The following is a 63309-nucleotide window of genomic DNA, read 5'->3' as shown; positions in this document are numbered from 1 at the left end:
CAGTGTTTTACCATTTAGTATGTACGGGTGACTTGCATTATTCCTTCCCATGTGCATAACTTTACATTTGTCAGTGTTAAACCTCATCTGCCACTTATCTGCCCAAGCCTCCAATCTATCCAGATCCCTCTGTAGTAGTATACTGTCCTCTTCAGTGTAAATTACTTTACACAGTTTAGTGTCATCTGCGAAAATTGATATTTTACTATGCAAGCCTTCTACAAGATCATTAAATATATTGGAGACAATAGGGCCCAGTACTGACCCCTGAAGTACCCCACTAGTGATCCGATCTGAGTGTGTACCGTTAATAACCGCCCTCTGTTTTCTATTACTGAGCCAGTTACTTACCCACTTACAGACGTTTTCTCCCAGTCCGAGCATTCTCATTTTATATACTAACTAGGGATGAGTGAACTTTTGAAGTTCGGGTTGGGGTATATGCTGAATTGTGTTATGGATTCCGTTACCATATAGACCATAACGCAATTCCATGGTGGAAGGCCTTTAGAGGCATTCCGTTATTCATTCCGTCATAATAGACGTCTATGGCCAGCATAACGGATCCGTCTGGTTTTCGTTATGCTGGAATCCTCTCCTGCATAATGGAAACGGGACGGATCCGTTATGCTGGCCATAGACTTCTATTATGATGGAATGAATAACTGCCTCTAAAGGCATTCCGTCATAGAATTGCATTATGGTCCGTGGTAACGGAATCCATAACGCAATTCTGCTTTTACCACCAAACGAAGCGTGAACGAATTTCATAACATGAAAGTCGCTCATCTCTAATAATGACATTGGTGGTTGGTAAGGTTAATGCCAGCGGGATAGCAGGACTCACAATAAAACACATCCGCGCTGTCACATAGCGGAGCAGCTATTTCTCGGATACACCTGTCTGACTTTTTCACGGAGCTGCCAAATGTCAGGCTTGCTGTGGGAAGAAAACGCTCAGGCGGAGAGAGCTGGTGTAGAGTGTCACCCACATGTTGTTCTCCAGAAGCCATGCTTTTGTGCTCGGGTCATGTGGGATATAAGAGCGTTGGCTGAAGGTCACAAGCTGAGGAGAACCAAGCCTGGCAGATCATTTCCCATGTCTCCTACAGGTTATAAAAGTCACTTTTTATAAGCAAAATAATCCAGTACTAAATAAATAGAAGGCCTCTAGTCGTAGCTTTCTGTGAAGACATTAAAACTATTCAGGAGGTTCCTCATTACCAGGCCGCACAAAATTGCACTTGCATACCATGGACCTAGGTTATTTCATTGGATTTTATTCGCCTTTACAGCAGCTGTTTGACGTTAATTGAGAACGTTAAAATGAATATAATAAAATATAGTTTTGTATATTGAAGGTCTCTGATTTTATTACAGTATTTAACTAAGCTCAAGCAGAGATCTTGAAAATGGGGAGACAATAAAATCAAAGTATATTACAAAGTTGCCCAATTTTTAAAAGGGCAGATTTGTACCAGGCTCTGTCAATCAAAATCCGGAGGGAGCAGCATTTGCATAGAGAGCAGAGCCTCTAGGTGTAATGGTAACGCCCCCGTTGCTCCTAGAGGCTCATTAGCATATATTAAACATTGTTTTTCTCAGTAATGCGGACACATATGAACATGGGACCAACACAGATGTCTTCAGCTGCCAAGTGCACATGTAACAGGTCAGCCAGTGTCATAGGGCTAAGGGAGTCATTTATCAAACTGGTGTAAAGCAGAACTGGCTTAGTTGCCCATAGCAACCTATCAGATTCCACCTTACATTTTTCACAGCTCCTTTGGAAAATGAAAGGTGAAATCTGATTGGTTGCTATGGGCAACTGAGCCAGTTCTACTTTACACCAGTTTGATAAATGACCCCCCTAAGAACCCAGTCACCACACCTGACATGTCTGTTTTGGTAAATGTGAGCATTTTTCTTTCATTTGAGCTGTTTCTGTTTATTCCTATTAGAAATTCATGAATGCACTGACAACTAGATGTAATCATTCCCCTTGTTTACAACGGTGCTTCCAGTGTCAGAGTGCGTTGGGACAGGCCCCCAACAGCTGTCATTTTATTCATACATTTATTTTATTAATTTTTAAATAAGGAATAACAGAGGAACGGCACAATACTCACTTCTTAGAAAAGATGCCCCTGAATTGTAGTCTTGTGGGAAATTCAATTATTTTCTCAAACAGACATGTTGGGATGGGGGCGTGGGGCCTCTTCAGAGATGGTCAACCCCTATTATCTAGGTATGTAACATATATATATATATATATATATATATATATATATATATATATATATATATATATATATATATATATATATAAAAATTCAGAAAAATGAGCGGCACTCCAAGGATAATAGCAGTGAACCCTTTATTCACACCGGTGGTGCAACGTTTCGGCTTTAGTCACGAGCCTTCCTCATTACAGGTGAAACTCGAAAATTTTTAATATTGTGCAAAGTTCATTTATTTCAGTAATGCAACTTAAAAGGTGAAACTAACATATGAGATAGACTCATCACATGCAAAGTGAGATATTTCAAGCCTTTATTTGTTATAATTTAGATGATTATGGCTTACAGCTTATGAAACCCCAAAGTCACAATCTTCGGTACCCTTTGCTCGGGGGTATGGGTTAATTAGCTGACTAGAGTGTGACACCCTGAGCCTAGAATATTGAACCTTTTCCTAAAATTTTTCGTTTTAAGCTGCATTAATGCAATTCCTTTTAATTTGTATTACTGAAATAAATGGACTTTTGCACGATATTTAAATTTTTCGAGTTTCACCTGTAGATATTTTGCATAAACTGCGAACTCTGCTACCATGTTTCCCACCCTTTCTATTTAGTTCAAGTAGTTTTTTTAGGCCTCAAACTTGAGCAATCTCCATGGAAATTGCATTTTTAGAATATCCGCCATTTTCTGGTAGGTATCAGTTGTGTAATGTGTAAGAAAACCTGTCACCACAAAGAGCAGTGTAATCTGCAGGCAGCATGTTATAGAGCAGGAGGAGCTGAGCAGACTGATAGAGTTTTATAGGAAAAGATTCAGTAAAAAGTGCAATTTATCCCTTTTAAACCTTTGCTCGTTCTGTACTTAGGAGTCATGTGGGCGGTCCTATCACTGACGGCTAACTCTGCATGACTAAAGCATATAGAGTTAGCTGTCAATCAGTGATAGGACCGCCCACATGACTCCTAAGTACAGAAAGGGCAGAGGTTTAAAGAGTACCTTTCATCGGTCCAAACATTGTAAGATGACCATCAGGCTGTGTAGAGCGGTGCCCCGGGATCTCACTGTACTTACTATTATTCCAGGGCGCAGCTCCGTTCTCCCGCTATGCTCCCCGGTATTTTCGCTGACTTGGTTATACTGGGAGGAGTCTGCCCTGTTTCTCCCTGGGCGTTCCTTCTCCCAGGCTGTGAGCTCTGTGCTGCGATTGGACAGCGCTACAGCCTGGGAGAAGGAACGCCCAGGGAGAAACAGGGCAGACTCCTCCCAGTATAACCAAGTCAGCGAAAATACCGGGGAGCATAGCGGGAGAACGGAGCGGCGCCCCGGAATAATAGTAAGTGCAGTGAGATCCCTGGGTGCCGCTCTACACCGCCTGATGGTCATCTTACATCTCTTGTTGCAGCGGGAGGCGCGGTAGATCATAAAAACCAAAGCTACTGGCCCACACGGCTTGAATGATATGGCGGTGTTCTTATAGCTTTTCTATTGGGACACTTATTAGCCTACTTTGTTTTTCCACTCCCACTATTTGTTTGTGCTCGCTTTCTCATTACTTATTTGTTACAATTTTTTGGCTACATAAGTGCCTGCATGTAACGATTTGCTCTTGTTCACGTGTTCTTTTCTCAAAGTGGTCCTACTTTGTTTCTGTTTTTACATGGAGCATCTTGCCGTCACTATGAGAATGGTTCAGGTGACGCTAGTTCAGCGCGAAACGGCCGTCACCGCTGATCCTCAGTGAAGGGCTCGTTCCGCTCCCCTGCCTGTCTGTTGTTTCTACATGTGAAGCAATAAAGCCTGAAATTGTATTAGCAACTCGGTGAGTGCCGCATTTTATTTCTCTCTCTCATCACTGCGCGTATTTGTACCTGTTGTCCTGGCATGCTGTGCACCACGGAAGATGTTGCTGAATGGTCGGAGTCTCACCGTCTATTGGGGTCTTTCTTTGCCTGTCAGAGTAGTGCCGCCGTATTCTACTGTGCTCTTTGGTCATCTTACAATGTTTGGACCGATGAAAGGTCCTCTTTAAAAGAATAAATTACACTTTTTACATACATACCTACATATCTGATAGGTCCTCTTTAAGGACATATAGTGCCTTCTATAACGATATTAATTTGACACTATGGGGGTCATTTACTAAGCTAAAATACAAAATTAGGCGTATCTCGGGCTCCGCTCATGCCAGTTCTAAAATTTTAGGTGGGGAAGGGGGCGGGCCAGGCCAGTCACCATTTTCTAAGCCTGTTTTAGGCGTAGAAAATCTTCTAAATGTAAGACGGCTCGGAAGCTGTCTTACATTTAGAACTGGCGCTGGATGCGCCAAAGTTATGTTGAGGCCGGCGATAAGATAAACACTATTGTCTGGCTTATTATGCTCCAAAATTGTGGTAAATATTGGTGCATTTTAATGTATTCCCCTTACCACTAAACCCTGCCCCTTTCTGCTAATCCACGCCTCCTTGACTAGTTATGGGGCAAGGCAGGTATGCTAGTTCTTGGCACAAACTGACCCCGAATTCTGACCAGGGATCAGCAGTCTTTAGCGCTCCAGCTGTGGTGACACTACAACTCCCAGCATGCATCATTCACTTATATGGCATTTCTGAGAACGGCCACGCAAGTGTGCATGCTGGGAGTTGTAGTTTCACCAAAGCTGGAGTGCTGGGGTCTGCTGACCCCTGGCTTAGACAATCTGTGACGCTGTTTCCAGAATGTATTGCTGCCAGGATGAAGTATAATGGGAGAACAAGCTTGGTACCAGCATGAAAGTCTAGTATATGGGCCCTTTTACATGGACCAAGGACTTGGACAATTATTGGGAACTAATATTCCCATGAACACTCGTTCTCAATAATTTCCCTGACAAACACTTTTTTAGGAGATTGTACCTTTTACGCTGCACCAAAAAAATCCTTGTTTGTCAACAGCACATCGACCTTGTAACCAGAGAATGTGCTGCCAACAGACAATGGAGCGGTATGGGGATGAATGATCGTAGTAGTGACCGTTTATCATCACCATACATCGTTGCTGTATATAAATGCATTTAATAGGGAGGAATGTTCATTCTCGATCACTGCCTCCACTATCAAGCCCTACGGCCTTAGGGTCCATTCACATGACCGTATCCCTTTTGCACATTTTGCACTATGTTAGAAATGCCTATTCCTGTCTGCAAAACGGACAAGAATAGGACATGTTGTATTTTTTTAGCGGATGCGGACAGCACCCATTGAAATGAATGGGTCCGTATCTGATCCATAAAAGATGCAGACCGAAAATATGGTCGTGTGAATGGACCCTTATTCACAAAGTCAGTGTTTGGTCAGCAATTTCCATCCAAAACCAGGAGAGGCTACACAGAGATCACGTATAATGGAAAGATTTGCACCTGTTCTGTGGTTTTGAATCACAATTAGAGGTGAGCCAAGCGAGCTGCGGATGCTTAATCCGAAGTCGCTTTGTTCAAAACTTCGGAATAATACTGTACGGAGACCCGTCTTCGTACAGTATTAGAATGTATGGGCTCCGATGAGCCGAAGTTAGTTATTCACGAAGTCGCACGTGACTTCTAGGGATGAGCGAACTTCATATTTTGAAGTTCGGGTTGGGGTATATGCTGAATTGCATTATGGATTCCGTTACCACGGACCATAACGCAATTCCATGACGTTATGCCTTTAGAGGCAGTCCGTTATTCATTCCGTCATAATAGAAGTCTATGGCCTGCATAACGGATCTGTCTGGTTTTCGTTATGCTGGAGTCCTCGTCTGCATAAAGAAAACGGGACGGATCCGTTATGCTGGCCATAGACTTCTATTATGACGGAATGAAAAGGCATTCCGTCACGGAATTGCGTTATGGTCCGTGGTAACGGAATCCATAATGCACTGCAGAATATACCCGAACACGAATTTCAAAATATGAAGTTTGCTCATCCCTTCGGTAGTTGATTTTTAAAGTGGAAAACCACCTAAAACTTGAAGCCGAACTCTGCTTCGGTTCTGACTAGTACCTTAGAACCAAAGCCCATACCTTCTAATACTGTACGGAGATGAATCTCTGTACAGTATTATTCCGAAGTTTTGAACGAAGCAACTTCAGATTAAACATCCGAAGTTCTCTTTGCTCATCACTAGTCACAATCCCCGACCAAACACTGTGTGAATAAGGCCTCATGCACATGACCGTATGTTTTTTGCAATCCGCAAAACCCAGATAACAGCCATGGACATACTGACATTTTCTTTCTCCCTTCAAGATTAATGTCCTATCCTTGTCGGCAAAATTTACAAGTATAGGACATGTTCTATATTTTTGCAGGACTACGGCGCGAACATGCTGATGCCAACAGCACACAGATGATATCCGTGTGCTGTCTGCATTTTTTGGCGCCCCATCGAAATCCAAAAAATGTGAATTGGATGCGGACCAAACATACGGTGGTGTGCATGAAGCTTAAGAATGAACTTTTCATTCCTAGGTTCATTCATGGGAATCTACTTTCTGGAAAATGTTCGCAGACATCTGTCTCGTCTTCAAAAAAACTCCTTCACCATAGGCTGCATATTTACTTTGATGATTTATGACTCCAGGTAAAAACACATGGACAGACCAAGTTGTAGGATGCGCGAAGACACAATGTAATGTCTGGTCAGGTACTGAGGGGAGTAAACTAGACACAATTTATTATGTATCACAGCAACACTGCAGGCAGAAGAATCCCAGCGCAAAGTTCCCTTGTGTTTCCACTGATCTCCTACTGCGACTTCAAGTGACAGCCACTAGATCCGAGAACCCTCAAACTAGTCTATAAAATGCTGACCGTGTCAGGCTGAAGAACATGACCAGGCCCGTTCCCTCAGAAGTCTATAATATAACGTACTTCTTCCAGAAAACATACTTGATGACCTTCTGAATGTGTCCACCACTAACCTACTCATGTTTCTTCAAACTCTTGTCTAAGGTGCTGTGAAATAATTTATACTCCTCTTGGATACGTTCAATACTGAAGCATTGAGTCTCAAATTGGCTTCACTTGCAGGGAATGAGTAGATGTGAGCTACAGGCAGATCGCCATCATGCAATCTGGAGACCTTTCCATCCATACTGTTGCTCCTTGGACTTGTAGATCAGATTTTTTGGGAAGATTAGGTTTCGTCTCCAGAGTCTGGTGGAGATTCTTGCCAGGTACTTTTTCTTCGCCTCCGTAAATACTGAATGGCGGAGACGGCACCAATGTTTGCCAGTAGAGCTGGAAAATCAGAAGGGTAAGTTTATAGAAAACGGAGTACGGTAGATCCACAAATTCAGGAGTCTCACACATTGCGTCACTAACTGCCCACATGTGATGAAACCTAATTAGTTATAGAAGATAAAAATACAAAGTTTTCGGATGTAACAGAAGTAAACTGATACGTTTTGTCATTGGTTCAATTCAATAAAAAGTAATTCATTCTGTTGGTGTATCAAACATGTACTCACATTCTAGTGTGATCTCAGCCTAAGGCTTTATTCAGACAGATGTAAATATGGATTAGAAATGGTGCATATACTGACAACAAATAGTATCATTTCTGGTATCCATATTTCACACTCATCTGATTCATTTCAGAATGTATTATGTAGTAATTTTGAAAAGATGGGAGCCATATGAACATATGAATTTCCTTTCCATTTTAGCCAATATTTTACAGGTCTTAGTGAATAAAAATATGTTGATCTGAATGAGCGCTTAAAGTGAATATCCGCCCTTGGACGCCATTTTTTATATTTTTTATAATTGGGCCTAAATGTCTGTGATTGCTTTCTTAATATATATTTCTAGTGGGCTGAGCTCCTAATGTCTAACGTAAAACATTCTGGCAGCTCACTGCATAGAATTTATTTCAAACAGTGTGCTGTCCGCATCATTTACAGCCCTGTTGAAATGAATGGGTCCACATCCAATAAGGAAAAAATGTGGATTGGATGCGGACTAAAAATACGATCGTGTTAATGTGGCCTAACAGACAGATTTCAGATGGGAAAAAATGCTAACTGTCAGATACAAATCATATAATGGCCAGAAATTGTTTTATTTCTCATATACACTCACATGGCAGATTATTCTGAAAAACTACCAGCAATGACAGTTATACTTTAAGCTCAGATCTATCTCTTAGAAATTTCTATGTGTTTTTACACCAAGTTCTATAATACTTTTATGTAGAACAGTAAATTTCAATTCCAAAATTCTTTCAAAAATGTTTCTATCAATTCCATACCATGTTCCTGTAATGTTAGCGCTGTACATAATGTCAAGATAATAATTCTGTTACTTGAAAGCAGAGGATTAAGCCATGGGTATAGCCCCTAATTCTACAGAGAGTTAGCCCAGCACCTCCAAACCATGCATAAAAAGGGGAATACGGGTGCACATTACCATGGCTGCAACGCAAAAGCAAACCAGGACTACAAGTAGCAGCACACTGCTTTATGCACAAAGACTTATGCAAACATTGAAAACATGAATAAATGTACGCTGCATTACTGCTATACTTACTATGTGAAAATTAAAAGCTCTTTGCACATATATTTGATCAAGAATATGTCGGGCCCATCTACCAGCAACAAGCTTCTAACAGACGGGACCTATACTAAAAGACTTGCCTCTCATGGGCTTTTGGCGTACAACATCCATTGCAATGTAGAATATAGGCAGCTTCTAATTTTTAGATAGTAAGTAAAGCAGTAAGGCCAGGTTCACATCACAAAAACGGATACTGTATTTTTTGCACCCATTATGCTCAGTTATGCATATTTGGCATACGTTTTAGCCATTTCCTTTTCAGATCCGTTATTTTAGACAGAAAATGTATGAAGGACTTTTTTTTATCCCGTCTACAATAACGATTCTCATACGGAAATGGTTAAAACGGATGCCAAATATGTATAACTGATCATAATGGATGCAAAAAAATACAGTATCGTTTCTTTTCGTTTATTCTGTTCTTCTGACGGATCAGAAGAACGGAAAAATAAACGGTGATGTGAACCCGGCCTAATGCATTTTACATTTATTTATTCATGTTTTCATGCGTCTTGTAGTCCTTATAGGCCCTGATTACTCAAGACCAGCATCTGCTAAACCAGCCTTAATGGGGCCTGCGCTGCCAGAGGAGCCATGTGATTGATGAGGAGGCGCAAATTACATGGCTCCTCCAGAATGTAATCTACGGCAGCTCAAAGCTGCTGTAGATTTCAGTAATTATTTGCGGCAAAATAGTTTTCTAAAGAAATATATTTTAATATATGAAATATTTTTTTATATATAAAATATGTAAAAGTATTTTACACTGGTATGCATTAACTTCTCAAAAGTAGGTGGGAAGATTGGACACACCTGTTTTCCATCCATCTGAAGACTGCAAGTCTGAAGATTTCACAGCCCAAGATGCAAAGGCAAGGAATACTAAGCAAGTGTCACTTCTGCTGGGGGACAAATGTGGCACAATAGAGCCTGCAAACAAACATTAAAGCAAAGCGTCATCATATCCTGCAGTTGTTATTATAGTTATGTTATTTTAGTTATGTTATTTTAGTCATTACCTGACATTTTGGATGGCCTGTGATGATCTTGAGGAATGAGACTCCCATCCGGGCCTCTTCTGTGATGTGCTCTCCTCACTTTGAATCCTTTTAGTCCTTCAGGAACAAAGGACTGGCTAATGTCTGCAGCACTTGTCACTTGGGAAGATGAGATACTGAACGAAATTCCCTCCCTGTCATCATTTTGAGGCCCATCAGCAAAGAAAAACTCACAGGCTTCAGGCCAAGTAGCAGCCACTGAGGACGTGGAAGCCAAGGCCAAATCTGTACCTGATGCTTGACTTGTGTTGTCACCTTTGCATTTCGCTACATTTTCCTCCTCATCATCAAGAAAGAAATAGTCGTACATCTCTGGGGTATACACAATGTCATCTTTGCTTGCCATGATTGATTCTGTCTCAAGAGATACAGTGTCTGAAATATCATCAAAGAAAAAGTCATACATTTCAGGTAAAGTCAGGACTGTCTTCCTAGAGAGTACTGAGGACGGCTGAGTTAGCATCGGATTTCTCCAAGCTCTTGTAGTTGTATTAACAAGTACAGGGCTGTGGATGGTGGTCGTATAATCTACAGGGTTAGATATATTTGATGTAGCCTTCACTTCTAGGCCATCTGACTGGGAGACACATAAATGTAATTCTTCAATAGTTGAAGTTGGGACATTTTGCTCCACGGCTGAGGAATTTAGACTGGCTTCTATTGCCACCTCACAACTATTGTCCTGAGCATCGTTTTCCATGCTGTAGTAGACAAGTCCATCATGCTTGGAGGAAGGAGGTTCCTCAAGACTTGTTGGACCATCAGGCATCTCATGTTCTTCATTGACACAATTATCTTTGCTGAGGAGCCCTGACAAAGTAGCCTCCTGTCTTAAGTACCACATTTCACCTGTGTCATCTCTACTTCTACTTACATCAGGAATTTTGTCATCTTGTAGACAGCCATTTACCGAGGAGCAACTTTCAAACTTGTGTGCACAATCCAGTGTATTATTAAGGTCATTCAAGTTGGCACTGGGTCTTGGATTAACGTCAGGCTGTACAGACACTGTAGGTCCTGCACTGCGGTGCCACAATTCCACCTCTGTATTAGTACTTCGTTCCATTGTGGTTTTACCCATATGCATCTGGGGGTTTTCTTTATATTGAACATTTTGGTCAAGGTTCAGTGTTCTCATGTATTCAACTATACTTTCCCTTTCTGAATGGATCTTTGAATTTTCATTCCATGGGTTGCTTACATCATGGTCTACTGACTTTGGAAGTGGAATGTCTATACTGTTCTCTGATTCCTTATTTTGCAGCATATACTCCTTTTGACAAAGAAATCTGGTGACTGATCCTAACTCTTCATCTTCGCTACCTGACAGTACATCTTCATCTGGGTGTAGCCACCTGTTGCTTTTTTGTACGGACTGAGACAGAACTGGCTGGGAGATCTGTAGAGCTGGTTGTTCCTCTTGTGGCGGTGAGCACAAGCTGATGCGAATGAACTTGGGCTTGTTGGACAGTGTGCGGTTAGTAGTATCTTCTTGTTCGGTGTCACTCAAACAGATTTCCTCCGCTGTGGCCAGGGACACTTGCATTAAGCCACATTCCTCAGCCGTTGAGTAAAATTCCTCCCAGTCACGGTCATTGATCTGTATACTATATTCAAAGTTATCCATAGCTGTAAATGGGAAAATACACAGCGTCCATGTTAGCAAAGAACCAACGTTATTGTAAATTAAATGAAAATCATTTAACTTGATGCTAAAAAAAAACACTCTATGGTGGGAACATGCATTGCATTGGTTCAGCACCCACCAAAATGATCTAATGCATTCCAAAAATCTGTCTGTATGTCAGTCTTTTCATGAATTAGTTGTCTATAAAAGCTATAGGTCTTCAAAGTGCCCTGGTACATGGAATTATGGGAGTACATATAAAACATTGTACGTGTAAATGAGTACACCGTTACAGACAATTCAGTATGTAGCTACGCTGATCTCAATGGGATTTATGTTATAGCCAATATTGGGCTCACTTAGCCGCTGTACACACACACACACACCAATATTCAGCTGTTATAATTATTTGGGTTTGTCATAGTAATGGTAGAGATGTAATGAATTCAGATCACATTTGTTTAATTCTGTTTTTTTGTGTTTTTTTTTATACAAATTCTGCCAAAAGGAATAGATCCAAAAGAAGAGAACAATCCTTTCAGTTATACTTCCCCTCCCTTTAGGCGCCAGTCTTGGCAGAAAAAGTCTTTTTCTGTTGATCATTGTCATAAAAGCATAGTTACATCTACTACACTGCACAATAAAACATGCAAATGTCCCAGGAGGGTGAAAACTTCAAGATTTCTTACGTATGCATCAACGAAACCGCTCCTTTTACAAGAAAGGGCAATCTGAGGACAACATCTGGAAAATACAATCCCCTGGTATTGTTCTACACAGGACCAACACCAACAACCAGAAAACCCAGGTGGGTGTAAGCAGCGCAGGACACTGATTATCTGGACACTGGTTGAAGTATATTCTGAAAGCTGTAGTATTTATATATTTTATTTATCGAGACGCTGAATGGTACTGTTTATCCAGGCACTGTATGATCCTATTTATCTAGACCAGCGGTTCTCAACCTAGGGGTCGCGCCCCTTTGGGCGTCGATCGGCCCTTTCCGGGGGGTCGCCTGAGGCTTCCTATTGTGGGTCGCCCGCACAACGGCAGCGGCCCCTTATCCTCGCGCACAGGAAGTGATGTCCTATCACTGCCTGTGCTTGAAGGAGCCTGACGTCTGGACGGGTAAGTCGGGCCGCCTGTCTGCTGAGGTCCGAGTTTTTTCGTTAATGACACCGCCGCTGAGCACCACTGCCACCAATGATTTAATTGAGCCTGGCTAATTTTATTTTAATTATTTGGCTGAGCAAGGCTTAATTTATTTGGGGGGACATGAAGCACCGCTGATTTATTTATTTGGGGGACCCTGAGCACTTCTGATTTATTTATTTGGGGGACCCTGAGCACCATTGATTTATTTATTTGGGGGGGACCTGAAGCACCGCTGATTTATTTATTTGGGGGACCCTGAGCACTTCTGATTTATTTATTTGGGGGACCCTGAGCACCATTGATTTATTTATTTGGGTTATTTGTTTGGGGGGGGGGCTTAAAGCACCACTGATTTATTTATTTGAGGGGTACCCTGAGCACCACTGATTTCTTTTATTTTTTTTGGGGGGGGGGGGGGGGTACTGTGAGCACCACTTAGTTATTTATTTGAGGGGTACTGTGCGCACCACTGATTTATTTTTTAGGGGGTATTTGTTGTTTATTATTTATTTTAAAGTTATTTATTTGGTTTATGCTAAAGTTCTGTGGTTATGAATGAATACTTGTGTATTTGAATTAACATTTGGTGTATTGGTGTCTGTGCGTGTTTTTGGTGGGTCATCATAACAGTAGCAAAATTAGTTATGACGTAGCAAGGAAAAAAATTTAATGGTTGGGGGTCACCACAACATGAGGAACTGTATTAAGGGGTCACGGCTTTAGAAAGGTTGAGAACCACTGATCTAGACAGTGTCTGATAGTATTTATCTAGGTGCCATATGACACCATTTATCTGGACACAGTTGGTGCTATTTATCTGGACACTGTATAACATATTGTTTTGCATGCTGTGTGTACTATTTATCTGGACATTATATCAAACTATGCATTTGAATACGGTATGCCACTATGGGCCTGGGTGCCGTTTGATGCTATTTATCTGGGAATTAAGGGGCATATTTATCATAACTATTGTTTTTCTGACGTGAAAAAGTCACAAACTGCACGTGTGCAATTTTTTCAACACAACACTGGTGTTTCTCTGCTATCTTCGCCACTTTCCCGAAAAAGGGGCATGGTGATGTCAGGGATGGGCTAAGGTCAGCAGCCCCGCCACATTTATAATCTTTTACATCAGTTCTCTGACGTAAAAGAACACTGAAATCTGTGAGTGCACAGACTGTCAGATGCTGCCCCTAATTTATGAGTAATTAGAGCAATTAGAAAAATAGGTCCCAAGATGACAGATAACAACAAATTATATATATACATTCGGAGCAACACGGCGGTATACCAAACGGATGCAAGAAGTGCCAATATCAGATAAATGATGCTCGGCGGCACCAAATAAGTAACCGGTTGGTCCTACCACACAGATGAGACGCTCCAGAATCAGCAATTGTCTGACCGGTGTTGATTGATGTGCACACCGTTGCTGGCGGCAATTGCGTAACACAGGGTGGTTGGCAGAACTGGCTGGCCCTAGAATTACCCTAGGAACCTACGCTGGCCTATGTGACCGGATGACGGGGACCCGCCACCAGTCACCAACAGGAACCTCACCCTGGAATTATGCGCCCTAGAAAGCCCTTGCTTACCTGGTCCCTACATGCATGTTTCGCTAGGAGAGATGAGTAACAAGCTCATCAGGGGAAACATGAGAGCTTGGGCTGGACCTGTGCAGGGTGCACTGACAATAATGTCAATGGTGCGCTCTACACAGACACAAAATACCCCACGATCCAGATATGGATCTAAGTGGGCGAATTAGCTATAGGAGGAAAGGGGGGGGTCAAGATATAGAACCCTCTCCTAACAGCTCACTGAGACGCATGGACTGATGTAGCCTAGGTAGCACTTGAGAGACGCTACCTTTTAAAGTGAAAGCCAGCTTCAAAATGAGGCTTGGCTAAAGACACACCCACCTCAGTCGGAGCGAGCGGTGGACGTCCGCGCATGCGCGGAACGATGCTACGCACAGAGAGAGGAAGGCAGGGTAGCGGACGTTAGTGACTGGAATGACGTCACCACGCCACAACTCGCAGATGCACGCGAGATGACGCGACGGTTGCCTAGCAAACAGGACGCTATTCCCAGGCACCGTCGGACCGCACAGCTCCAGATATGTTGCTGCGCTTTTGATATAGATAAGGTATTAATGGCATGTAAATAAAGCAAATATAAGAATCAAGGCTATGTTGGCAGTATACGAACACATGTAAGAGGGGCATAAGGGAAATGACATCAGGAGAAGGGACAGGTAAACGAGGACGGAGGGGGAAGGGGAAGGTAGTGGTATATACCCAGATAAGGGGTATAACAGTGAATATGCATACACCACTATGAATATGCATAAAGACATATAGGGGCACCATCAAGATACACTATAGGTGACCCATCATTGAGCTATATGAAGCAGCTGAAATTAAGCTGTTCATTAAGCCCCGTGGGTGAGACTGTGCCCAGCGTGAAAATCCAGCGGGATTCTCTCTGGAGTAGCGTGCGGTCCCAGTCTCCACCACGGGCCGGACGGACAACTTGCTCAATTCCTATTGCCTTGAGGCAATTTGGATTCCCCTGATGGTGATCGTGGACATGCCTTGACACTGCTGTGTCCCTGTTATTGGCAATGTCGCCAAGATGCTCACCCAGGCGTCTACGCAGCTCACGTTTAGTTTTTCCCGGAAAACGGTGCCTGGGAATAGCGTCCTGTTTGCTAGGCAACCGTCGCGTCATCTCGCGTGCATCTGCGAGTTGTGGCGTGGTGACGTCATTCCAGTCACTAACGTCCGCTACCCTGCCTTCCTCTCTCTGTGCGTAGCATCGTTCCGCGCATGCGCGGACGTCCACCGCTCGCTCCGACTGAGGTGGGTGTGTCTTTAGCCAAGCCTCATTTTGAAGCTGGCTTTCACTTTAAAAGGTAGCGTCTCTCAAGTGCTACCTAGGCTACATCAGTCCATGCGTCTCAGTGAGCTGTTAGGAGAGGGTTCTATATCTTGACCCCCCCCTTTCCTCCTATAGCTAATTCGCCCACTTAGATCCATATCTGGATCATGGGGTATTTTGTGTCTGTGTAGAGCGCACCATTGACATTATTGTCAGTGCACCCTGCACAGGTCCAGCCCAAGCTCTCATGTTTCCCCTGATGAGCTTGTTACTCATCTCTCCTAGCGAAACATGCATGTAGGGACCAGGTAAGCAAGGGCTTTCTAGGGCGCATAATTCCAGGGTGAGGTTCCTGTTGGTGACTGGTGGCGGGTCCCCGTCATCCGGTCACATAGGCCAGCGTAGGTTCCTAGGGTAATTCTAGGGCCAGCCAGTTCTGCCAACCACCCTGTGTTACGCAATTGCCGCCAGCAACGGTGTGCACATCAATCAACACCGGTCGGACAATTGCTGATTCTGGAGCGTCTCATCTGTGTGGTAGGACCAACCGGTTACTTATTTGGTGCCGCCGAGCATCATTTATCTGATATTGGCACTTCTTGCATCCGTTTGGTATACCGCCGTGTTGCTCCGAATGTATATATATAATTTGTTGTTATCTGTCATCTTGGGACCTATTTTTCTAATTGCTCTAATTAAACGTTAAGTTTTACTCTGACCACATACTACTTCCTCTGTTTGTTCCAGGTGGTCACCCACAATATTCAAATTGCTATTTTGTACCCTAATTTATGAGGCATCCACTGCCACTCTACTGGAAATCTGCCCCTATATATTATTATTTATCTGGTTGCTACAATGCCTTCCAAAAGTTTTCGTATTCGTAATGTTTTTCCTGTTTTTCTGTATTACAACCTAGAATTAAAATAGCTTATATCTGGTTTTGCCATTTGATTTACATAATAGGCCGACCACTTTCAAGGTACAAGATTTTAAAAAAAGAGAGCTTTAATGTGCATAAGTATTCCCTCCCTGAAATTCAATACTTTGTGGAGCCACCTTTTGCTGATGATACAGATGCAGATATCCTCGGGTATGTCTCTATAAGCTTAGCACATCTACATTCTGGGATTGTTCCCCATTCTTCCAGGCAAAACTGCTCCAGCTACTTCATGTTAGATGGGTTGTGTAGGTGTACAGCAATCTGCAAGTCATGTCACAATGTCACAGATTCTGCACTGGATTGAGGTCTGGTCTTACATGCTTCCCCTTGAACTACTGTCCTGCTGAAAAGGGAACCTCTATCTCAGTCTCAAATCTCTGATAGACTGAACAGATTTTCTTCAAGAATGGTCCTGTATTTACTGCCTTCTATCTTTTCTTCAATCCTGACTAGTTTTCCAGTGCCAGCTAATGAAAAGGATCCCAACAGCATGATGCTGCCACCACCATGCTTCACTGTGGGAATGGTGCTCTTGGGGTTATGGGCAGGACCGTCTTTAATATTGATTGGACCCTGAGCAAGAATTTACCTGGGCCCCCTGGATTCCAACTTCCCACACCCAAGCATGCAATCACGCCCTCCACCACAACACACACAAAAAAAACAAGTAATATATATAATATAACTTACAGTGAATGACTGTAAATACTTCCAGTTCTGAAGACTCCAGCAGGCTCAGGATCAGTGCTCTGGGCAGCTGGGCTCAGGGCTGGAAGTGGGCACCGCTCTGCAGTTCAGGAAGGAGACCGGGGCTCGGCTCACCCTAGCGTTGCAGTGCCTCCGCGTGATGTCACATCACGCGGTGTACGCAAAGGGCAGGGGAGGTCGGGAGGAGGAGCAAGCAAGTACCGTATTTTTTGCCCTAAAAGACGCACTGGCCCATAAGCCGCACCTAGGTTTTAGAGGAGGACAATAAGAAAAAAATATTTTCCATTACACCTCGGGTCAGACCACCAATTAGACCCCCAATGTTAATCAGACATCAGCTGACAGCCCCAATCAGCCCCTCAATGCCATATATCAGCCCCCAATGCCATATATCAGCCCCCCAGCCTCATGTATCAGCCCCCCAGCCTCATGTATCAGCCCCCAGCCTCATGTATCAGCCCTCAAGCCTCATGTATCAGCCTCCCAATGTTAATAAGACCCTCAATCAGACCTCATATCAGCCCCCCAATGCCATATATCAGCCCCCCAATGCCATATATCAGCCCCCAATGCCATATATCAGCCCCCCAGCCTCATGTATCAGCCCCCCAGCCTCATGTATCAGCCCCCCAGCCTCATGTATCAGCCCCCCAGCCTCATGTATCAGCCCCCAGCCTCATGTATCAGCCCCCAGCCTCATGTATCAGCCCTCAAGCCTCATGTATCAGCCCCCAGCTTCATGTATCAGTCCCCCAGCCTCATGTATCAGTCCCCCAGCCTCATGTATCAGTCCCCCAGCCTCATGTATCAGTCCCCCAGCCTCATGTATCAGTCCCCCAGCCTCATGTATCAGTCCCCCAGCCTCATGTATCAGTCCCCCAGCCTCATGTATCAGTCCCCCAGTTTCATGTATCAGCCCTCCAGCCTCATGCATCAGCCCCCAGCCTCATGTTTTAGCCCCCTAGCCTCATGTTTCAGCCCCCCAGCCTCATGTTTCAGCCCCCCAGCCTCATGTTTCAGCCCCAGCCTCATGTTTCAGCCCCCCAGCCTCATGTTTCAGCCCCCCAGCCTCATGTATCAGCCCCCCAGCCTCATGTATCAGCCCCCAGCCTCATGTATCAGCCCCCCAGCCTCATGAATCAGCCCCCCAGCCTCATGTATGAGCCCCCCAGCCTCATGTATCAGCCCCCAGCCTCATGTATCAGCCCCACAGCCTCATATATAAGCCCCCCAGCCTCATGAATCAGCCCCTAGCCTCATGAATCAGCCGCACAGCCTAATGTATCAGCCCCCAGCCTCATGTATCATCCCCCCAGCCTCGTGTATCATCCCCCCAGCCTCATGTATCATCCCCCCAGCCTCATGTATCAGCCTGCCAGTCATCAGCGCAAATAAAATAAATAAACAACTTACCTCTTCTGCTCCTGGACGCCGCTGCTCCTCACCACCAGCACTCTCTCTCTTCTTCCTGGTCCTTGGCTGTCGGTTGTGAAGGCTGCGCACATTGTGAGGTCATGCTGTACACAGCCACTGCACAGCCGACAGCCGAGGACCAGGAAGCGGTGAGTACAGAGCTTTCACCGCTACCCGGTACTCCGGTACTAATCAGCTCTTCCATAATGGAAGCGCTGATTAGTATTCACCCCATAAGACGCAGGGACATTTCCCCCCCCACTTTTGGGGGAAAAATGCGTCTTATGGGATGAAAAATAATTTGTGGGTAGTGGCCAGTGGGGCTCAAGAGGCAGCTGCCTTGGGCCCCCCAGGAGCAACTGGGCCTGGGGCAGCTGCCCCTTTTGCCCCGCGTTAAGGATGGCCCTGGTTATGGGAAGTGTTGGGTTTGTGCCACACATAGCCTTTTATCTAATGGCCACTTTTAGTTTCATATGACCAGAGAACCTTCTTCCATGTGTTTGGGAAGTCTGACACATGTGTTTTCCTTTAAGCAATTGCTTTTTTTTCTGCCCACTCTTCCATAGAGCCCCACTCTTTGGAGTATATGGCTTATAGTGGTCCTATGTTCAGGTACTTCCATCTCAGCTATGGTTATTTGCAGTGTTATCTTTGGTGTCTTTGTTAAATCTCTGATTAACCTTGACCAGTGGCGTATCTTCAATGGAGGCAGACCATGCAACTCCTAGCGGGCCAAGGGGAGGGGCACAGGAGCTGAACTCCATCTTCTTCTCCTGACAAGAAAACACTATTTTCATGCTGCCGCCACTAGGGGGAGCTCAGTGCAAAGTAATTACTTCAGCTTCCAGTAAATGAGAACTGTAAAAATTTATATGCACTGAGCTACCCCTAGTGGTAGCTGCAGGAAGACAGCTTTGTAACAGAAGGGAAGCAGACTTATCAATGTATTTCTGCTAGCTGTCTGGTGTAAATACATTGAGAAATATGGTGTTCAGAATAAATGCCATATTTATGAGGCACCTACACTATTCCACTTTTTCCAACAAAGAAGTCGAAAAAGGGTGTGAGTGGAGGGCGACTTCTTTTTATTACAATTTTTCAAAAGTTAAATTCTTTACTTTCTCAGAAATCTAGGGCTTTGCACTTTGTGTTTCCTGGGATTGATTGTCACTAGGGATGAGCGAATCGACTTCGGATGAAACATCAGAAGTCGATTCGCATAAAACTACGTTCTAATACTGTATGGAGCAGGAGCTCCGTACAGTATTAGAATGTATTGGCTCCGATGAGCCGAAGTTATTGCTTCGTGAAGTCTCGCGAGACTTCGTGCAATAACTCCATAAATTTATTTGTAATGTAAAAAAACATTTCCCGAACTCAGGTTTCGGGTCCAAGGTACCACTTGGTACATTTTGGAGTGTGGAGAGGTGAAGGGACAAATTGGCTATTTAGATTTTTTTTTTCCATTACAGCTTCTGCGTATGGGAAAAATATGTTTATATTTTAACAGTACAGGCATTTTGGGAAGAAGCGACGCAAATTATTTTTATTATGGGAAAAGGGGGCAAATACAATTTTATATATTTCTCAACTTTTTTTTTTTTTTACACATATTTTAAGTCCCCTTAGGGGACTTGAACATGCGATCCTTAGATGTCTTGTCCAATAGATGGCAATGAATTATCATTGCAACCTATGGGACATTCAATACGTTCCTACTGAGCCCTGCTACAGGAACTATTGCTGTGGTTGCCTCGGATCCTTCAGAGGGGCTTAGGCTACCAAAAGTAAGAACGTCTCCACCAATAACCACGTGGGGGAGCCTTTCTGGCCACAGGAGCTCAGCGTTCTCAGGGAAAGATGTCTTAGATGCTGTGGTCACAAATGACCATGTCATTAGCCCCGGGTGTCAGCTGTTTAAAACAACATAAACCAGCCGGCTATGACGCCTGCTGCGCTCTGGAGTGGGTGCCATTTTTAAACAGACTTGTCCTCAAGGGGTTAATGCCCGGTCTGTAAGTTTTGGTGGGCTGCCTTCTCCTGTCAGATTTGTAGTTGTGCCATATTGTTTTCATTTTGTTATCATGGGTTTAATGGTGCTTTGTGGGGTGTGAGAAGTTTAAGATTTTTTATCAAAATTTTATGCATGGATTATGTTACAAAGTTTGGTACAAATGAAAAAAAATAAAATAAATAAAAAGTGTGAAAAGTTTTGCAGATGAGGGTGGGGCAACTGCAGCCCAGCACTTCAACACACCAGAAAACTGGAGTAAATTAGAAATTTTTGTTTTTGGCACATGGGCAGCATGTGCCTGACATGTTTGAAGTCTCCTTGGTCTTCATGCTGCTTGTTTAGCAGTGTTCAGACTCCGAGGCCTTTATTCAACTAAATATGTGACTTCTGAAGTTAATTTATTGGACCAGATCTTATTTGGAGGTCCCCAAGGGCACAGGGAGTGAGTACATAGGCAAACACAACTGTTCAGTTTTATGTATTTATTTATGAAATATATTCAATGTATTTTTTTCGATTCCATTGGGACAATTTTGACTATTTTATCAGGTCCATTACATAAAATCTGAATTAAAATCTATTTGTAATGCAACAAAACAGAAAAAAATACTAAGGGGGTGAATAATTTTGGAAGACACTGGAAGAGGTGGCGCATGACCATCTATCCCTTGGTTGAACTTGATGGATTAATGTCTTTTTTCAACCATATTAACTATGTAACTATGTATCTGTCACTTATTAAAGGGACTCTATGGACATGACAGGGCACGGTAGCTCGATCAATATAAAACTATATGTCTATTATAGATTTTTATTATACAGTATTTGCAGTGAAGACTTTCCGGCGATGTGCAGTATTGTGTGCACTCGAGTGAAGCCCGCATGGTTGCAACACCTATATAACAATAGAGCCTTCAGTGGTGTGTCATTTCACATACATTATGTCATGTCTCATATATGAACCTGAGAAGACGTCTCCTGTCTAGGCAAGTGCAAGGTCATCTAGAGGTCATTATGAAAAGAACCTAAAGAAGTTTCACACTACAATGGGGACCGGTGGAGATCCGACCGCAACCCGTCGAACATGCCTAGAATCAGCCAGACTAAAACCACTGCACGAAGCTTGACAAATACCGCATCACCTCCGGTCCCCATTATAGTTAATAGATCCGGATGGCAATCTGGTAGCTTCCGGCAACGCCCGAATGCAGAGAGATCCAGCAGGCTATTCCCTCCCATAACAGCCTGCTGGATCTAAAAGCGCTAGTGTGAAACTACCCTAAGCCTACCACAATTTAGATACCTATAATGCATTTGAAAATTCTTCATATTTTGTTGCAGCCTTGTGCTAAAATTGAAACAAATTTAAGTTTTCCACATCAATCTTCGCTCAATAACCCTTAATGAGAAAGTGAAAATATAGTTTTAGAAATGTCTGCAAATTTATTTTAATTTTTTTTTTTTTTGCATGGACATAAGTATTCCGACCCTTTAGTATAACACTTGAAATTTAGCTCCGGGAGCCTCCCATTTCTCTTGATCATGTTCCTACACCTTGATTGGATTCCACCTGTGGTAAATTCAGTTGACTGGACATGATTTGGAAAGACACAGCCCTTTCTATATAAGGTCTCAAAGCGAACAATGCATATCAGTAGAGATGAGCGAATTTCTTGAAAATTCGATTCGGATGCTTCACCGAACTTTACAAAAAAATTTGCTTTGGGACGATTTACTTTATCATGAAGTGCATTTTTTTTGTAAGTAGCGGGTGCAATGACAGGGAGCTGCGATAGCGCCGCCCCGTAATTGTACCCCTCAGATGCCGCGTTCATACATGATTGCGGCATGTGAGTGTAAAATGAAGAAGAAAAAAACTCTAATTCAAACTTACCGCCTCCATTTGCTCGCGACGAGCCGGCCGCCGTAATCTTGCTTGAAGATCTCGGCCGAATTCCCGTGGGGCGCAAGATTACGTCATCACACCAGCCGGCGTGATATGGAATCTCGCGCTGCTCTGGATTTCGGCCGAGATCCTCAAGCAAGATGGAGGCTGGCGGCCTGTCGCAAGCAAATGGAGGCGGTAAGTTTGAATTTTTTTGTTTTTTATGCTATTTCAGGTTAAATCGATTCGCTGACACTAAGACCGAGAAAATTCGGCTTCTAGATTAATCTAATTTATCCTGAAATTTGGATCGAATTTCACTTCATGGGATTCGATTAGCTCATCTCTACATATCAGAACAAAAACCAAGCCATGAGGAGGAAAGAACTGCCTGTAGAGCTCAGAAACAGGATTGTGTGGAGTCACAGAACTGGAGAAGGGTACAAAAATGTTTGTGGCACTGAAAGTTCCAAAGAGTTCAGTGGTCTCCATAATTCTTAAATGGAAGTCTGGAACAACCATGACTCCTCAAGCTGAATTCCTAGAGCTAATACCCTACCAAACTAAGTAATCAGGAGAAAAGGGCCTTCATAAGAAAGATGACCAACAAACCAATGGAAGGTCAACCATCACTACTTTTTGGCCACAATTCTAAGCATTATGTCTGGAGAAAACCACGCATTGCTTATCACCTGCCCACATCTTTACAGTGAATCATCATGGTGGAAGCATCATGCTGTTGAGGTGTTTTTCAGAGACTGGGACAGGGAGACTGGTCAGGGTTGAGGAAAAGCTAAATGGAGCAAAGTACTGAGATATTGTTAAAGAGTGACTGTACTTTCACACAATCTAATTTAATAGAGAATGGTGTAACAAGAACATTTCTTAATCACTTCATTAAAAAAAATATCTGCCTGCATTCATCTGAAAAAAGCTGTAAAGTCATGTCCAAAAGGGGTTTCACTTCCCCCTAATTTGCAGTCCACTGTCTGTTAGGGTAGATCCATCTCTACTAACAGAGACGGTTCACAAGAAATAGGGGTGTTTCAGAGCTAGCAGAGCTCTTGCTTCTACGTTGCTTCTGAAGAGCAGATAAGCTCCTGTGTGTCTGTAAGGCTACTTTCACACTAGCGTCGGGGCTCCGCTTGTGAGCTCCGTTTGAAGGGTCTCACAAGTGGCCCCGAACGCTTCCATCCAGCTACCAATGCATTCTGAGTGGATGCGGATCCGCTCAGAATGCATCAGTCTGGCAGCGTTCAGCCTCCGCTCCGCTCAGCAAGCGGACACCCGAACGGATCCGTCCAGACTTACAATGTAAGTCAATGGGGACGGATCCGTTTGAAGTTGACACAATATGGCTAAATTTTCAAACAGGTCCGTCCCCCATTGACTTTCAATGTAAAGTCTGGACGGATCTGAAAGGATTTGGACCTTTCTGGACCTCTACGACCACCTTGGTTTGATGTCACTGACGTCAGGAGAGATGTTTCTCAGTTGGCAATAACAGACACGCACACAGGCAATCACTGAGAAACACTCAGATTTTATTATGCTATTGCTTGGCCTCATATAGGCAGCACAACAACAGCGTTAAACCAATCATAAAATGATAAACATTGACGCCCATACAGATACAATTGGAACATCTCTTTTATGGGTATGTAATACGTCACATATAAGAACGCACGCAGTTGTGCCGAATGACCCTGAGTGAATTAGAACATTTGTTCTAATTCTGGGAGATTCCCAGAATCTGTCCTGAGACAGATAAGTGAACCTAACTCACAGGGGGGGAGGATGTGAAGTGCGTAGGTGAGATATTATAACAATTCTGTACATCATAGAGAAGACAACATGGAGTCACATTTGCCTTCAGGATCCGTCTGAACAACTTTCAGACTTAGAATTTTTTCTAAACTATAATGCAGACGGATCTGTTCTGAACGGATCTGCTTGCAGCGTTCGGGTGTCCGCCTGGCCGTGCAGAGGCAAACGGATCCGTCCAGACTTACAATGTAAGTCATTGGGGACGGATCCGTTTGAAGATGACACCATATAGCTCAATTTTCAAACGGATCCGTCCCCCATTGACTTTCAATGTAAAGTCTGGACTGATCCGTCTGAACAACTTTCAGACTTAGATTTTTTTCTAAACTATAATGCAGACGGATCCGTTCTGAACGGATCCAAACGTCTGCATTATAGGAGAGGATCCGTCTGTGCAGACACCAGACGGATCCTCTCTGAACGCTAGTCTGAAAGTAGCCTAAGTGTGATCTGCCCATCCTTATCAGCTTTCTGAGCTCCCTAGAAGAAAACAAATATAGTGGGAAGTAAGGGAAGTGAGGTAATTGCATACAGTACTGGCAGATTGCACAGAAGGGAGATGCCCCTGCTTGTGCAAGTGAAATAGGGAATAATAGAGCTGAGGAAGACATCAAGGAAGCCCAAAAAAGAAAAGTCCTATTGTTTTACAATTATAATTCTACAATGAATTCTATGAAAACTCAGGTATGCTTTAATGAAAACCTGATCTAGAGCGCCCTGGACCTCAGCCTGGGCCAAAGGTTCACCCTCCAACAAGACAGTGACCCTAAGCACACAGCCAAGACAACACAGGAGTGTCTTAGGGACAACTCTGTGAATGTCCTTGAGTGGTACAGCCACAGCCCTGACTTGAACCCAATTGAATGTCTCTGTAGAAAATTTAAAATGGCTGTCCACTGATGGTCCCCATCCAACCTGACAGAGCTTGAGAGGATCTGCAGAGGAGAATGGCAGAAAATCCCCAAATCCAAGTGTACAAACCTTGTGGCATCATACCCAAGAAGACTGGAGGCTATAATCACCGCCAAATGGGCTTCAACTAAGTCCTGAGTAAGGGTCTGAATACTTATGTCAATGCAAGATTTTTGTTTTTCCTTTTCAATAAATGATAAAAGATTTCTAACATTTCTTTAAAATTTTAGCACAAGGCCGCAATGTAACAAAAAGTGATGGGATCTAAAGAATGCACTGTAGGTATTTGATTTGTGGTTTTCTAGGCAGTTACAGCCCTAAGCCCAACCAAACCGTCTACGATCACAACTTTTTCTAGGAACATGATTACAGTACATTGTGGATCTGCAATCATGCTCTGCAGTTTGTATTTGATTGCTGTAGACTACAATTACCTCCAATAGCTGACAATTTAGCATGGGTTATTTTGGTGGAGTTGTCACCCTAATGGACATTGTTCATGCAGCTCGATGTTAGTCAATATTAGTTGTCTCAAAAGCAAAGGTAGAAAAAACGCAGTAGAAGAAGCCTGAATGACCTTGGACCATCACCAGGGGCTTCTTACAAGCGAGTATGTCACAACGAATAGACGACGTTTACATGGATATATGTCACTCCTATCAAATGTTTACCAATACATATAAGTACATAAAGGGGAACTCCACCTAACTATATATTCTGCTGTCATATAGATATTTCACAAGAGAACAGCATTAAGACTCCGTGAGCTGAGCAGTCAAACTCAAAGAACTTGTGTTGTTCTATAGGGTGCACATTTTTGGCAAAACTTGGGAAGCAGAAGAGATCAAAGCTCATAGATCCCAAATAATATGATGTCTTTGTGCGTAAGATAAATTTAGACTAATTCCTCCTCTAAGACTATAATTTTATCACTAAGGTTATATGCCTTAGCATAGGCTCAATAACATGAAGGAACATAAGGAGAGATGAAAACTTTTATGAAGTGAGTACATGCGACTGTCCCTGCTAATGGTGCAAGTTTGGAAATTAATACATAGAGATGTCCTACTTCTGTAGGCTCCTGCGATGAAACTTCTCATGTTCCAGCGTCCATGAGTAAATCTAAATACATGTTCTAATATTACATACGCACTTCCTGGAGACAAGAACATTACTCCTTCTTACCTTGTAGTTGTCGACACGAAGAAAGTGCTCCCCCCTGGAGGTGTCTTTAGTAGCCCAGTAGGCTACGTGTGGCCGGACACACAGGGTTACCTGTCATGTCTATTCAGGTGCTGAAAATAGGGCCTAGCTCCTGCCGGAAAGCACGGGACCCAAACATGCCATGAATGCACATCTATAAATAGTGGCCATGGACAGTGCTAACACAGGCAGCTCACCAGCTACGTGACCGAGCTGTCAAGGGGGGGGGGGGGGGGGGCTGTAAATTGAAAGTTCCACTGACAAGCAAAATCTGGACTTTTTAATCATCAGACATCTTATACATGGAGGGGATACATTCATTTAAAGCGAATGTGTCACCAAAATATTTATCTGACAGTTAAAACCAAATTTTTCTAATCTGTTTTTATTTTCTGATTGCAGATTTATTCTATTTCTGAACATGATTATGGGGCGGCCATCTTGCTTGAGATTGACATTCAGAAAGCATTACAAAAACTGCATTTTCTAGGCATGCTCTGTGACCGGTGCAGCGGTCATTGTACAAAGAATAGATAAGATGTAACAATCACCTATTGTTTATGGCGGATCCTGTCTTATCTATACAGAAAGGTGATATCATTACAGGCAGGATTAGAATGACAGATAAGCAGATAACTGCAGTAAAGTGATCTGTACAGATAAAGAAATAGCATCTATTATTAGGCTTAGTGGCCAGTGCAAAACTGCAGGATTTTATGGTTTTGTTTAAATATAGATATTGACATGGAAAATTAAAAATAACATTAAAAATTCTTTAAAAATATGTTTAACATAAAAATTGAATTTAAACAATAGGTCATTTTCTGATGACACATTTCCTTAAAGGGATTCTGTCACCTCGTTTTAGCTTATAGAGATGCGGACATGCACGGCTAGATCACCGCTACCATGTGCGCAATATACCTGTCCCATAAATCAATAATAAATCAGGCTGGCTCACAGTATTTTTGCATACACAAAATTTATTATCCCAATAAAAATATAATTAAAATGTTAAGCATAACCTTATTCCCTATCAGCATATATACATATAGATAAATATAATGCGGAGCTCACGCATACATCTATATAACTGGAGTACTCCAATAAATGTGACCTCTTTGCTTTCAATGTTATCACTTATCGCCTATCTGCAAAAATTCGACTACTAAATAATCGTATAACTTTTGTGCCATTTTACCAGTAGTTGGAACCTAAATGGTTCGAAGGAATGTCCTTGTTGCGATTTTAAATGATGTAAGTTCGCGCTCAAACAGCGCTTCCAGATGGGGGATACCATCACCTTTGGCCCGTGCTTATTCACTGCCGCCTCATTCGCAGCGATCCCTCGTGTCGATCTACGTGGCGTCCCGCGTGATTAGCCAGGGAAAGGATTCGCTGGTCAAAAAATAGGATACACAGTTCACTATTGTGTGACGTAACCAGTATAGTAGAATCCGATTGGTTTAATCGATATAACGGAAACCGATGAAGCAGAGTTCGATTGGTATAGAGTTCAGTTCCATGCAACAGAATCAATACGATATATAGAACATGCAAATCGACTGTGGTGGTAATTTGACCTGATGTCCCTTGGTGCCGGTATTGAACTCACCACCTTCGATAAAATAAAGTCCTTTTTGCAGTATTGGAAGAAACGCACAGAAAGCTGGGTCACATTCACACTAGACGCGTTTCAGAACACAAGTTCCTTCCTCAGTAGTGGAATATAAAGTGCTAAATGGAAACCTTGTAATATGCCCAAATAGGGTATTTAAAGGCATGACCAGCAGGTTTCCATTTAGCACTTTATATTCCACTACTGAGGAAGGAACTTGTGTTCCGAAATGCGTCTAGTGTGAATGTGACCCAGCTTTCTATAAAATGATATAAATAAGGGGGGTCATTTATCAAACTGAAATATGCCTGTATTAGGCATATTTCTGCTGTAGATTACGGCGCTAAGGTTCTTCATGCCGCAATCTGCGACTTTTCCCTTCATGCCAGGTCTAAAAAAGTGGACATGGCGCGGGTGGGGAAGGGGACGGGCTGTAGGCGCGTCTCATTTACCATTTTCTATGCCTGGTTTAGTCGTAGAAAATGGTCTAAATGTAAGACAGCAAGACAGCAAGGAAGCTGTCTTACATTTAGAAGCGGCGCCTCTTCATTGCTTCGGCGGATCCACCACCCGCTATAGGGGTCTAAAACGCCAGTCTTAATAAATGTGCCCCAAAATGTTTTAAAGTGAAGCCCCCTAAACAGAAAACTCAAGATTATCCAATGTTACATTATGTCTTCCATCTGGGAATAACCAACATGTTGCCTTTTCTCTTCCCGTTCCCTGGCCTGGGGTCGTATCTTGAGCAGCCCTGCTCTATGTGTACATTAATGCTCCCTCTGCTGGATCTTGTAATATCAAGCAATTAGATATTATATATGTATACATTAGTTGGAACCCATAGCCTGGATAAAAAAGGAAACTGTCACTAAAGGGAGCAATTCCTACCATAGCACTATATTCGGAAATAATAATAATATTTATTTCTATAGCGCCACCATATTCCGCAGAGCTTTACAATTTCAGATTTCATGTTCAAAACACAAGACATCACAACGTAACTGGCTAATATACAACTGAAACCTTAGGAGTGAGGGCCCTGCTCACAAGAGCTTGCAAATAGGTCAGTTTGTGGTTATCTGCTGCCACCTGCTGGCAAATATAGAAAATACAAAACTTCAACTATTTTTTTCCATTTCTAAAGCATAAACCTATGTATCCGTTTTTAGGAGCTTTAAAGATGATTTCCTCAGATTTATATTTAATATACATGGCTTGAGTTTTATCATTCGGTCTACGACTCACCTTATTCACACGACAGTGTTTTGGTCACTGATTTCCATCAGTGACTGTGATCCAAACCCAGAAGTAGAGGCTACACAGACATAAGGTATAAGGATTCATGCACACGAACCGTGTGGCGGCCAGGCCCGTATTGCAGCCCGCAAATAGCGGGTCAATAATATACGAGCCCCGGTCGCTTTTGTGGGGTTCCTCTCCGTGCTGGATCACGGAGCCATTCAAATTGAATAGGTCTGTATCCGTCTGCGGAAACCGCGCGGATGTTGCCCGTGCATTGGGGACTGGAAATTGCAGTCTCCAATGCACGGAACGGCCGGACAACGACCATGTGCATGAGCCCTAAGGGAAAGATCTGCACCTGTTCTGTGTTTAAAGCAGCACCTGGGTTTGGCTCAAATTCACTGATGGAAATCCCTGACCGAACACTGACGAGTGAATTAAGGTACGTCATACAGATCACGATGAATGATCGAAGATGTAGCAACTCGTTAATGAAAATCTCACTTATTATACACATAGATCATCGTTTGTACTTACGGTTGTTACTCATTCACTTTTAAATCATTCCTTGTTATTACATGTAAGGCCTCATGCACACAACCGTTGTTCGGGTCCGCATCCGGGCCGCAGTTTTTGCGGCTCGGGTGCGGACCCATTCACTTCAGTGGGGCCGCAAAAGATGCGGACAGCACTCCGTGTGATGTCCGCATCCGTTGCTCCGTTTTGTGGCCCCGCCCAAAAAATAGAACATGTCCTATTCTTGTCCGTTTTGCGGACAAGAATAGGCATTTCTACAATGGGCCGCCCGTTCCGTTCCGCAAATTGCGGAAGGCACACGGGCGGCTTCCGTTTTTTTGCGGACCGCAAAAAACGGAATAGTCGTGTGCATGAGGCCTAAAGATGGGGGACAGATGCTTGGTCAAAAAGCATGTATGAGATCCTTAGCGACTCCATATTATAAGAACAGATCTATTAATGAGGAGTGATCTTTTTTTAGCACGCTGAAAGATCACGATGGACAAGAAACTAGCGATTTGTCACTCGTCTTTGAATCGCTCATACTTATTACGTCACTAAATTCTCATTCATTTTTACTCGCATGCACAAAAATCTGTACGATATTTTCTCTGTGCAGTAGGGCCTTAAGGCATTACATTGTTTTTCTGCTCAGATGGATAACTTGAATTTCCTTGGCCCTAGAGAACTACATGTAAAGGGTCCTGAACAATAAAATATCATTATTTAACGTACTGGTCTCATGTGGGGGCTTACATTTTGAGCTTCACTTCACAGTGACTAGTGTGAGTGGGCACCAGGGCTGTGCCACCTGTATGCATCACCTGTAACTACTGAACTTAATGCCACTGGTCTTGAAGTCAAGGCAGCGGGACTTTCACCCCTGATTGCACACTTCCAGGATGATTCGCCCGCTTCTATTACCTAGTGGCCTGATTCCTGTGAGGGTGAACAGTGGGGAAGGGATCCACCGGCTCCTGTTCTCTGCTGCGGTATTTCTGAGGATGGCGAAATAGTGGAGTCCAGGAGGGCACCTGGAGCTGTTGGCCAGGTACATTGGTACCTGACCCTCACAGCGTTAATTAACACTGGCAGCATCGGATTGTTACGTACCCAGCCGGCGGCCATGCGGGGGGCTTGGGTGGCCCACTGGGTATCCAAACGGCAATCATCTTGGTAGGGTATGGCGTCACCTCTTCTAACAATACAGAAGAATTGTCATGATCAGTGATGTAACGTACATACGTAAGTGATCAAAGCAGATTACACCTGCCCGATCCCTGATCACACCTCCCGCACATCAATAACCCTTACACACCCTGAGCATATTAAGAAGCATTGTTTCTTGATTGTGTCGTACAATTTGTGCCGCCTGCTATTGTGATCAGCACATTGAGGCGTCAAGGTGTCTGAAAGTAAAATTAAGACTCTACATAGCTATGTAATATCCAGGCAACCTACATCAATCAATCAGCCCTGGGACACAGAATGCGGGTGAGATAATCTACTGACTGAGCTATCCTAAACGTGGCGTGTATGACAACCTGTGGCGGGGGGGGGGGGGGGGGGTGATGATGGGTGCATCGCAGACTTGGATGACTGGTTGTTTAACACTTGAAACAGCTCCACGCTCCACACCTGGCCATAGGTCATGTTGTGCCATTGAAGTACATGGTGCTGAGCTGCAATACCCCACAACCCGTGGACAGGTTTTTTAACCCTTTTGTGCACCTTGATGTAACTGTATGTCCAAGGCGCGAAGGGAGTATGGAGCAGGTTCAAGAGCGGAGCCCACGCCATACATCACAGGGGAAAAAATATATATATAAAAAAGGAGTTAAAGGGGTTATCCGGTAAATGAGAATGATGACCTATCCTCAGAATAGATCATCAGTATCTATTCCCAGATAACCCCTTTAATGAATACGCCCTCGACCACCAGGGATAGGAGGGAGAAGAGGAAAAGGAAAGTGCAAAGGGACTGATATAGTGAAAACAAATGAAGAGGGTAGAAATATCACTATTGGTGATCCCCAAGTACCTCAAATATAGGGGTAAAAATCACCATTACCAGAACAGCAGCACTCTAGAAATCCTCGGGTAGCAGCCCACAGTCCCATAAATCCAATAGACATAAAATCAGAGGTGATTAAGCGCTCGTTCTGGTGACCTATAAAAATAGACTGCACTCGAGAGGAGGAGATGTCAAGATCAGCACATGGATTTGCAGGGGGCGAAAATTGAAACCGCCCTCCCCCTCTCCCTCCAGTCTTAATGTTAAAGGCATACTGTACTATGGTACAGCTGAATATAGAGAGATGAACACCTCGACAATGGAAGCGCTCATTTCCCACAGCCCTGCCACCGCCCCCACTTGTCTCTAGGTCTTGCTGCCTCACCTGGCCTCATTGGAGGTGCACCACTGTGTATTCACATCGGGCTGGTAGGACAGATAACCCACAGTCGTCTAGGGATCACAAGCAAGATTCTGACTGGTAGGGTTTTAAGTTTAATCGGCACTCAACACATATTGGGGAAGAAAACTGTTCTCATTCGTCAGGAGTAAAATACGTAAAATAAACAAAGGCAAATACACTTACTTATAAGGCATGATGACATCATAAAGTTGATTGATAAGCCTGATTGGTAACAATATCCATGGATAACTATCCCAGCTCGGCTGATGGAACTTGACGAGTATTACACTTCCAGTATGTGTCATGAGTAAGGATCAGTGTGTATAGTTCCGAAACGCGCAGACGCTCTAGTACTGGGCCTGTTAATAAAATTAACCAATGTTTTCTCAGAATGTGTCTGATATAGTTATGTCATCATGCATTAAAACATTTTATGCCCCAAAAAAATTTCCTCTCCCATTATCTCTTTTTCTTTGCCCATAAAGGCGTTTTTCACTGATGGTTGCTAGGAGATGTTGTTTGTAAACCTTCCGTTTTTTATCACGCGCGTGAAAAACGCATCAAAACGCATTGCACCCGCGCGGAAAAAACTGAACAACTGAACGCAATCACAGACAAAACTTAGGCCCCTTTCACACGGGCGTTGCGGGAAAATGTGCGGGTGCGTTGCGGGAACACCCGCGATTTTTCCGCGCGAGTGCAAAACATTGTAATGCGTTTTGCACTCGCGTGAGAAAAATCGCGCGTGTTTGGTACCCAAACCCGAACTTCTTCACAGAAGTTCGGGCTTGGGATCGGTGTTCTGTAAATAGTATTATTTTCCCTTATAACATGGTTATAAGGGAAAATAATAGCATTCTGAATACAGAATGCAAAGTAAAACATCGCTGGAGGGGTTAAAAAAAAATTTAAAAAAATGTAACTCACCTAAGTCCACTTGTTCGCGGCCCGGCATCTCCTTCTGGCTTCATCTGATCTCTGTGCAGCAACAGGACCTGTGGTGACGTCATTCCGGTCATCACATGGTACGTCACATGATCTTTTACCATGGTGATTCACCATGGTAAAAGATCATGTGACGTACCATGTGATGACCGGAGTGACGTCATCAAAGGTCCTTGAACTATAATTAATGCTCACCACAGGTCCTATTCAGTAAAGGGGACAGAAGGAGATGCCGACATCGCGATCAAGTGGATTAAGGTGAGTTAAATTATTATTTATTTATTTTTTAACCCCTCCAGCGCTGTTTTACTTTGCATTCTGTATTCAGAATGCTATTATTTTCCCTTATAACCATGTTATAAGGGAAAATAATACAGTGAATAGACTGTCACCTAGCAACCATGCGTGAAAATCGCACCGCATCCGCACTTGCTTGCGGATGCTTGCAATTTTCACGCAACCCCATTCACTTCTATGGGTCCTGCGTTGCGTGAAAAACGCAGAATATAGAGCATGCTGCGATTTTCACGCAACGCATAAGTGATGCGTGAAAATCACCGCTCATGTGAACAGCCCCATAGAAATTAATGGGTCAGGATTCAGTGCGGGTGCAATGCGTTCACCTCACGCATCGCACCTGCGCGGAATACTCGCCCGTGTGAAAGGGGCCTTACTGAACTTGTTTGCAAAATGGTGCGAGTTTCACTGAACGCATCCGGAGCCAATGTGAAAGAGGCCTTTGGGGTAGCTTTTTTCTAAAAACCCGAACTAATCACTAAGGCTGGGTTCACACGGGCGTGACGGATTTGTTCAGGATGCGTCCCGGGTGTATTGCGGCAAACCCGCGCGAGTAGGTACCCAATTGCAGTCAGTTTTGACTGTGATTGCGTTCCGTTGTTCAGTTTTTATTGCGCGGGTGCAATGCGTTTTGCACGCACGTGATAAAAAACTGACTGTGGTACCCAGACCCGAACTTCTTCACTGAAGTTCAGGTTTGGGTTCGGTGTTGTGTAGATGTAATTATTTTCCCTTATAAAATGGTTATAAGGGAAAATAATAGCATTCTTTAATACAGAATGCTTAGTAGAAGGTCAATTGAGGGTTAAAAAATTAAATAAAAATTAACTCACCTCCTCCAATTGATCGCGTAGCTGCCAGTCTGCTGTTCTTTCTTCAGGACCTGTCAAAGGACCTGTGGTGATGTCACTGAGCTGATCACATGGTCCACGGCGATGGACCATGTGATTGGACCATGTGATGTGACGTCACCACAGGTCCTTTAGCCGGCAGCTCATGATTAAAGAAGTAAGAAGAGATCGGCAACTACGCCGATCTCTTCTTTTATTTTTTAGCCCTCAATTGACCTTCTACTAGGCATTCTGTATTAAAGAATGCTATTATTTTCATAATATAGTGAATAGACTGTCATCTTAGCAACCATGTGTGAAAATCGCACTGCATCCGCACTTACTTGCGATTTTCACGCAGCCCCATTCACTTCTATGGTGCCTGCGTTGCTTGATAAACGCACAATATAGAGCATGCTACGATTTTCACGAAACGCACAAGTGACGCGTGAAAATCACCGCTCATGTGCACAGCCCCATAGAAGGGAATTGGCCCGGATTCAGTGCGGGTGCAATGCGTTCACCTCACGCATTGTACCCGCGCGGAAATCTCGCCTGTGTGAATTCTGCAGCAGGGAAAAAGATGACACCTGGGTCTGCGGCTCTGTGCGAGAATCCTGGTACCACGGGCTCCAGGGCACGTCACTGCTCAGGTGGGTTTGAATCTCTGGCGACAGGTACTTGCTTGTATGTTGCAGGTAACTAGTGCCTGCGGCCCGCTGCATATTGCACTAATTGCTTAGCCAACCTTGTCCACTTTCCACCCAATTTTCAAGAATAGTGAATAAAGGCCCAAAAAGTGGCACGTTTTTGTGCAAAAATTAGCAAAAAAAGAAAGAAAGCAGGGATCCCCTCTATATAATCAATATGCCCTGAGTCCATTAAGCTCCCATGTCCATATCCGGTATATATACAGCAGTCATGCACAATCCACCTGCACAGTGGCACAGGATATTCCCACATCTCCAAATGTAAACTTCCTGCAATTTCTGCACATTCCTCACTGATATAATATGTGTCACTGCTAGCCATGATGTAGAGTAGCAGGGAGGCGCACAGGCATATGCTCTGTCTAATGTTAATGTATGCATGGTGCTGAATGATGGCCTTTGTGTGGTCTGTCAAATCACATCTGGGAACCATTAACCCCGTCACATGAAAGGAGAGAACCCTTCAGGCTCGGGTCACTCTCTGAAGGTGCTAATAAGGCCATGCAGGGAATACTCGCATTCTTGTGTGCAATGTGGGACACTTAACCAGACTGAGACAGACCAGGCGGCATGCTCTGACCATGACATAAGAGAACTACACACCCTGTCACTATTATCCCTGCACCACTCTTTACAGTCGGGGTAAAAAATGGAAATGTCTGTGGGGTGTCGTTCTTCTTTACAGCTATCCGAGCCTGACACTTGTGTATGAAGGTCTAGTGCAGGGGTCAGCAACCTCCGTCACTCCAGCAGTTGTGAAACTACAACTCCCAACAAGTTCCATTCACTGGGAGTTCTGAGAGCAGCCAAGCAAGTGGTCATGCTGGGAGTTGTAGTTGCACCACAGCTGGCCTGCTGGAGGTGGTTGATCTCTGGTCTAGTATATACAACCTTCCTTTTTTTATGGAGAAGTATGCTTTCCTGGTATGTGAAATGGGGTCTACAATTTTATATCTATTTTTTAAACGGTTGTTCAGAATTTTAATAATCCTGGTCTATCCTCAGGATGTCCATCAATACTTGATCAGCAGGCATCCAACACCTGCAACCCTGTTGATTAGCCCTTTCAGGGTTGCTCCACAACCAGAAGTATTTACTGGAACTACACAGCTCCGTACATTGTGTAGTGGACTTTCAGTGACCTAAAGGGCAGGTGAGGATTGGAGGAATGGTGGTGACTACGGTGGTGATAGTAGTACTCAGTGTAGGGGCTGGTGGTAGTTGGGGTGATCTTCATGATGACTAGTTTGGCTGGGTGGAAGGCAAGAATGCAGATTCAAGGCTGGTGGTTGATTGATGGAGTCAATAATCAGGCCCATTGGTTGCAATAAATAAAAGCCATCTCAAAGTGTGGTAGGTGGCAGAGGCAAAAGTCCTTTCTGCAGCAGTAAAGTCTTTTATGGCATAAACAAGGGAATATACAGTCGTGGCCAAAAGTTTTGAGAATGACACAAATATTAGTTTTCACAAGTTTGCTGCTAAACTGCTTTTAGATCTTTGTTTCAGTTGTTTCTGTGATGTAGTGAAATATAATTACACGCACTTCATACGTTTCAAAGGCTTTTATCGACAATTACATGACATTTATGCAAAGAGTCAGTATTTGCAGTGTTGGCCCTTCTTTTTCAGGACCTCTGCAATTCGACTGGGCATGCTCTCAATCAACTTCTGGGCCAATTCCTGACTGATAGCAACCCATTCTTTCATAATCACTTCTTGGAGTTTGTCAGAATTAGTGGGTTTTTGTTTGTCCACCCGCCTCTTGAGGATTGACCACAAGTTCTCAATGGGATTAAGATCTGGGGAGTTTCCAGGCCATGGACCCAAAATGTCAACGTTTTGGTCCCCGAGCCACTTAGTTATCACTTTTGCCTTATGGCACGGTGCTCCATCGTGCTGGAAAATGCATTGTTCTTCACTAAACTGTTGTTGGATTGTTGGAAGAAGTTGCTGTTGGAGGGTGTTTTGGTACCATTCTTTATTCATGGCTGTGTTTTTGGGCAAAATTGTGAGTGAGCCCACTCCCTTGGATGAGAAGCAACCCCACACATGAATGGTCTCAGGATGCTTTACTGTTGGCATGACACAGGACTGATGGTAGCGCTCACCTTTTCTTCTCTGGACAAGCCTTTTTCCAGATGCCCCAAACAATCGGAAAGAGGCTTCATCGGAGAATATGACTTTGCCCCAGTCCTCAGCAGTCCATTCACCATACTTTCTACAGAAGATCAATCTGTCCCTGATGTTTTTTTTGGAGAGAAGTGTCTTCTCTGCTGCCCTTCTTGACACCAGGCCATCTTCCAAAAGTCTTCGCCTCACTGTGTGTGCAGATGCGCTCACACCTGCCTGCTGCCATTCCTGAGCAAGCTCTGCACTGGTGGCACTCCGATCCCGCAGCTGAATCCTCTTTAGGAGACGATCCTGGCGCTTGCTGGACTTTCTTGGATGCCCTGAAGCCTTCTTAACAAGAATTGAACCTCTTTCCTTGAAGTTCTTGATGATCCTATACATTGTTGATTGAGGTGCAATCTTAGTAGCCACAATATCCTTGCCTGTGAAGCCATTTTTATGCAACGCAATGATGGCTGCACGCGTTTCTTTGCAGGTCACCATGGTTAACAATGGAAGAGCAATGATTTCAAGCATCACCCTCCTTTTAACATGTCAAGTCTGCCATTTTAACCCAAATCAACCTGACATAATGATCTCCAGCCTTGTGCTCGTCAACATTCTCACCTGAGTTAACAAGACGATTACTGAAATTATCTCAGCAGGTCCTTTAATGACAGCAATGAAATGCATTGGAAAGGTTTTTTTGGGATTAAGTTAATTTTCATGGCAAAGAAGGACTATGCAATTCATCTGATCACTCTTCATAACATTCTGGAGTATATGCAAATTGCTATTATAAAAACTTAAGCAGCAACTTTCCCAATATTTATGTAATTCTCAAAACTTTTGGCCACGACTGTACACTTACTGACGATATTTCATGGCCTAAATGGTTCTGGGCCTTCTGTAAAGCATGTTCTCTTTCCTTCAGGGGTTTTCTGCTAGTAGAGTTGCTCCTGTGGCAGCTGCACTCTCAGTGACAGAGGTTCTCTAGATTTGGGCTTGGTCTCCACAAACCCTTTCCTTTCTGAAGATCTTCCTGTAGCTCAGCTTAGTCCTCCTCCAACTTGCCAGTGAGTGGACTAAGTCAATCACCCTGACAACCTAACTGCATGCCAATGTTAACCATTTAGTTGCCTATACATTACTATTAGGTTTACACAGTATACAGAAATAAGTGCTTTAACAATAAATTCCAACATTAAACATGGCAACAATAAATTATCCTTTAGAGCAGTAATTAACCCTTTGAAGTCGTCCTCTGGGGTACTTTAGACTGTGCGATAACTGCTGCATTCACTTTTATGCACTGTACGGAGCTGTGTGGTTCCGGTTCATACTTCTAGTGCATGTGTCAACAGGGGTACAGATGGCCTATCCTGAGAATCAACAGTGAAATTCAGTTTTTTGCATAAATAAATGTCCCTGTCAATCGTGTAACCATTGAGCTAAATAATCAGCATGCTTAGCTGCCAAATTTTGGGTCACTGTGTTACAAAGTACTAGGCAATAAGACGCAGGCCAGTGACCTTACCAGGTGTGTCTACCATTCACTGAACTTTCTATCACTTTTATTATCTATACCGTTTAAGGGTACTTTCACACTAGCGTTTTTGTTTTCCGGTATTGAGTTCCGTCCTAGGGGCTCAATACCGGAAAAGAACTGATCAGTTTTATCCTAATGCATTCTGAATGGAGAGCATTCCGTTCAGTAAACATCAGGATGCATTAGTTCAGTCCCTCTTACGTTTTTTGGCCGGAGAAAATACCGCAGCATGCTACAGTTTTCTCTCCGGGAAAAAAACCTGAACACTTGCCGGAATGCCGGCATTATTTTCCATTGAAATGCATTAATGCCAAGTGTTCCGGAAAAACGGATCCAGTCTTGCGATCTGCGCATGCGCAGACCTTTAAAAATTTGAAAAAGACAAATACCGAATCCGTTTTTCAGGATGACAACCGGAAAAACGGATCCGGTATTGCATCCGTTTGCGTCCCGGAATGCCGGATCCTAAGTACCCTAAGGCACTTTCACATCAGCGCTTATCATTTCCATTCTTCTGCCTGTTATAGGAGCAAAAGAATGAAAATAATGGAAGTGCTGGATTCAGCACAAAACTGACAGGAACGGAGACAAACAAATCTCATTGACTATACTGGGATCTGTTTGGTTTCTGTGCAGGAGAACATATTTTTTTGGCTGAGAAAATAGTCCTATATTGAGGACCTTTCTCACTGCCATTTTTGATAAACTTTATGATGGAAGCCACAAACGGAACCTCCAACGTAGATGGAAACCAGCCCTTATTTACATACCACCACTGAAGGAACGTGTCCGAAAGTTATGACCACATTAGTGTTGGGCGAGCATGCTCGGCCGAACACCATTTTCACTCGAGCATCCCGAACACAGCGTGTGCTTGAGCGCGATGCTCGAGTCTCCTCCCCGCACATTTGTTGCCTGCTACCCAGACAATAAACGTGCGGGGAATTACTGGCCCTCACTGTAATGCCGTATCCATGTTGGTTACTGGCATTACAGTGACTGGCTGGCCGGAACACGTCATCCAGTTCTATATAGCACCCGGTGACACGTGGTTCGGCTCAGTCTTAGGCTGGGTTCACACGAGCGGATGCCGTGCGTGGCATCCGCTCCGTGAAAGAGTGCCAAGACCCGATGCAGACTGCAGAGGCACGGAGCATTAACATGACTGATAATGCTCCGTGTCTCTCTGTGATCTCTCACAGTTGTCACTGTGATTTCGTAGTAAAGAGGTCACAGAGAGGCACGGAGCATTATCAGTCATGTTAATGCTCCGTGCCTCTGCAGTCTGCATCGGGTCTTGGCACTCTTTCACGGAGCGGATGCCACGCACGGCATCCGCTCGTGTGAACCCAGCCTTAGTCAGGGAGAGCTGCAGCAGAAGGGACAGATAGTGTAGGGACAGGAATTGTTTAGTGTTGAAAGGTGTTAGAGACCCAAAAGTCCTTTTAAGGACTATTGTTTTATTTGGCTGCAATGAATATTATTAGCGCAACCTGCGCTATATTGCATGCAATTGTTTGGACGCTGCTGACAGTGACACAACCTCTGCTACATCTGTTGTGTTACATTAGCGCATCCTAAATATCTGTGACATTCAGCGCAATTTTTTCGCCGCTGGTGACAGTGACATTACCTGCGCTACATCTCCTGTATAACATTTGCGCATCCTAAATATCTGTGACATTCAGTCTAATTTATTTGCGCATACACTTACAAAACCTGCGCTACTGTACGTGTGACATAGTTGCAAGCATATATACCATTTAACATGCAGAAGGCGAGCAGTACAGGGAAGTGGCCGTGCTGCTGATGGTGCACAAAGAGGCCGTGGCCCTGGACGTGGTGAAACTGTACCTGCTGCCAGAGCACAAGAAACACACTCATCCACGATACCTAGCTTCATGTCCCAGTTTGCAGGGCAGCGCAGGACACCACTCTCAAAGTCACACCAGTGCGACCAGGTGGTCGGTTGGATTGCAGCAGATAATGCTTCCAGTTGGTTAAAGGGGTTATCCGAGTTATGAAAAAAAAAAAAAAGAATCAAAAAAACTTATCAGGACATACATATACATTAGTTAAGTTTGATTTCTTAAAGGGTTTCTGTCACCAGATTTAACCCTATTAAGCTAGCTGACACTAGCCTATTCCTACTTTTATCTATGCCCCCGTTACGGCAGAAATCTAACTTTTATAATATGCTAATTAGCCTCTAGGAGCGGTGGGGGGGGGGGGGCTTGTTCCTGCTCCTAGAGGCTCCGTTCTCTAGGAGCATATTATAAAAGTTAGATTTCTGGCGTAACAGGGGCATAGATAAAAGTAGGAATAGGCTAGTTAGGTTCGGGGCTCCGCTTGTGAGTTCCGTTTGAAGGGTCGGATCCGTCCAGCCCTAATGCATTCTGAGTGGATGCGGATCCGCTCAGAATGCATCAGTCTGGCCCCTTTTGTTCTCCGCTCCGCTCAGCAGGCGGACACCCGAACGCAGCTTGCAGCGTTCGGGTGTCCGCCTGGCCGTGCGGAGGCAAACGGATCCGTCCAGACTTACAATGTAAGGCTACTTTCACACTAGCGTTCAGAGCGGATCCGTCTGGGGTCTGCCCAGACGGATCCACTCATATAATGCAGACTTGGGATCCGTTTAGAACGGATCCGTCTGCATTATATTGTAGAAAAAATTCTAAGTGTGAAAGTACAGTCGTGGCCAAAAGTTTTGAGAATTACATAAATATTGGAAATTGGAAAAGTTGCTGCTTAAGTTTTTATAATAGCAATTTGCATATACTCCAGAATGTTATGAAGAGTGATCAGATGAATTGCATAGTCCTTCTTTGCCATGACAATTAACTTAATCCCAAAAAAAACTTTCCACTGCATTTCATTGCTGTCATTAAAGGACCTGCTGAGATCATTTCAGTAATCGTCTTGTTAACTCAGGTGAGAATGTTGACGAGCACAAGGCTGGAGATCATTATGTCAGGCTGATTGGGTTAAAATGGCAGACTTGACATGTTAAAAGGAGGGTAATGCTTGAAATCATTGTTCTTCCATTGTTAACCATGGTGACCTGCAAAGAAACGCGTGCAGCCATCATTGCGTTGCATAAAAATGGCTTCAGAGGCAAGGATATTGTGGCTACTAAGATTGCACCTCAATCAACAATTTATAGGATCATCAAGAACTTCAAGGAAAGAGGTTCAATTCTTGTTAAGAAGGCTTCAGGGCGTCCAAGAAAGTCCAGCAAGCACCAGGATCGTCTCCTAAAGAGGATTCAGCTGCGGGATCGGAGTGCCACCAGTGCAGAGCTTGCTCAGGAATGGCAGCAGGCAGGTGTGAGCGCATCTGCACGCACAGTGAGGCGAAGACTTTTGGAAGATGGCCTGGTGTCAAGAAGGGCAGCAAAGAAGCCACTTCTCTCCAAAAAAAAACATCAGGGACAGATTGATCTTCTGCAGAAAGTATGGTGAATGGACTGCTGAGGACTGGAGAAAAGTCATATTCTCTGATGAAGCCTCTTTCCGATTGTTTGGGGCATCTGGAAAAAGGCTTGTCCGGAGAAGAAAAGGTGAGCGCTACCATCAGTCCTGTGTCATGCCAACAGTAAAGCATCCTGAGACCATTCATGTGTGGGGTTGCTTCTCATCCAAGGGAGTGGGCTCACTCACAATTTTGCCCAAAAACACAGCCATGAATAAAGAATGGCACCAAAACACTCTCCAACAGCAACTTCTTCCAACAATCCAACAACAGTTTGGTGAAGAACAATGCATTTTCCAGCACAATGGAGTACCGTGCCATAAGGCAAAAGTGATCACTAAGTGGCTCGGGGACCAAAACGTTGACATTTTGGGTCCATGGCCTGGAAACTCCCCAGATCTTAATCCCATTGAGAAATTGTGGTCAATCCTCAAGAGGCGGGTGGACAAACAAAAACCCACTAATTCTGACAAACTCCAAGAAGTGATTATGAAAGAATGGGTTGCTATCAGTCAGGAATTGGCCCAGAAGTTGATTGAGAGCATGCCCAGTCGAGCAGAGGTCCTGAAAAAGAAGGGCCAACACTGCAAATACTGACTCTTTGCATAAATGTCATGTAATTGTCGATAAAAGCCTTTGAAACGTATGAAGTGCGTGTAATTAAATTTCACTACATCACAGAAACAACTGAAACAAAGATCTAAAAGCAGTTTAGCAGCAAACTTTATGAAAACTAATATTTTTGTCATTCTCAAAACTTTTGGCCACGACTGTAGCTTCAGACGGATCCGTCCAGACTTTACATTGAAAGTGTCAAATTCAAACGGATCCGTCCCCATTGACTTACATTGTAAGTCTGGATGGATCCGTTTGCCTCCGCACGGCCAGGCGGACACCTGAACGCTGCAAGCAGCGTTCAGGTGTCCGCTTGCTGAGCGGAGCGGAGGCTGAACGCTGGCAGACTGATGCATTCTGAGCGGATCCGCATCCATTCAAAATGCATTAGGGCTGGACGGATGCGTTTGGGGCCGCTTGTGAGCCCCTTCAAACGGAGCGCACAAGCGGAGCCCCGAACGCTAGTGTGAAAGTAGCCTAAGTCAATGGGGACGGATCCGTTTGAAGTTGATACAATATGGCTCAATTTTCAAACTGATCCGTCCCCCATTGACTTTCAATGTAAAGTCAAAACGGATCCGTTTGTATTATCATGAACAAAAAAAAAATATATATATATTTTTTTTTTTGTTCATGGTAATGCAAACGGATCCGTTCTGAACGGATCTAAGCGTTTGCATATAGGTGCGGATCCGTCTGTGCAGATACCAGACGGATCCGCACCTAAACGCAGGTGTGAAAGTAGCCTTAGGGCTCTTTCACACCTGCGTTATTGTCTTCCGGCATAGAGTTCCGTTGTCGGGGCTCTATGCCGGAAGAATCCTGATCAGGATTATCCTAATGCATTCTGAATGGAGAGTAATCCGTTCAGGATGCATCAGGATGTCTTCAGTTCCGGTACGGAACGTTTGTTGGCCGGAGAAAATACCGCAGCATGCTGCGCTTTTTGCTCCTGCCAAAAATCCGGAACACTTGCCGCAAGGCCGGATCCGGAATTAATGCCCATTGAAAGGCATTGATCCGGATCCGGCCTTAAGCTAAACGTCGTTTCGGCGCATTGCCGGAGCCGACATTTAGCTTTTTCAGAGTGGTTACCATGGCTGCCGGGACGCTAAAGTCCTGACAGCCATGGTAAGTGTAGCGGGGAGCGGGGGAGCAGTGTACTTACCGTCCGTGCGGCTCCCGGGGCGCTCCAGAGTGACGTCAGGGCGCCCCAAGCGCATGGATCACGTGATTGCATGGATCACGTCATCCATGCGCATGGGGCGCTCTGACGTCATTCTGGAGCGCCCCGGGAGCTGCACGGACTGTAAGTATACCGCTCCCCCGCTCCCCACTACTACTATGGCAACCAGGACTTTAATAGCGTCCTGGGTGCCATAGTAACACTGAACGCATTTGGAAGACGGTTCCGTCTTCAAATGCTTTCAGTACACTTGCGTTTTTCCGGATCCGGCAGGCACCTCCGGCAACGGAAGTGCATGCCGGATCCCAACAACGCAAGTGTGAAAGAGGCCTTAGGCTACTTTCACACTTGCGTTGTTCTTTTCCGGCATAGAGTTCCGTCACAGGGGCTCTATACCGGAAAAGAACTGATCAGGTATGTCCCCATGCATTCTGAATGGAGAGTAATCCGTTCAGTTTGCATCAGTATGTCTTCAGTTCAGTCGTTTTGACTGATCAGGCAAAAGAGAAAACCGTAGCATGCTACGGTTTTATCTCCGGCTAAAAAAACTGAAGACTTGCCTGAATGCCGGATCAGGCATTTTTTCCCATAGGAATGTATTAGTGCCGGATCCGGCATTCAGAATACCGGAATGCCGGATCCGTCCTTCCGGTATGCGCATGCGCAGACTGAAAAAAAGGTGAAAAAATAAATGCCGGATCCGTTTTTGCCGGATGACACCGGAAAGACGGATCCGGCATTTCAATGCATTTTTTCGACTGATCAGGCATTTTTAACCACTTAAGGACCACAGGTTTATACCCCCCTAAAGACCAGGCCCTTTTTTACAAATCGGCACTACACTACTTTCACCGTTTATTGCTCGGTCATGCAACTTACCACCCAAATGAATTTTACCTCCTTTTCTTCTCACTAATAGAGCTTTCATTTGGTGGTATTTCATTGCTGCTGACATTTTTACTTTTTTTGTTATTAATCGAAATTTAACGATTTTTTTGCAAAAAAATGACATTTTTCACTTTCAGTTGTAAAATTTTGCAAAAAAAACGAGATCCATATAGAAATTTTGCTCTAAATTTATAGTTCTACATGTCTTTGATAAAAAAAAAATGTTTGGGTAAAAAAAAAATGGTTTGGGTAAAAGTTATAGCGTTTACAAACTATGGTACAAAAATGTGAATTTCCGCTTTTTGAAGCAGCTCTGACTTTCTGAGCACCTGTCATGTTTCCTGAGGTTCTACAATGCCCAGACAGTACAAACACCCCACAAATGACCCCATTTCGGAAAGTACACACCCTAAGGTATTCGCTGATGGGCATAGTGAGTTCATAGAACTTTTTATTTTTTGTCACAAGTTAGCGGAAAATGATGATTTTTTTTTATTTTATTTTTTTTCCTACAAAGTCTCATATTCCACTAACTTGTGACAAAAAATAAAAACTTCCATGAACTCATTATGCCCATCACGAAATACCTTGGGGTCTCTTCTTTCCAAAATGGGGTCACTTGTGGGGTAGTTATACTGCCCTGGCATTCTAGGGGCCCAAATGTGTGGTAAGGAGTTTGAAATCAAATTCTGTAAAAAATGACCAGTGAAATCCGAAAGGTGCTCTTTGGAATATGGGCCCCTTTGCCCACCTAGGCTGCAAAAAAGTGTCACACATCTGGTATCTACGTACTCAGGAGAAGTTGAGGAATGTGTTTTGGGGTGTCATTTTACATATACCCATGCTGGGTGAGATAAATATCTTGGTCAAATGCCAACTTTGTATAAAAAAATGGGAAAAGTTGTCTTTTGCCAAGATATTTCTCTCACCCAGCATGGGTATATGTAAAATGACACCCCAAAACACATTCCCCACCTTCTCCTGAGTACGGAGATACCAGATGTGTGACACTTTTTTGCAGCCTAGGTGGGCAAAGGGGCCCATATTCCAAAGAGCACCTTTCGGATTTCACTCGTCATTTTTTACAGAATTTGATTTCAAACTCCTTACCACACATTTGGGCCCCTAGAATGCCAGGGCAGTATAACTACCCCACAAGTGACCCCATTTTGGAAAGAAGACACCCCAAGGTATTCCGTGAGGGGCATGGCAAGTTCCTAGAATTTTTTATTTTTTGTCACAAGTTAGTGGAAAATGATGATTTTTTTTTTTTTTTTTTTTTTCATACAAAGTCTCATATTCCACTAACTTGTGACAAAAAATAAAAACTTCCATGAACTCACTATGCCCATCAGCGAATACCTTGGGGTCTCTTCTTTCCAAAATGGGGTCACTTGTGGGGTAGTTATACTGCCCTGGCATTCTAGGGGCCCGAATGTGTGGTAAGGAGTTTGAAATCAAATTCTGTAAAAAATGACCAGTGAAATCCGAAAGGTGCTCTTTGGAATATGGGCCCCTTTGCCCACCTAGGCTGCAAAAAAGTGTCACACATCTGGTATCTACGTACTCAGGAGAAGTTGAGGAATGTGTTTTGGGGTGTCATTTTACATATACCCATGCTGGGTGAGATAAATATCTTGGTCAAATGCCAACTTTGTATAAAAAAATGGGAAAAGTTGTCTTTTGCCAAGATATTTCTCTCACCCAGCATGGGTATATGTAAAATGACACCCCAAAACACATTCCCCACCTTCTCCTGAGTACGGAGATACCAGATGTGTGACACTTTTTTGCAGCCTAGGTGGGCAAAGGGGCCCATATTCCAAAGAGCACCTTTCGGATTTCACTCGTCATTTTTTACAGAATTTGATTTCAAACTCCTTACCACACATTTGGGCCCCTAGAATGCCAGGGCAGTATAACTACCCCACAAGTGACCCCATTTTGGAAAGAAGACACCCCAAGGTATTCCGTGAGGGGCATGGCAAGTTCCTAGAATTTTTTATTTTTTGTCACAAGTTAGTGGAAAATGATGATTTTTTTTTTTTTTTTTTTTTTCATACAAAGTCTCATATTCCACTAACTTGTGACAAAAAATAAAAACTTCCATGAACTCACTATGCCCATCAGCGAATACCTTGGGGTCTCTTCTTTCCAAAATGGGGTCACTTGTGGGGTAGTTATACTGCCCTGGCATTCTAGGGGCCCGAATGTGTGGTAAGGAGTTTGAAATCAAATTCTGTAAAAAATGACCTGTGAAATCCGAAAGGTGCTCTTTGGAATATGGGCCCCTTTGCCCACCTAGGCTGCAAAAAAGTGTCACACATCTGGTATCTCTGTATTCAGGAGAAGTTGAGGAATGTGTTTTGGGGTGTCTTTTTACATATACCCATGCTGGGTGAGATAAATATCTTGGTCAAATGCCAACTTTGTATAAAAAAATGGGAAAAGTTGTCTTTTGCCAAGATATTTCTCTCACCCAGCAGGGGTATATGTAAAATGACACCCCAAAACACATTCCCCACCTTCTCCTGAGTACGGGGATACCAGATGTGTGACACTTTTTTGCAGCCTAGGTGGGCAAAGGGGCCCATATTCCAAAGAGCACCTTTCGGATTTCACAGGTCATTTTTTACAGAATTTGATTTCAAACTCCTTACCACACATTTGGGCCCCTAGAATGCCAGGGCAGTATAACTACCCCACAAGTGACCCCATTTTGGAAAGAAGAGACCCCAAGGTATTCGCTGATGGGCATAGTGAGTTCATGGAAGTTTTTATTTTTTGTCACAAGTTAGTGGAATATGAGACTTTGTATGAAAAAAAAAAAAAAAATCTGCATTTTCCACTAACTTGTGACAAAAAATAAAAAATTCTAGGAACTTGCCATGCCCCTCACGGAATACCTTGGGGTGTCTTCTTTCCAAAATGGGGTCACTTGTGGGGTAGTTATACTGCCCTGGCATTTTCCAGGGGCCCTAATGTGTGGTAAGTAGGTAAATGACCTGTGAAATCCTAAAGGTGCTCTTTGGAATATGGGCCCCTTTGCCCACCTAGGCTGCAAAAAAGTGTCACACATGTGGTATCGCCGTATTCAGGAGAAGTTGGGGAATGTGTTTTGGGGTGTCATTTTACATATACCCTTGCTGGGTGAGAGAAATATCTTGGCAAAAGACAACTTTTCCCATTTTTTTATACAAAGTTGGCATTTGACCAAGATATTTCTCTCACCCAGCATGGGTATATGTAAAATGACACCCCAAAACACATTCCCCAACTTCTCCTGAGTACGGCGATACCAGATGTGTGACACTTTATTGCAGCCTAGATGCGCAAAGGTGCCCAAATTCCTTTTAGGAGGGCATTTTTAGACATTTGGATACCAGACTTCTTCTCACGCTTTGGGGCCCCTAGAATGCCAGGGCAGTATAAATACCCCACATGTGACCCCATTTTGGAAAGAAGACACCCCAAGGTATTCAATGAGGGGCATGGCGAGTTCATAGAAATTTTTTTTTTTTGGCACAAGTTAGCGGAAATTGATATTTTTAATTTTTTTCTCACAAAGTCTCCCTTTCCGCTAACTTGGGACAAAAATTTCAATCTTTCATGGACTCAATATGCCCCTCACGGAATACCTGGGGGTGTCTTCTTTCCGAAATGGGGTCACATGTGGGGTATTTATACTGCCCTGGCATTCTAGGGGCCCTAAAGCGTGAGAAGAAGTCTGGAATATAAATGTCTAAAAAATTTTACGCATTTGGTTTCCGTGAGGGGTATGGTGAGTTCATGTGAGATTTCATTTTTTGACACAAGTTAGTGGAATATGAGACTTTGTAAGAAAAAAAAAATAATAATTCCGCTAACTTGGGCCAAAAAAATGTCTGAATGGAGCCTTACAGAGGGGTGATCAATGACAGGGGGGTGATCAATGACAGGGGGGGTGATCAATGACAGGGGGGGTAATCAATGACAGGGGGGGGATCAATGACAGGGGGGGTGATCAATGACAGGGGGGGTGATCAATGACAGGGGGGGTGATCAATGACAGGGGGGGTGATCAATGACAGGGGGGGTGATCAATGACAGGGGGGGTGATCAATGACAGGGGGGTGATCAATGACAGGGGGGTGATCAATGACAGGGGGGGTGATCAATGACAGGGGGGTGATCAATGACAGGGGGGTGATCAGGGAGTCTATATGGGGTGATAACCACAGTCATTGATCACGCCCGTGTAAGGCTTCATTCAGACGTCCGTATGCGTTTTGCGGATCCGATCCATCTATCAGTGCATCCGTAAAAATCATGCGGACATCTGAATGGAGCTTTACAGGGGGGTAATCAATGACAGGGGGGTGATCAGGGAGTCTATATGGGGTGATCACCACAGTCATTGATCACGCCCCTGTAAGGCTTCATTCAGACGTCCGGATGCGTTTTGCGGATCCGATCCATCTATCAGTGGATCCGTAAAAATCATGCGGACATCTGAATGGAGCTTTACAGGGGGGTAATCAATGACAGGGGGGTAATCAATGACAGGGGGGTGATCAGGGAGTCTATATGGGGTGATCACCACAGTCATTGATCACGCCCCTGTAAGGCTTCATTCAGACGTCCGGATGCGTTTTGCGGATCCGATCCATCTATCAGTGGATCCGTAAAAATCATGCGGACATCTGAATGGAGCTTTACAGGGGGGTAATCAATGACAGGGGGGTAATCAATGACAGGGGGGTGATCAGGGAGTCTATATGGGGTGATCACCACAGTCATTGATCATGCCCCTGTAAGGCTTCATTCAGACGTCCGGATGCGTTTTGCGGATCCGATCCATCTATCAGTGGATCCGTAAAAATCATGCGGACATCTGAATGGAGCTTTACAGGGGGGTGATCAATGACAGGGGTGTAATCAATGACAGGGGGGTGATCAGGGAGTCTATATGGGGTGATAACCACAGTCATTGATCACGCCCCTGTAAGGCTTCATTCAGACGTCCGGATGCGTTTTGCGGATCCGATCCATCTATCAGTGCATCCGTAAAAATCATGCGGACATCTGAATGGAGCTTTACAGGGGGGTAATCAATGACAGGGGGGTGATCACCACAGTCATTGATCATGCCCCTGTAAGGCTTCATTCAGACGTCTGTATGCGTTTTGCGGATCCGATCCATCTATCAGTGCATCCGTAAAAATCATGCGGACATCTGAATGGAGCTTTACAGGGGGGTGATCAATGACAGGGGTGTAATCAATGACAGGGGGGTGATCAGGGAGTCTATATGGGGTGATCACCACAATCATTGATCATGCCCCTGTAAGGCTTCATTCAGACGTCCGGATGCGTTTTGCGGATCCGATCCATCTATCAGTGCATCCGTAAAAATCATGCGGACATCTGAATGGAGCTTTACAGGGGGGTGATCAGGGAGTCTATATGGGGTGATCACCACAGTCATTGATCATGCCCCTGTAAGGCTTCATTCAGACGTCCGGATGCGTTTTGCGGATCCGATCCATCTATCAGTGGATCCGTAAAAATCATGCGGACGTCTGAATGGAGCTTTACAGGGGGGTAATCAATGACAGGGGGGTAATCAATGACAGGGGGGTGATCAGGGAGTCTATATGGGGTGATCACCACAGTCATTGATCACGCCCCTGTAAGGCTTCATTCAGACGTCCGGATGCGTTTTGCGGATCCGATCCATCTATCAGTGGATCCGTAAAAATCATGCGGACGTCTGAATGGAGCTTTACAGGGGGGTGATCAATGACAGGGGGGTAATCAATGACAGGGGGTGATCAGGGAGTCTATATGGGGTGATCAGGGGTGATCAGGGGCTAATAAGGGGTTAATAAGTGACGGGGGGGGGGGGTGTAGTGTAGTGTAGTGGTGCTTGGTGCTACTTTACTGAGCTACCTGTGTCCTCTGGTGGTCGATCCAAACAAAGGGGACCACCAGAGGACCAGGTAGCAGGTATATTAGACGCTGTTATCAAAACAGCGTCTAATATACCTGTTAGGGGTTAAAAAAAACACATCTCCAGCCTGCCAGCGAACGATCGCCGCTGGCAGGCTGGAGATCAACTCTCTTACCTTCCGTTCCTGTGAGCGCGCGCGCCTGTGTGCGCGCGTTCACAGGAAATCTCGGCTCACGCGAGATGACGCCTATTGGCGTTAGCGTAGCCTGGGGGAGCCGCCGCAATGACGCCTTTCGGCGTTACAGTTGCGGGAAGTGGTTAAGACTGATCAGGATCCTGATCAGTCTTACTAATGCCATCAGTTAGCATACATTTTGCCTGATCCGGCAGGCAGTTCCGGCGACGGAACTGCTTGCCGGATCTCTCTGCCGCAAGTGTGAAAGTAGCCTTAGCGATGTGCTTAGCTTAATAGGGTTAAATCTGGTGAAAGAATCCCTTTAAGAGAAAACCCATACTTACACCTTTGCATGGTTCTGTTATTATTGCTTTGTTTACATGCTTCAGCATGTGGGGGCGTGTAATAACAATGACTAAGCTCTCCCTCATGAATATTTGTGTTTGTGAATAATCTGCCCTTCCCCACCCCCTGCACTGCAGTGCTTGCTCTGCACATCCTAATTTTGCATTTAAAAAAAGTCACATGATCATCTCCTAGCTCACACAGGCAGAAGATCTTCCTGTCACATTGCAGATACTCTCTCTCTCTCTCTATATATATATAGTATATACAGTCTTGTGAAAAAATTAGGACACCCTTTGAAAGCATGTGGTTTTTTGTAACATTTTTAATAAATGGTTATTTCATCTCCGTTTCAACAATACAGAGAGATTAAAGTAATCCGACTAAACAAAGAAAACTGAAGAAAAGTCTTTTCAAGATCTTCTGTAAATGTCATTCTACAAAAATGCCTATTCTAACTGAGGAAAAAGATAGGACACCCTTGCCCCTAATAGCGAGTGTTACCTCCTTTGGCTGAAATAACTGCAGTGAGACGGTTCTTGTAGCCATCTACCAGTCTTCGACATCGGTCTGAGGAAATTTTACCCCACTCCTCAATGCAGAACTTTTTCAGCTGTGAGATGTTTGAGGGGTTTCTTGCACGTACAGCCCTTTTCAAGTCACCCCACAGCATCTCAATGGGATTCAAATCTGGACTTTGACTTGGCCATTCCAGGACTCTCCATTTCTTCTTTTTCAGCCAATCTTTGGTTGATTTACTAGTATGTTTTGGGTCATTGTCATGTTGCATGGTCCAGTTCCGCTTCAGCTTTAATTTTCTAACTGATGGTCTCACATGTTCTTCAAGCACCTTCTGATACACAGTAGAATTCATCGTGGATTCTATGATGGTGAGCTGACCAGGTCCTGCTGCAGCAAAGCAGCCCCAAACCATGACACTTCCACCTCCATGCTTCACAGTTGGTATGAGGTTCTTTTCTTGGAATGCTGTGTTTGGTTTACGCCAAACATGTCCTCTGCTGTTGTGTCCAAATAATTCAATTTTGGACTCATCTGTCCAAAGAACATTATTCCAGAAGTCCTGGTCTTTGTCAACTTTATCGCTGGCAAATGTCAGTCTGGCCTCGATGTTTCTCTTGGAAAGCAAAGGTTTCCTCCTTGCACACCTCCCATGCAAGTTAAACTTGTACAGTCTCTTTCTGATTGTAGAGGCATGTACTTCTACATCAACAGTAGCCAGAGCCTGCTGTAGTTCTCGAGATGACACTTTAGGGTTTTTGGATACCTCTTTTAGCATCTTGCGGTCTGCTCTTGGGGTGAACTTGCTGGGGCGACCAGTCCTGGGCATGTTGGCAGTTGTTTTGAAAGCCCTCCACTTGTAGACTATCTTCCGGACAGTGGAATGGCTGATTTCAAAATCTTTTGAGATCTTTTTAAATCCCTTCCCAGACTCATAGGCTGCTACAATCTTTTTTCTGAAGTCCTCTGACAGCTCTTTTGCTCTCACCATGGTGCTCACTCTCACTTCAACAGTCAGGAGCACACCAAACTAAATGTCTGAGGTTTAAATAGGGCAAGCCTCATTCAACATGCAGAGTAACGATCTACTAATTATGTGCACCTGGTGTGATATACCTGTGTGAGATCTGAGCCAATTTAAGAGGGAATACATGTGAGGGTGTCCTATCTTTTTCCTCAGTTAGAATAGGCATTTTTGTAGAATGACATTTACAGAAGATCTTGAAAAGACTTTTCTTCAGTTTTCTTTGTTTAGTTGGATTACTTTAATCTCTCTGTATTGTTGAAACGGAGATGAAATAACCATTTATTAAAAATGTTACAAAAAACCACATGCTTTCAAAGGGTGTCCTAATTTTTTCACATGACTGTATGGTGTATATATATATATATATATATATATACAGAGAGAGAGATATTGATCGGTAAATATATATCACCATATACATATATATAGATTGTGTGTGTATATATATATATATATATGTATATATATTTACTAAGCTATATCTCTATATACATATATTGATAAAGTATATAGATATAGAGATATAAATCACTATATATATTCCCACATACATATATATATAGATGATATATCTAGATCTCTATATACATATCTATATACGGTATGTATATCTAAACTATATGTATCTAAGCTATATCTATATCTAAGCTATATGACAGCTATATGTATCTAAGCTATATGACAGCTATATGTATCTAAGCTATATGACAGCTATATCTATCTATGCTATATCACAGCGATATGTATCTAAGCTATATGACAGCTATATGTATCTAAGCTATATGACAGCTATATCTATCTATGCTATATCACAGCAATATGTATCTAAGCTATATGACAGCTATATGTATCTAAGCTATATGACAGCTATATCTATCTATGCTATATCACAGCTATATGTATCTAAGCTATATCACAGATATATGTATCTAAGTTATATGACAGCTATATCTATATAAGCTATATGACAGCTATATGTATCTAAGCTATATGACAGCTATAGCTATGCTATATGACAGCTATATGTATCTATGCTATATTACAGCTATATGTATCTAAGCTACATCTATATTTAAGCTATATCTATATCTAAGCTAGATCTATCTATGCTATATGTATCTAAGCAATATGACAGCTATATGTATCTAAGCTATATGACACCTATATCTATCCAAGCTATATCACAGCTATATCTATATGACGAACAATGATTTACTTTGTGATGTTCCTGGGGGTGGTTTGTTTCTGATGGCCAGTGGAGTAGGGCAATGGTAACTTGCTGAGGCTGGTAAAGATCGCCAGAGGCAGGGGAATGGGCACACTGGTGGATCACAGGGAGGGAGCTGGCACACCATTGAATCTTTCCGTACGGCTGCCGGCACTGGTAAGGATCGCGCATGCGCTATCCCTCACAGGAGCCGCGACAGCCAGAGGAGAGAGAGGGGGGCGGGCACACAAGGCTCTGACGTTTCGTGTACAGAGCTGTGCCACTCCCTAAGGCAGAGAGAAGCCTGTACACGAAACGTCACCACCAGAGCCTGAAGGATGACGTCAGGGGTCACGTGACCAGCATCGGCCTTGCAGAAACACGGCAGAATAAATTATGTGAGTAAATTACAAATGTATTTTTAATAATGTTATAACCCACCGTAACATATATAGATATAACTTGGACAACCCCTTTAAGCACCACCCTGTCTTCCACAAAGTCCAGTCTCAGTAGCCAAGAGTCTGGTCAACAGAATCCTCACCCTGATCCTCCTTCCTCCCACCATGGAGAATCTTGGCAAACAAGTGATCCCACACTCCATTCCGAGGAGCTCTTTTCAGCGCCATTCCTTGATTTGGGCCTCTCGCCAAGCCCGCTTGAAGAGGGACATGAGGAGATCTTGTGCACAGATTCCCAAACTCTTGAGCATCCACAGTCAGAAGAAGATGATGGTGGGGAACGGCAATTAGTGTTTCACAAGGTGGATGATGATGAGACACAGTTGCCAATAAGTTAACGGCAATTAGTGTCTCAAGAGGTTGATGATGAGGATGAGACACAGTTGTTAATAAGTGAGGTTCTTGTTAGGTCAACAATTCAGGAGGATGACCAGAGTGAGGAAGCGGAAGAGGAGGTTGTGGACGATTAAATCACTGACCCAACCTGGGAAGGTGGCAAGCTGAGCGAGGACAGCAGTACAGAGGGGGAGGGATCCACAGCACCGCAACAGGCTGGAAGAAGCAGTGGCAAATGGGAGAAGGCGGGCCACACCAAACAGGCCCGTAAACTGTTCCCCGGAGCACTCCCTTGCAGAAATCTCCCTTACCAAGGGGTAGGTTTTCCGCAGTCTGGAGCTTTTTTGAGGAAAGTGCGGACGATACAAGAATTGTCATTTGCAACCTGTGCCGTACCAAAATGAGCAAGGGCGTGAACACTAGCAACCTTACCACCACCAGCATGATCCGCCACATGGCATCAAAGCACCCTAATAGGTGGGCTGAACGCCTGGGTCCACAATCAGTGTCTGCGGGTCACACCACTACCTCCTCTTCCCCTGTGTTACGTTCTGGCCAATTCCTTGTCCAAGACGCAGGCCCAGATGCCTTCCGCCCTGCACCTGGACCTTCGCAAGCATCAGTCGTACCCTAGGATGGCACAGGTGCTACCAAATCCAAGGATTGCGGGCCCTACTTCCATCAGGATTTCCCCCACCACCTTAGTGGCTGCAACCCCCCATCTCCTTCTCCGCCTCCTTCTCCACTTCCACCTCTGAATTCTCATCTTGCAGCACCAGTCAGCCATCAGTCAGTAGCTGGAAGCAGTGTAGCACTGCAGTGGGGAAGCGTCAACAGGCCATTCTGAAACTAATTTGCTTAGGTGACAAACAGCACACCACTGCAGAGCTGAGGCAGGGTATAAGGGACCAGACTGAGCTGTGGCTCTCGCCACTCAACCTAGAGCCAGGCATGATTGTGTCTGATAATGGCCGTAACTTGATGGCGGCTTTGGAGCTCTGCAAGCTCACACACATACCATGCCTAGCCCACGTGTTCAACTTAGTGGTTCAGCGGTTTCTCAAAACCTACCCCAATTTGCCTGAGCTACACAAGGTGCCCTGAGTGTGTGCCCATTTCCGAAAGTCATCTACAGCTGCCGCTGGTCTGGCAACGCTGCAGCAGCGCTTGCAATTGCCAGCTCACCGACTGTTGTGCGATGTGAGCATGCGCTGGAACTCCACGTTCCACATGTTGGCCAGGCTTTGTGAGCAGCAGAGGGCAGTAGTGCAGAGGGCAAAAGTGGAATACCAGCTGCAACATGGTCGTCGCCTTTCCAGTCAGCTTCCGCTCTTCACAAGCGACAAGTGGACATGGATGTCTGACCTCTGTAAGGTTTTAAGCAACTTTGAGGAATCAACACAGATGGTGAGCGTCGATTCCGCTATTATCAGCGTAACCATTCCACTTCTGTGTCTACTGAAACGCTCGCTGCTCACAATGAAGGCGGACGCTTTGCATGTGGAAGAGGTGGAAATAGGGGAAGACGGTACACAGGGTAATAGCCAGACCACCCTACGTTCGTCTTCTCCACGCTAATTGGATGATGATGATGAGGAGGAGGAGGAGCAGGAGACGGTTGCCTCGGCCACAGAGGGTAGTACCTATAGCAAGTTTATTCGATCTGTTCTGCGTGGATGGGCCGAAGAGAAGAAAGAGGATGAGGAGATTGAGAGTCATCCTCCTGATGAGGACAGCAAAGTCTTGTCTGTTGGGACTTTGGCACACATGGCTGACTTTATGTTATGCTGCCTTTCCCATGACCCTCGCGTTATACGCATTTTGGCCAACACCGATTACTGGTTGTTCACCCTTCTCGACCCCCGCTACAAAGAGTACTTCTCATCTCTCATTCTTGTGGTGGAGAGGACTAGCAAAATGGTGCAATACCAGAAAGTCCTTGTGGAAAAATTGCTCCAAAAATTTCCAGCTGACAACGCTGGCAGCAGAGTATGTAGTTCCTTGGGCAACCGAGAAGATGAGGGGAACACACAGCAGTCCCAACAGAGGCAGGGCAACACTCTCCAAGGCCTGGGACAGTTTCATGACACCCGCCAGTACCCTCACCCTGATGAGCGGCCTAGTGTCACAAGGAGAGAAAAGTTTTGGAAGATGGTGAAGGAGTACGTTGCAGACCGTGTCCGCGTCCTCAGTGATCCCTCTGTGCCTTACAACTATTGGGTGTCCAAGCTGGACACGTGGCACGAACTGGTGCTCTACGCCTTGGAGGTGCTGCCCTGTCGCCAGCGTTGGCCAAGCAGGTATTTAGTGCTGCTGAGGGCATAATAACTGGTAAGCGCTGAATACATTATAAGTGCTGAATACATAATAACTGAAAATGCTGACAGGTTGACTCTGATCAAAATGAACAAGGCCTGGATTGCCCCTGACTTCCCTACTCCAGCAGAGGAAAGCGGCTTAACATAAAGGCACTTTAAATGTGGCTTTTATGGTGTATTGAATACACTGTATTCCATGCACCCCTTCCACAACAAAAAAGGGTATATAAAAAATGTTATATGATTCAATCTTCCTTTTCTCATCCTCCTCCTCTATCATATCAACATGCTTATTAGGCTGTCCTCGCTCCTAATGTTTTAGAGGGTCAGCTCAGCAGCAGACCCTCATCCCTAATGTTTTAGAGGGTCACCAGCAGGCCCTCGCCCATAATGTTTTAGATGGTCAGATCAGCAGCAGGCCCTCGCCCCTAATGTTTTAGATGGTCAGATCAGCAGCAGGCCCTCGCCCCTAATGTTTTAGATAGCCAGATCAGCAGCAGGCTCTCGCCCCTAATGTTTTAGAGGGTCAGCTCAGCAGCAGAGCCTCACCCCTAACGTTTTAGATGGTCAGCTCAGCAGCAGACCCTCACCCCTAATGTTTTATATGGTCATATCAGCCTCAGGCCCTCGACCCTAATGTTTTAGAGGGTCAGCAGCAGACCCTCACCCCTAATGTTTTAGATGGTCAGATCAGGAGCAGGCCCTCGCCCAGGGCGATCTTTAACGTGGGGCAAAAGGGGCAGCTGCACTGGGCCCAGTTACTCCTGAGGGGCCCAAGGCAGCTGCCTCTTGAGCCCCGCTGGCCATTGGTGATTTGGGGGGCGGCGGCAGGGCACAGGAGATGAGCGCTTCCATTGTGGAAGCGCTCATCTTTATAGTCATCTGTATCACCATCCTCAGGACAGCGATACAGATGGAAGTGCTGTGGCCGGGCAGGGGAGGGAGAAGCGTCTCCCTTCCTCGTTCCTCTGATAGGCTGCAGGCACTGCATGCTACTACTACTGGCACATGATTGGGGGGCATCAATGGGGGCACCTGTTACTGGCACATGATTGCAGGCATCTATAGGGGCACTTGTTGCTGGAACATGATTGGGGGCATCTATGGGGGCACTTGTTACTGGCACATGATTGGGGGGCATCTATGGGGGTACTTGTTATTGGCACATGATTGGGGGGCATCTATGGGGCACTTGTTACTGGCACATGATTGGGGGCATCTATGGGGGTACTTGTTACTGGCACATGATTGGGGGCATCTATGGGGGTACTTGTTACTTGCACATGATTGGGGGAATCTATGGGGGTACTTGTAACTGGCACATAATTGGGGGCATCAATGGGGGCAATTGTTATTGGCACATGTTTTGGGGGAATGTATGGGGGCACTTGTTACTGGCACATGATTGGGGGCATCTATGGGATTACTTGTTACTGGCACATGATTGGGGGGCATTTATGGGGGTACTCGTTACTGGCATATGATTGGGGGGCATCTATGGGAGCACATGTTACTGGCACATGATTGGGGGGCATCTATGGGGGAACTTTTTACTGGCACATGATTGGGGTATCTATGGGGGCACTTTTTACTGGCACATGATTGGGGGGCATCTATGGGGGCACCTGTTACTAGCACATGATTGGGGGCATCTATAGGGGCAGTTGTTGCTGGAACATGATTGGGGCATCTATGAGGGCACTTGTTACTGGCACATGATTTGGGGGCATCTATGGGGGTATTTGTTACTGGCACATGATTGGGGGGCATCTATGGGGGTACTTGTTATTGGCACATGATTGGGGGCATCTATGGGGGCACTTGTTACTGGCACATAATTGGGGGCATCTATGGGGGTACTTGTTACTGGCACATGATTGAGGGCATCTATGGGGGTACTTGTTACTTGCACATGATTGGGGGAATCTATGGGGGTACTTGTAACTGGCACATAATTGGGGGCATCAATGGGAGCAATTGTTATTGGCACATGTTTTGGGGGAATGTATGGGGGCACTTGTTACTGGCACATGATTGGGGGCATCTATGGGATTACTTGTTACTGGCACATGATTGGGGGGCATTTATGGGGGTACTCGTTACTGGCATATGATTGGGGGGCATCTATGGGAGCACATGTTACTGGCACATGATTGGGGGGCATCTATGGGGGAACTTTTTACTGGCACATGATTGGGGTATCTATGGGGGCACTTTTTACTGGCACATGATTGGGGGGCATCTATGGGGGCACCTGTTACTAGCACATGATTGGGGGCATCTATAGGGGCAGTTGTTGCTGGAACATGATTGGGGCATCTATGAGGGCACTTGTTACTGGCACATGATTTGGGGGCATCTATGGGGGTATTTGTTACTGGCACATGATTGGGGGGCATCTATGGGGGTACTTGTTATTGGCACATGATTGGGGGCATCTATGGGGGCACTTGTTACTGGCACATAATTGGGGGCATCTATGGGGGTACTTGTTACTGGCACATGATTGAGGGCATCTATGGGGGTACTTGTTACTTGCACATGATTGGGGGAATCTATGGGGGTACTTGTAACTGGCACATAATTGGGGGCATCAATGGGAGCAATTGTTACTGGCACATGTTTTCGGGGGAATCTATGGGGGCACTTGTTACTGGCACATGATTGGGGGCATCTATGGGATTACTTGTTACTGGCACATGATTGGGGGGCATTTATGGGGGTACTTGTTACTGGCATATGATTGGGGGGCATCTATGGGAGCACGTGTTACTGGCACATGATTGGGTGGCATCTATGGCGGCACTTTTTACTGGCACATGATTGGGGTATCTATGGGGGCACTTTTTACTGGCACATGATTGGGGGGCATTTATGGTGGCACCTGTTACTGGCACATTATTGTGGCCATCTACAGGGGAACTTGTTGCTGGCACATGATTGGGGGCATCTATGGGGGCACTTGAAACTGGTACATGATTTGGAGGCATCTATGGGGGTACTTGTTACTGGCACATGATTGGGGGAATCTATGGGGGTACTTGTTACTGGCACATAATTGGGGGCATCAATGGGGGCAATTGTTACTGGTACATGTTTTGGGGGCATCTATGGGGTTACTTGTTACTGGCACATGATTGGGGGGCATTTATGGGGGTACTTGTTACTGGCATATGATTGGGGAGCATCTATGGGGCACTGGTTACTGGCACATTATTGAGGGGCATCTATGGGGGCACATATTACTGGCACATTATTGGAGGGCACTGTGGGGGCGTCTGTGGGGGCGTCTATGGGGGCACTTCTTACTGGCACATTTTTGGCGGCACTTTTTACTGGCACATTATTGGGGGCGCTATGGGGGCATCAATGGGGGCACTTCTCATTGGCACATTATTGGGGCACAAAGAAGGGGTATATTATATAGGGGAAGGGGGGAGAGGAACACTATGGGGGCTTGTACTGAGGCCACAAAGAAGAGGTATTTTTTATGGGGGGCTCTGTATAGGGGTATTTTATACTGGGGTACATTATGGTGGGTACTATGGGGAAGGGGAGAGAGGAGTACTATAGGCTCATCTATGGGGGCACTAAGAAGGAGTATTTTGGGTATTTTATACTTGCAAATTATGGGGGACACTGAGGGCATTTACTGGGGCACTATATATGGGGCATTTTATACTGGTACATTATGGGGCACTAGGAAGAAGGGGGGAGAGGAGCACTATGGGGCATTTCCTGGGGGCACTATATAGGGGTATTTTATACTGGCACATTATGGGGGCACTATGGGGACATTAGCTCAACTGGGGGCATTAAAAAGGGGTATTTTTTGCACTGGCACATTATAAGGAGAATTATTACTACTGGGGGCATTATGATGGGCTTTATTACTACTGGGGGTCTATCGGGAACATGATTACTAGTATGGGCACTATGGGAGCATTATTACTTCTGGGGCACAGTGGGGACATGTTGGGGGCACTGTAGGAGCACTATTACTACCATGTGTGCTCTAGCAGAGAATTATTCCTATTAGTGGGACTTTTGGGAGCACTATTACTGTGGGGGCACCTTGGCACAGTATCAGCTTACCACAATCATTTTTGGGGGACGTTATGTTTGCACTATTAGTGTCAGGGGCACTATTTGCTGGGCGCAGTCATTTTGGGGCACTGTGTGCCAATAATTATTGAAGGGCACTATCTGTATGGTACTACTATTATCAGGGGGTTTATATGTTTCTGCAGTATAGTATTGGGGAGCACAGCGGCACAGTATTGGGGGTGGTAGGATGATTTGTCCAGAAGATGGGAGGATGATGGAAAGTAGTAAACTAAGATTTTGTTTGTCAAACTGCAGAATACTATATATTTGTGTCAGAAGTTGTGCGTTTTTAATTTTTAGAATAATGATACAGCCATTTTATTTGATACTTTTGTGCTGATTCTTTTCCCCCCTCTATATTAAGGCCCCTTTCACACGGGCTAGTTTTCCACGCGGGTGCAATGCTTTAGGTGAACTTATTGCACCGGCACTGAATCCGGACCCATTCATTTCTATGGGGCTGTGCACATAAGCTGTGATTTTCACGCATCACTTGTGCGTTGCGTGAAAATCGCAGCATGCTCTATATTGTGTGTTGTTCACGCAACGCAGGCCCATAGAAGTGAATGGGGCAGCGTGAAAATCACAAGCATCCGCAAGCAAGTGCGGTTTCGGTGCAATTTTCACGCATGATTGCTAGGAGACGATCGGGATGGGGACCTAATCTTTATTATTTTCCCTTATAACATGGTTATAAGGGAAAATAATAGCATTCTTAATACCGAATGCTTAGTAAAATAGTGATGGAGGGGTTAAAAAATAATAAACATATATTTTTTTTAAAGGCTTTATTTTTCCATTTTCACAGAAAAGTAAACAATACATTGAATAGGGGAACAACCCCCTCAACACAATGTAACCTCAAACATCACATTCAATTGACAGGCAAAATGATGGGATTACATATAGACGTTAACACAATTCACATCCATCATAAAACAGAGATGTTGTCATAAAGCAGAGTTATCTCATTAGAACCTGTCCCCATTCACACACACATTCATAACGGCAGTGAGCTAGACCTCTCTTAACTCCTCCAGCCCAATTACACTGTAACCGAGTTTGCACTCAACCAAATATCCCAGATCTTCTCAAATTTTTCCGGTACACCCCTAGCTTCATAAGTTAGTTTATATACTGAAAGCGTAGCGTTAATAAGCTGAATCCAATGAGACAGTGTTGGTTTTTTAGAGGCTTCCAATTCAGCAGAATTGACTTCCTCGCATAAAACATTAGTAACCTATAAAGGTGCCACAACTGCTGGGAGCCCCAGATGAGCATTAAGATACCCATGCACCTCCACCCAGAATTCAGCAATGACCAGACACTCCCATACCATGTGCAGAAAAGTCCCCTTGTCATTATTACATCTTGTACATACACTCACCTAAAGAATTATTAGGAACACCATACTAATACGGTGTTGGACCCCCTTTTGCCTTCAGAACTGCCTTAATTCTACGTGGCATTGATTCAACAAGGTGCTGATACCATTCTTTAGAAATGTTGGCCCATATTGATAGGATAGCATCTTGCAGTTGATGGAGATTTGAGAGATGCACATCCAGGGCACGAAGCTCCCGTTCCACCACATCCCAAAGATGCTCTATTGGGTTGAGATCTGGTGACTGTGGGGGCCATTTTAGTACAGTGAACTCATTGTCATGTTCAAGAAACCAATTTGAAATGATTCGAGCTTTGTGACATGGTGCATTATCCTGCTGGAAGTAGCCATCAGAGGATGGATACATGTTCTCATTCTGTTTACGCCAAATTCGGACTCTACCATTTGAATGTCTCAACAGAAATCGAGACTCATCAGACCAGGCTACATTTTTCCAGTCTTGAACAGTCCAATTTTGGTGAGCTCGTGCAAATTGTATCTTCTTTTTCCTATTTGTAGTGGAGATGAGTGGTACCCGATGGGGTCTTCTGCTGTTGTAGCCCATCCGCCTCAAGGTTGTGAGTGTTGTGGCTTCACAAATGCTTTGCTGCATACCTCGGTTGTAACGAGTGGTTATTTCAGTCAACGTTGCTCTT

At 44.4% G+C, this 63309-nt stretch overlaps 1 protein-coding gene across 1 annotated transcript; it reads right to left on the bottom strand.

Annotated features, from left to right (window-relative positions):
- Positions 1 to 6913: 6913 nt before the first annotated feature.
- Positions 6914 to 17228, bottom strand: PERM1 (PPARGC1 and ESRR induced regulator, muscle 1). The gene is made up of 4 exons (XM_040427093.1): positions 17178 to 17228; positions 9838 to 10251; positions 9632 to 9748; positions 6914 to 7501 (listed from the first exon to the last, which is right to left on the bottom strand). The coding sequence occupies exons 2-4, from the start codon at positions 10220 to 10222 to the stop codon at positions 7398 to 7400; spliced, it is 606 nt and encodes a 201-aa protein (XP_040283027.1). The 5' UTR covers positions 10223 to 10251; positions 17178 to 17228; the 3' UTR covers positions 6914 to 7397.
- Positions 17229 to 63309: the final 46081 nt, after the last annotated feature.

The sequence above is a fragment of the Bufo bufo genome, chromosome 1 (genome assembly GCF_905171765.1).
Source record: "Bufo bufo chromosome 1, aBufBuf1.1, whole genome shotgun sequence".
Classification (NCBI taxonomy): Eukaryota; Metazoa; Chordata; class Amphibia; order Anura; family Bufonidae; genus Bufo; species Bufo bufo.
The sequence above is the reverse complement of the archived record's forward strand: the minus strand, read 5'-3'. Positions and strand labels throughout refer to the sequence as shown.

What these genes read in the sequence shown, in the direction of transcription:
- PERM1 (XM_040427093.1), bottom strand. Translation starts at nt 10,222, where the DNA reads ATGGCAAGCAAAGATGACATTGTGTATACCCCAGAGATGTACGACTAT. An exon ending in CAGGCCATCCAAAATGTCAG is followed by an intron (nt 9,749 to 9,837) that starts GTAATGACTAAA and finishes GTTTGTTTGCAG; the next exon opens with GCTCTATTGTGCCACATTTG. An exon ending in TTCAGATGGATGGAAAACAG is followed by an intron (nt 7,502 to 9,631) that starts GTGTGTCCAATC and finishes CTGATTTTCCAG; the next exon opens with CTCTACTGGCAAACATTGGT.